The 72089-nt window shown below is 40.4% G+C and overlaps 5 non-coding genes and 1 pseudogene across 5 annotated transcripts; 3 read left to right on the top strand and 3 right to left on the bottom strand.

The window, feature by feature from the left end:
* Positions 1–12583: 12583 nt before the first annotated feature.
* TRNAS-GCU (transfer RNA serine (anticodon GCU)) lies at positions 12584–12665 on the bottom strand. The gene has a single exon. It is a non-coding gene; the product is annotated as a tRNA-Ser (tRNA).
* Positions 12666–14582: 1917 nt separating this feature from the next.
* TRNAT-UGU (transfer RNA threonine (anticodon UGU)) lies at positions 14583–14656 on the bottom strand. The gene has a single exon. It is a non-coding gene; the product is annotated as a tRNA-Thr (tRNA).
* A 21069-nt stretch (positions 14657–35725) lies between these two features.
* On the top strand, positions 35726–35799 carry TRNAK-UUU (transfer RNA lysine (anticodon UUU)). Its single transcript has one exon. It is a non-coding gene; the product is annotated as a tRNA-Lys (tRNA).
* Positions 35800–51563: 15764 nt separating this feature from the next.
* TRNAL-UAG (transfer RNA leucine (anticodon UAG)) lies at positions 51564–51645 on the bottom strand. The gene has a single exon. It is a non-coding gene; the product is annotated as a tRNA-Leu (tRNA).
* A 9208-nt stretch (positions 51646–60853) lies between these two features.
* LOC126077464 (etoposide-induced protein 2.4-like) lies at positions 60854–68639 on the top strand (annotated as a pseudogene).
* TRNAS-AGA (transfer RNA serine (anticodon AGA)) lies at positions 67274–67355 on the top strand. The gene has a single exon. It is a non-coding gene; the product is annotated as a tRNA-Ser (tRNA).
* Positions 68640–72089: the final 3450 nt, after the last annotated feature.

The raw sequence follows: 72089 nt of genomic DNA, 5'->3' as shown, positions 1-72089 counted from the left end.
TCAATTGGACTGGACTAAGAGCAAAGAGGTTTCCGGGATAAAATGAAAGCTTCAAAGGTCAGCGGAGCAGGGGCTGGGGTCTGGGGAACATGGTTTGAGGAGACTTCTAAGTCAACGGGCAAAATAATTCTATTATGAAAACATTCTGCATCCCACTTTGAATTGTGGCGCCTGGGGTCCTAAATGCCAACAAGTGGCCATCTAAGATACATCAATTGGTCTCAACCCACCTGGAGCAAAGGCAAAGGAAGAACACCAAGGCCACACGACAACTAGGAACCCAAGAGACAGAAGGGGTGCATGAACCGGAGACCTGCATTGTCCTGAGACCAGAAGGACTAGTTGGTGCCCAGCCACAATCGATGTCTGCCCTGCTAGGGAGCACAGCGGACAACTCCTGAGGGAGCAGGAGGCCAATGGGATACAGACCCCAAATTCTCATAAAAAGACCATACCTAATGATATGAATGCGACTAGAGGAATCCCAGAGACAACGCTCCCCAGAGCTTCTGATGGCACAGGACAGGAACCATCCCCGAAGACAACTCATCAGGCATGAAAAGGACTGGTCAGCGGGGGGGAGGAGAGAGACGCTGATGAAGAGTGAGCCAATTAAATTAGGTGGACACTGGAGAGTGTGTTGGCAACTCTTGACTGGAGGGGGGATGGGAAGATAGAGAGAGAGGGAAGATGGCAAAATTGGCACGAAACGAGAGACTGAAAGGGCTGACTCAATAGGGGGAGAGCAAGTGGGAGAAGGGAGTAAGATGTATGTAAACCTACATGTGACAGACTGATTGGAATGGTAAATGTTCACTTGAAGCTTAATAAAAATTAAAAAAAAAAAAATATTGGAATGTGTCATTTACCCAAGGCCTACATTGATATAAACGTCCCTGTGTGACCAATAGGATTTGGGCTCAACTAGTAAGCTAAAAGAAACTCTGGTAGTGTAGTGGTTAAAAGCTAAGGCTACTAACCAAAAGACTGGCTGTTTGAATCCACCAGGAGCTCTTTGGAAACCCTATGGGGCAGTTTTACTCTACCCTATGGGGTCACTATGAGTCGGAACCAGCTAGGGGGCAGCAGATTTGGTGTTTTTGATGTAGTAATCTAAAGGTTGGTGGTTCAAACCCACACATGGAACTGCAGAAGGAAAGCCTAGCAATCTGTTTCTGTGAACATTACAGCTAAGAAAACCCTGTGGAGCAGTTTTGCTTTGTAACACATGTAGTCACCCTGAGCCAGAATCAAGCCAATAGAAGGCAATAGGTTTGTTATTTTTGTTATTGTCTTTGTTGTATTAGAATACAAAGTAGTTGCAATAGTGTGGGAAGCCAGACCATTGTGGCATGCTGGTGGGAATATATATTAGGCAAGATCCATCAGAATTACCATCGAACATCACATAGACTGATTCAGTAATTCCATCTGTAGAAAGTACTAGCACCCATTTGAAATGTCAGTTAGGGGTATTACTTATTGCAGCATTATTTATATGGGCAAGATAGACGTTATGATGTATCCATAGAATGGAATTCTTTGCTGCTAAGCAAAGAAGGAAAAAGCCCTTTCTGTATTGATTTGGAAATTGATAGAACATTCATGAAGTGAAAAATCCAAGATGCAGCGGAATGTAGTTGGAATTTCCTTATTTGTATTAAAAGTGGAGGAAATAATATCCCTGAGAGGATACCCAGGAAACAATGCTTGCCTGTGCAAGGATGAATTGGGTGACTGGGAAGGTTGTGGGAGAGTCAGGGATGGAACTTTTACACTTTTTCGGGGGCAACAAGTTTGGTTTTTGGTCCCTCAAGCAGTGACACTGGAAACCTGTTTCACCTCTTTCGCCGTCTCTTTATAATATCCACATAACAAAATATAAAGACAGCCAAAGAATAAAATCTATTAGAAAGTGCGCGTCCTGCCTACTCTCACCTCACCAAGGCAGTTTTGGAGGGGTCCCTGGGTCTCCCCTCTTGTGCCCCCTCCGCCCCCCACTCATCCCCTTTGGCTTTTCAGTCACCGCCTGTCATAGGGGCCCCAGGCCCTACTGCCACACCCTGACTCCCACGGCCCTTCTACAGTCCCAGGCAGGACCTTCTGGGGCGCAGAGCTGCATTCAGGCTCACAGCTAGGCGGCCAGGCCCTCTGAGCCTTCTGGGGTCGGAAGCTGGAGGTGGGGAGGGGGGTGCCGGAATGTACCGAGCAGGAAGGTAGGGGATGCGAGAGCCGGAGGTCACCGCAGGATGCAAGGGCTGGGTTAGAGACCAGAACACTTTACTCTATTTGAAAGTCTATGCTTGAAGCCAGGCCTTGGGTGAGTAGAGGGCATAGCAGTGGTTCGCTGGAGCCATAAGGCTCTTCACCATAGGAGGTCTGTGCCTGGATCAGGGACCCCGTGTGGCCAGCTGGACCCACTTTGGTCCCCTTTCTCCCACAATGCTCTACTCCTCTGATTGTATGATTAGAGTCCTCACAGCACTCGACATTGGTATTGTGGGATTTTAGGGAGCAACGATTTTAAGGGAGGCTCTGTAGCTGAATTCGACTCTCCCAGCCTTCTCTTCTCCTTTCCCTTCCCTCCCCTCCAAATGACTACTTGCTGTGAGCGCAAGTGATGCATACTTGGCGGCTTGAGTCTCTTGATGGAGTTCTTCTGTTAGAGACCCTCACTTAGGGCATTCCAAAGAAGAATCTAAGTTACAAAAGATGCAGGACATGAATAGCAAAGTTCGTTTTTAGAAATCTTCATCTCATTTGGAAGGATTGGCCTGGGTCAACTTTTACTGACCACTTGTGGGCAGTGTAGAACTGCTGCATAGTGTTTTCAAGGCTTTCACCTTTCAGGAGCAGATTACCAGGCCTGTCTTCTGAGGCACCTCTGGGTGGGTTCAAACTGCCAACCTTATGGCTAGTAACTGAGCACTTAACCCCTTGCCCTTTCTCTATTCCCCTTGCTCTATTCTGATTCTTGTTGAGCAAAGAGCAGAAAGAGAGGCGTCAAAAAGCCTACAGTAAGTGTCAGGATAGGTTTCCCCAAGAGGAAGGGGAATGTCAGTGGGCTTCGAAGGGAATTAACTAGGGTAAAATGAGGCTAATGCCTGAACAGGGACTTGAACCCTGGACCCTCAGATTAAAATGCTCATACCCTGAGGACTGAACCACCCAGACGATGCTTTCACCTTTTCTTGGGTACGTAATGTAGGTTTTATGCAGGCCAGTTTGTTTTATTTTTCATATCCTGGCTCCCAGAAAACTTCCTTGTAATTCTCCTGCTTGCCAAGAAGATTCTGTTTGAAACAGATGTCATAATCACAAGGAGAATTTCCCTTCCTTTTATCTTGTCTTCTGTCTCTCTAGACTTTCAGAAACAGACTTGGTTGCCTAGACAAAGCAATGTCAACTTTCAGATCACATTGCTACACCCAGAGGGCTTTGTACCCACTTGCATCTATTTTTCTTGAAGCAACACTCATGCTATTCTTCTTTGTATCCCTCTGCATTGTCTTATACATCTTTCTTGCATCCTTGGGAGGGAGAGAAGAAAAAAGATAAAGGACAGAAAAACTGAAGACCAAAGGGAACATTCCACAATGGTGGGCAAGCAAAGCTGCATGGGTTTAATCATCTGCATCTCTGTGCTTACTTTTCTTCATGATGCAACTTCTCTACCAACTGTGAGCCACTCCTATTTCTTTTCATTTTATTTCTCCTCCTCCTTCTTTTAGGTCTCCATTTTTCTCTTCCTCCTTCAGGTCTTCACATCATAAATACGGTTTGCTATTCATATCCAGTGGACAATGATAATTATCTTGATGAATTAGTGTACATTTAGACATACCATCCAGAATATGACCTAAGATAGCTTTTGTGTTTTGACCTAAACCTGGAGAAAATACTGTACAAGGGATCTGGAAACAAATGAGGAAGTTTTGGAGTGAAGGAAAGTTTAACCTCTCTGGGGAGGAAAGACAGGGTAGGGAATGGGAAAGACTATTGTTACTTCTTAAAAATAACTTGGCACTTCCAAGAAACAAAGACTATGAGAAAATTGAGAGAATTTGTGATTACTTAACCTTGGGAATTTGTGGATTTCTCCTCTCTCCTACCCTACCAATATACAAGGCAGAGTTGGGGATGGGTCACACAAAATCACCTTGAATTGTTTTGTGGATCAATCCACAGGGAAACTAGGGAAAGACTTTTAAGCAAAATACCTTGGGGTTAGTTAGCATATCAATGAGACAAGCATCTCTCCAAGCTATTTTGGCGCCTTTTTCTCCATTTGATGTAGATTGGAAGTCACCAAACTGCACCTCCCATTTCAGGACCACTCTCCCAGGGAGATTTGGGACCCACTACTTCATCCCACCTCTTTTTTTTTTTTTTTTTTTACTTCATCCCACCTCAGTATCAGGTGATTCTTCTGCTTGTGGGTAGAGGATAAAGTTTTTAAAAGCTATGTTATGAATGGATTGTAATAAAATATTTTCTTAGCATTAAAAGCAGGCATTTCTGACAAAGGGAGCTCTTGTTTGAGCTTCCAGACTTTTCTCCCTAGGGCAATGCTGTATTATCTTTGAGATCAAAAGGTCCTAAGTACCAACTTCTGGCAGTCACTCTCTGTATGCTGTCATCTGCACCCCTTCATTGCAGAGTTTAGTTTCTGGTTCATAATTCTCTACCCAAATGTATCATAAATATGAGTGACTTAGACTAATGTGCTCTCAAAGAAATATGTCACTTCTGATCATCTCACAATCTCAGTTTATTAATTCTAAGTAATTGTTCTCAGAGTTTTCAGATATTATTTGATTCCTTTTATGAATGTTGCTAAAATTTCCTCTAACTTCAAAGTTAAAAATTTGAAAACAGAAACCTAATGTTCCCTTATCAACATTTTCACTTACGCGCTTGTACCATATCCTCGCAGTACTGGCTGCATGGTGGAATGGATAAGGTGTCTGATTCCAGATCTAGAGGACTGAGTGTTCCAATCCCTTCGTGGTCATTTATTTCTTATTGGGCAACAAGTAGAAAATTCTTGAAGTAATTTCTAGTGACTAATTCCTCAGGTGTTGCTGGAAGGGAGAACTGATACAGGTGAAGTTTTTTTCTTTCACAAATCAATAACAATAAAGAGGCTTTGGAAATCTAAAAAGGGCTGAGCCTCAAAAAGAAAAGGGAGCAAATCTGTGTACCAGTAATGATCATTATCCTGTCCTCTTAGTTGATTACTTTTTTCTAATAACTTTTCAAGATTTCAATGGGGGTTTATTTCTTTTCTTCAAGGTATTAGTGAATCTTAACTAGATAGTACACAAAAATTTTTTTAGGCAAAGGGAAGGGCAACACATAACACAGGAATAGTCAGTACAATTGGACTAAACCAAAAGCGATTTCCTCAATACAACCAAAAGCTTCAAAGGTCAGAGTAGCAGGGACGGGAGTCTAGGCACCATGGTTTCTAGGGGACATATCAATTGCCATAACAAAATGTCTGAAGAAAACGGTCTGCATTCCACTTTGGTGAGAGGTGTCTGGGGTCTTAAAGGCTAGCAAGCGGCCATCTAAGGTGCGTACATTGGTCTCAACCCAGCTGGAGCAAAGGAGAATGAAGAACACTAAAGACACAAGGTAAATATGAGCCCAAGAGACAGAAAGGGCCACATAAACCAGACACTTCATCAGCCTGCTACCAGAAGAACTAGGTGGTGCCCAGCTACCACTGATGACTGCCCTGACAGGGAACACAACAGAAAATCCCTGATGGAGCAGGAGAACAGTGGGATCCAGGTCTTAAATTCTTGTGAAAAGAGCAGGCTTAATGGTTTGACTGAGACCAGGGAAACCCTGATGGTCATGCTCCCCGGACCCTTTGATAGCCCAGGATTGGAGCCATTCCCGAAACCAACTCTACAGACAGGGATTGGCCTGGACTATAAGATAGACAATGATGCTGGTGAGGAGTGAACCTCGTGGCTCAAGGAGATACATGAGACTATGTGGTTGACTCCTGTCTGGTGGCAAGATGAGAAGGAAGAGGGATACAGGAGCTGGTTGGATGGACACAGCAAATACAGGGTGGAAAGGAGGAATGTGCTGTCTTATTAAGGGGAGAGCAGCTAGGAGTGCAAGGCGGGGTCTGTATGGCTTTTTGTATGGGAGACTGTCTTGATTTGTAAGCTTTCACCTAAAGCACAATAAAGAAATTAAAAAAGAAAAGATATTACTGACTCCTACTCTAATTTCAAGGAACTTCGAATCACAAGTTGTCACTATATTCCTTTCTCTTTAATTTGTATAGATGCCTTATATTCTCCATCAATTCCAGGTCGTTTATGGTTCTTCTTCTTCTTTTTTTTTTCCCCAGTCTCTTTCTATTTCAACTTGGAGGAATGGTAGGAGCAATCTGCTTTAACTTCTGAAAACTAACCCATGATGTGATGGTTATGGTTCTTCTGCCAAAGATTCTACGTGGATGCTACATCATGTATGAAAATACACTCTGTAAAATGCAGAATATATAACTGTTTACCATCAATATATTTTTCCATACCCTCACTATTGAGAACCCTTCCAAAACAGATTGATTTCTATTCTTCTCAGGATCTATGTGGATTATACATAAATTTAAAGGTTTTGGATTTCCTGAATAGAACACAGGGAGCATATGTATGTTTCTTCAGCTAAGATCAACTTTAATATCTTATAAAATACTATAATTTAAGAATGCTTACCAAAGTCCCTCCTTTGAGATATTCAAAGAGTGCTGTACACAGTAGATGGGACCTTCTCACAAATAATGCATAGAATTCACTTTTGAGACTTTCAAGTACGACTTGATTTAGCAAGAATGCATCCCTGCATTCCTCCATATCGAGAACTTACAAGGGTGTATTTGGAGTCCAGGTTGCTCTAGACACAATATCAACCAATAACTTCACGGTCACCCCCAAGCTATTCTAATTGTGCTTCACAAGACTCAGAGCCAAATTAAACCCTGTTCTATCATTCTGCCCATACTCAAGTGACTGCATATCTTTGTGCCTGACATCTACTCTTTCAAGGAGACCTTTGCTTCTCTTTACTTTTTTTACATTCAGTTGCTCTGATGAACTGCCTTCTGTGTCAGTTGTAAGGCAAATTCTGTTAGATAAGTGGAGTCCTCCTAAATTATAAGGGGACTTCATGAGATTCCTGTGAAATGGAGAAGATTCTTATTGGGACAGAAATTGGCAAAGAAGAGATACAAGTCATCTCACCTGGAGGCTGCTGCTTCTTAGGTCTTCTAAGAAATTCCAAGAAGGTAATGGCAATCAGTATGAACTCCAGAGTCCAAGATCACTGTAGAGTCAAAACCTTTTCCTTGGTTTTCAATGAATACCTCTAAGGAGCTCCAAATCTTTAAATTACAATAGACTCTTTTCAAGGCTCACTCTACCTCTGTGCAGAGACCTACTAGTCTACAGCCACATGCTTTATACAAATCTGCAGGTGAGAGATCTTTGTAACATTCCAGTCTCAGGAATCACCGTACACATACGATATTAACACGAATTTGCATCTTAAATTTATAAGTATCCCAAATAAATGAAGTCCCAAATCAAACTCCTTCTCTCCCCTTTCCAATCCTATCCAATGCCTTCAAAGAAAAACAACAACCTAACTGCAAGCAGGAATGTCCACTTCACCTTTCCCAAAGTGAAAGGGCCTAGTATCTCCACAATCCAGAGACTTGGAGATCTTCCCCAAAAATTCCAAATTTAAGTTCCATCATCAACCTTGACCTCTCAACACTGTGCCATCTTCTTCATTTTTTAAGTCACTATTTCGCTCGTCTATTTGACAGTAGGAGAGAGAATAAGGTTGCTGCACAATTTGAATGAATAACTCTCGAACGACACGGCAAATCTGACTTCCCACATTTGAAATCTTACTCTTCAGACTCCGATTGAGAAAAGAGAGTATGTGAGTAGTAAAATGTACTATTAATATTCCCAGAGCTGCTCCAGGAGAAAGCTAGGCTCAGTAGCCTTTTGTGTATGAGTGAGAAGTATGGGAAAACTGAAAGTATCTACACCAGAACAGGATCCTGAATCCTAAACAGATCCTCAGACTAGAGGCTTGGTGCACTGAGCTCTCCAGGAGTTTGATGGGTTCACATTAAGAGTCTATCAAACCAAAAATGCCTGGCCGCTGCTTGACCTTTCTTTCTCATTCTTTTCCTTGAATATTAAGCCCAAACACACTTAAACTAAGTTGCTGCAAATACAAGACACTTAGCCCAAAGCCATCGGGGGATTTTGCTTCTAACTCAGCGCTGATGTGCTCTCACAGGGGATCCAGACAACACCGCATCCCTGTGGCTTTTTCCAAAGGCTCCTATATCAACTACTGCTCTTCCGCATACACTCAACCACACAAGCGCTTTCCAAAATGCTCAGCGATGGAAAGAGTAGCAAGGTGCTCTCAGTCACGAAATTTTGGGCAAAACTAGTCATATCTGTTTGTGAGACAAGTACGCTGTGAAGCACTTACTTTAGCTTCTCTCTCCCCGAGGGTCTGCAGAAAGTATAGCAAAGATGGGCGTTTGGTCGCTTTCTACTTCCGTGATGGTCTCTAAACTATCCATTCTTAGAGACCCTTCTCCAAACCCTGTTCCTCTTCTCTCTGCCATCTACTCCTCTGCTGCTGTTTCTCCCCTCTGCTCAGCGTCCTCCTTTCCCCCCTTAAAAACTCATAAACTCCGCCACTCTCTCCTATTCACTCCCTCCCTCGAGCCTACTTCTTCTTGCATTCCAATTTCCAGAGAGGTGTCTTTCTGATATAGTAGTAACTTAACCTACAGACTCCGGGCACCCTTCCCTTCCGTCGAAGAAGATTTGCATTTTCTCCACATCTGGATTAACGGTCACACCACATTAGGAATTTGTGGTTTTCCCCAGGCGTAGGGAAAGTTTATTAAGAGCGAACTTCTTTTGAAGGTTGTGTGCATCCCATAAAGCGCTTCTCTTGTGCTTTCCTCATTAAGGAAATAATTAGGTCTAAAAGATACCCTTTAACGACAGGAGCGTTCATCTTTCTTCTCTCTCAAAATCAGAGCTACAGCATCGCTAAGCAAAACCCCGTTTCCAAACCCAGGTGTTGGAGAAGCCGTTTGCAAGAGCAGTGGCTGTACTTGTCGCTCTTCGGTTTAATTAACCCGTGGATATGGAGCTGATCCAACCCCATAAAGTTCCCAATGAGCAGCTGGTGGATTTGAATTGCTGACCTTTATGGTTAGCAGCCACAGCTCCTAACCACCGCGCCAGCAGGGTTCCCAGTTTTGTCAAATGCTGTGAATTAATTAACCCCTGGTCTTTTTTTTTTTTTTTTTTTTTGGTCTTATCTCCCCCCCTTGATCTTCATTCTTTCCCAGCACTCAAGGAACTCATCTTTGCATTCCCCTACACTATCTTTTGTGTCTTTTTGCAAGCTTCATAAGCACAGAAGAAGGACTTTTCAAGAAGACAAGCCGAAGACTTACCAGATTATTGAATCCCGCATCTCTCCCTTGTGGTGGACTGGAACTGACAGGCAGTTGACTAAAAGAGTCCTTGAAGATGCCAATGACTGCTGGAAGATCTCAGAGTAATTTGGTCCAGTATGCCTTTTTTTTCTTCTCCTGGCATAGCTGCAAGGTAGGATCCAATAAAGGAACATAAGAATTGAACATAATGAATTTTGACTTGTGAAAACTTACATGTTAAAATGCTTGCAGACCATGCTGGAAGTCAGTATTATGGCGTGGCCCCAAAACTCTCCTTAGCAGCGGGTGTAGTTCAGTGGTAGAATGTGTGCTTAGCATGTATGAGGCCCTCGGTTCTATGCCCAGCACTTCCATGTATGCTTTGTTTCCACCCAGACTCACAGCTGAATATTGGCCATTTTTTTATTTCCCCGTTTTTCTCTGTGAATACCTTTTCTTGCGTTTTTTCTATTCACAGAAAGGAGAAATCACTTGACAGTCACTTAGACCATGGTCCTTGACACTCCTTGGGCCTCCCAACCTGACTGCTTAAGCACAATAAAGCCTGAAGGAACTGGAGTAAAAGAAGGTGCTCACTCAGGATTTGCTGATGGTGACATAGCACCATGTCGTAGGCGGCCTCTTCTCCTTTACTACAATTTCTTACAAGTAGGGAAGAAAAAAATAGATGGAAAGAGGGAGGGGGAACTGACTGTTGAACAAATCCAATTCAAGTCTTCTTTCTTTCCCTCACCTGTGCCTGTGTTGATGGACAGATTGCTGGTTCAGGAGAAAATTTTCCTTCTGATGTTCTTTTTCCCATTCCTCCTACACATTGACACTCACCCACATAATCTTGTTGAGTAACAGTCAGTCCAATCACCAGTCATGGAGATCAGTGATCCCAACAACAGACATCTGTGATTTTAGTCTTTGTTAATAATGAAGAAGTGTTTGGACGCTATCCAGAGGAAAGGCATTTCTCAGGAAACCCTGAGAGTCTTCTAGCATCCATAGTTGAGAAAATTATTTCCAGAGATGGAAAGAGCTGCTAAGCTTTCTTAAAGCCGGAAAAGCCTTGGACAAAAAGAGCTGCATCTTCTTGTGGGAAAAACACCCTTAATCCATTTTCCCTAGGAGGAAGGGAACTTTCTAATTTCCCACATTGTAGAGAGTGCAGAGGAGAGATAGGCAACCTGGACAGGCTCAAACTACCTCCTGGGCCATCCAAATTCTATGCATCCTAAAGACCTAGTTCCAAACCTTCCTTTACCTTATTTTCTAGTTCTTCCACATCCACACCCACCTCCCTCCTCCTATCTTCCCCCTCTTTTTCTTCATCACATAATATGTCACCTTCACTTCCCCTCTTAGCTGCCTTTTATCTTGTCTCTAGTGCTTCCTCCTAACAAAAATTTCCCAGCAGCTCAGTTCACTCCAGTTTCCTCAGCACCACTTCTTAAGCTAGCATTTCTCAAATATGGCTGAAAAATGGAAACAACTGTGGAGACTTTTCAATGATATAGATCCCATATTCTCCCTATCCGGTGATTCTCTGTCCATTCAGGATCTACAGAGTTGGAATCAGGAATACATATATTCACAAAGTTCTCAGGAAGTTCCCCAGGTTTGGGAACCAAAACTTCCTGCCTCTAAGTACCCAAGTCAGCTACTTCCCACTGCCAACTAAGCGTCTGTCACCACTGCTCAATTTCCAAGTACGGTTTTGAACTCCAGGGTTTGCTAGAAGAGTGACTGTCTGTGACACCATATACTTACTGTTTTTCAGTTAGGATCTGCTTTTTCTTTCCTTCCGCATCCAAATTTGCCAAGCCAGCTTATAAGGTTCTGCTGTTTTGTGTCCTTGCCCAAGGATTGTCCACTCTGGCTCTGATACCCAGGAGTAGTGGAGGTGCTGGACCCTGGTGTGATGGTTGGAAAATTCCTAATACCACAAAGACTGTGTAGAGAAGTAGCAACTAATTTGGAGTTGCAAGTTGAAGCCACTTGAATTAACACTGACTATGGTAAAAAAATTTTTTTTTTTTTTTTTTTTATGGTGCGGTGGTTAAAGGGACTGACTGCTAAACAAAATGTTGGTGGTTTGAAACCACCAGTGGCTCCATAGGAGAACAATGTAGCATTTGGCTTCTGTAGATTTACAGCCTTGGAAACCCTATAGTTTCTCTCTGAGTCAGAATCAACTCAAATGCAATGGGTTTTTTCGTTTTTTATGCATGCCCCTTGCTGAGACTTCAATGTTCCTGGGTTTAACCGTTCGCTATTCCTGAAATGAGTCTTGGTGGTACAAGGGGTAAAAAGTTTAGATGCCAAGCAAAAGATCAGCAGTCCTAATCCATCTGCCACTCTCTAGAAATACAATGGAGCAGTTGGATTTTTGTTTTTCCCTGGGAATTGAGTCCCTACGTGGACTTAAATAGTTAACACTTGTTTGCTGCTAACTGAAACATTGGGGGTTCCTGTCACTCCGAGGTATCTGATGATCTACTTCCAAACAATTAGCCATTGAGAACCCTAGAGAGGAGATTTCTACTCTGACATATATGGGGTTGCCATGAGCCAGAATCGACTTGATGACAGCTGGTTTTCCCCCGGGGCGGGGGAGGGGGGGAGTCCAAATATGGGTTCCTGTTACTTTATGGAGACTTTTCTTCTCTCTTATGGTTTTTGCCTGCCTCCTAAAAGTTTCTCTGGGGCAATATTGGGGCTCTGAGACAAATACAGTGAGGTTACAAAAGGGCAAAAGGAAAATAATGTCTGTCTGGAGAATCTGTGCTTGGCTGAATGGAAGATGAAAGTCCAAAGGTGTGTTTCTCTTCTTGGGCGATGCTGTGCACCTGTCAGGAGTCAAAAACAATAAAACCAAACCTGTTGCCCTCTAGGCAATCCGGATTCACAGCAACCCTATAGGACAGAATAGAACTGCCCCTTAGCATTTCCAAGGCACTGCTGGTAGATTTGAATTACTTAGTTTTTCATTAGCAGAAAATGACTGTGCCACCAGAGTTCCAAATCTCACTTCCAAGACACAGTGAGGAAAGGAAGGAACGACGAGGATGGGATTTGAACCCACGCGTGCAATGCACAATGCATTAGCAGTCCATCGCCTTAACCACTCGGCCACCTCGTCAGGAATAAAGGGAAAGAGAATCAAAGAAAAGGAAAGCTTATGCACTCAGTTTTGCCCTGAAATAATTTAGGTATCAGCATATTTGGAGGTAGCCCAGAGGAAACTTCACTGGGGGCCTTTGGGGTTTAGTTGGTTAAAAAAAAACTATCCACAGGGCCCTTTCAAACCCCCACCCTTTATCTTTCTTTCTGTCTCTTTAATAATAGTACAAAATAGGAGCTTAAGGTGCACGCTTTTGTTATGGGTGATTGAAGAGTGTCTGTTAGCATCTAGTTCTTCTTTTCTCCCTGTTCTCACCATACTCCTGCTGTCACATTCACCTTAATGGATATAGAAGGTCATAGCACAGAAATGAAAGAGCATTCAAGGAAGTCCATTGAGTTATGTTTTTGCTCTTTATGGGTGCAGGAGTTGAATGGAAAATATTAGGAGAAGTGAATTTGTATTCCTTCAAGATTGGGTTTAAATAGTGTGGAAGCAGAGAAAAAGTGTAGATGTGCAGAGGTTCGCAGCCAGGGTCTCATACATGAAAGGCATGTGCTCTACCACTGAACTACACAAGCCCCATTCCTGAAGGGCTGCTGGCTAACTTTTACCTGGAACTAAGTGTTTTTTCCTGAGATTCAGAATCCTTGAGCACTGAGGTAGTGTTGATCAGTGTTAAGGGGTATCAGCAGCTGCTTTAGGCAGGAATCGCTGAGGAACCAATGGAGGATACTGATTCTTCATAGGGCTTGAATGTAAAGGCAGAGATTGGAAACATGTGTTGGATAAATAGCCACAAGAGGTTTCCATGCAGGCTTTTTTTACAAGCTTGAGTTGTTAAAAGTCTCTGCCTTGTATTATGGGTGGCAAAGAATCAAGTCCCCATTTTCAGCTCTTTTGATTTCCTCTATAGTTGTCTTAACCTGAAGCACAGAGCTAAAGAAATTAATCTTTTGGCTGCCTGAAAGTCTTCACTGTATTTGCTGTTTCTTCAATCAGAATCTATGTGACAGATTTGATGGAGAAAAGCAACAGCAGACTAAAACCACATAGTGATACATTCTGTATTTAATTATAAAGGTCTTTTGTCTTCTACTTGAGATATCAGGTAAGTCGGGGCCCTACCAACAGGCCAGAAGAGGAACCCATAAAGCATGTATGAAGCAGCAGCTTCAAGATTTAGAGGAAGGTGAACTATAAGAGTGAAATAGAAGATAAATAGATAGGATATAAAGGGCAAGAACAAAAGCGAGTGAAACATTTACTCATTAAAAAAAAAAAATTAAGTCATTTCCAAACAGAAGGAGGTACAGAAAAGGGAGTTCTGAAAAATTGGGGATGGAAGGGCATGGGAGGAAGCCTGGAAGAGAGAGATCAACTATATGAAATTCAAGATACCTTGGAACACAGCTGTGAACTGTTAGTGAATTCAGGGTAACACTCTTGTCTCCACACTTCGATCTGTGAGCGATCAGTAAGTACACCCATGTTGAGGGTGGATAAAGACTGAAAAATGTACTTTCAGATTTGGGGATTAGGTAGTGGTTCACAGCCACAGCTGCTAACAAAAATTTAGGTAGAATCCACCAGGCGCTACTTGGAAACCATATGGGGCAGTTCTACTCTGTCCTATAGGGTCGCTATGAGTCGGAATCGACTCTATGGCAGCGGATTCGATATTTTTGGAAGCACGGTTTTTTTTTTTTTTAGGGGATAGAAAGGAAAGCCTGGTGCGTAGTAGTTACGAGCTACGGCTGCTAACCAAAAGGTGGTCAGTTCGAATCCACCAGGCCCTCCTCAGAAACCCTACTTGGTAGTTCTACTCTATCTTATGAGGTCGCTGTGAGTCGGAATTGACTCGATGGCAACGGGTTTGGTTTTTTGGTTTGAGGTTAGAGAGGAGATTGGTTTGCAGTGCAGCGGAAAAGGTTAAGGCCCTACTGGGATTTGAACCCAGGATCTCCTGTTTACAAGACAGGCGCTTTAACCAACTAAGCCATAGGGCCCACACAGATGTGTAGGTTAGTACTGGTTCTGTCCTGTCGGATTAGTTGAAATATTCTTGCTACAAAGTCCACACGATCAAATGCAGTTTACAGTGAGAAAACGGGCAAACTCCAAGAAGAGGCTTTGCTTACTCATATGTACTGTAAAACTAATAAAGCAGGAAAAGTTTCGGGCAGCTGCAGTTACTGGGCCAATAATTCTTCCTTTAGTGCAAGGATAAAACTCAGTAATAAGTCGAGGCTGCCCAGTCGTTCTAAATGGGATAAAGTTTTCTAAAAACAACCTTTGCTGTTACTACGCCTCATCTTATGTAACTTAGATTCTTCTTTCGAATTCCCCAAGGGAGGATCTCTAACAAAGGAACTCCACTGAGAGACTCAGACCACCTGTTTTCACATTACTCGGACTCATAGCAAGCAGTGATTCAGAGGGGAGGGAACCGGAGAGAACAATGCCAAGTCGAGCACTGTAATGATTCTAATCATACCACTAGAGGTGTAGAGCCTCTTGGGGGAAAGGGGAGACGAAGTGAGGTCGGCTGGCCACACGGAGTCCCCGAATCCGGGCAGAGTCTTCCTAAGGTGAAGAGCTTTATGGCTCCAGAGAAATCCCGCTGTACCCCCTATTCACTCAAGACTGGTTCCTAGCTTGGTAGGTCATCGACTCACAAAGTAACCTCTTCTCGTCTCTAACGCGGCCCTTGCACCCTGCGGCCACCCTAGGTTTCCCCCCTCCCCCACCTCTCGTCGCATTCCTCCCCTCCGGGGTTGCTCAGAGGGCTGGGCCCGCTGGCTGTGAAGCTGAACGCAGCTCTGCCCGGCCGAGAAGGTCCCGCGTGGGACTGTAGAGGGACCGTGGGAATCGGGATGAGGCAGCAGGTATGACACGCTGGGACTGAAATGACTGATGGGATGAGAGAGAGGCTGGGCAGGGGAGGGGAGACCCAGGGACCCCGCCCAGATCGCGTTCGTAAGATGAAAGCAGCCAGGAAGCGTCATCTCAGGGCACCGGGAAGACGCTGAGACATGATTCAAATGCGAAAGAATCCCTGCTCTGAGGTTTAGGAATCAAGGCCATCAGCACAGTCAGTGAAAGTGGAAGATCTGTTGCACAACAAGGAAACTCTCAGGCACGCACACGTATGCACACAACACACACTCACACACCACCCAGATCGATTTCCAGGTGGGTGGGGCGGGGGCTCCTCTGTTCGCTGGTTGCGGACAAAAAGAATAACTTCCCGCTGCCCAACCCTGACCCCCAGACTGAGCTGACGAGAGACTTCACCTGGTCACTGTTCTGGAGCCGCGTCCTCCCTTGCGTGTGCGTGTGCCTGTGTGTGTTTCTAATAATTTGCTCAAGATTTTTTTTTTTTTTCTCTTCTAGAGTTTAATGGATTTTATTCTTTGGCAGTCTTTGTTTGACTTTATGATATTTGGGTATCGTGAAGAGATAGCAAAGGAGTTAAACTTAGGTCGCCAGTGTCCCTACTTGATGAATCAAAAACCAAACTCATTGCCGCCGAAAAAGTGTAAAAGTCTCATCCCTGAGACTTCCCGCAACATTCCTAGTCCCCCAGTTCCTCCTTGCACAGGCAGAGTTTCTTGGGTATCCTCTTGTGGATGATACCTGCTCCACTTTTTTATGCAAATAAGGATATTACAAACACATTCCACTGCATCTTAGTTTTTCACTTCATATATGTTGTAGTGATTTCCAAATCAATACAGAAAGAGCTCCTTGCTCCTTTCCTAAACAGAAAAAAAAAAAACCCTCACCAGTGTTGAGTTGATTACGACCCATATTGACCCTACAGAGCAGAGTAGAACTGCCCTGTACGGTTTCCAAACATTGGCTGGTGGATTTCAACTGCTGACAATTTTTAGTTAGCAACCAAACTCTTAACCACTGTGCCACAAGGGATCCCTTCTTTGCTTGGCAGCATAGAATTCCACAGCATGGATATATCATAATATATAACTGCCCATACAAACAATGCTGCACTAAGTAATACTGCCTATCTGATGTTTTAAATGGTGTGAGTACTTTGCATGCATGCAAATGCTGAAGCAGTGTATGTGACCTGCAGTGGTAATTCTGATTGATCTTACCTAATAAACATTCCCACCAGCATGCCACAATGGTCTGTTTGTCACACTGTTGCAACCACTCTTTATTATAATGAAATAATGACAATGAGAGTAATAACAAACCCATTGTCTTCTAGTTGATTCTGACTCATGGTGAGTCCATGTGTTACAGAGTAGAACTGCTCCACAGGGTTTTCTTGGTTTTAATCTTCGCAGAGGCAGATTGCAAGGCCTTTCTTCCACAGTAATTTTTCCCACATGTTTTAAGTCCTACTCTCAGGCAGTAATCAACCAGGCAAGACTAGATTATGTTAAAGAGGATTAGGGTGGAATACAAAACCCTTACTGAGGTCACAGCCCTCATCGGATGTAAGGGGGGTTTCCCTGGAGTGTGGCCTGCATAATGTTTTATCTTACAAGAAATAAAAGAACAGAGAAGCAAGCAGAGAGATAGGAACCTCAAACCACCAAGAAAGAAGGCCCGGCAGCACAGCACATCCTTTAGACCCCAGGTGCTTGAGTAGAGAAGCTCCCAGACTGGGGGAAGATTGATAACAAAGACCTTCTTCCAGAGCCTGCAGAGAAGGAAGGCCTTCCTGGGAACTGGCACCCTGAATTCGGACTTATAGCCTCCTAGAATGTGAGAGAATAAATTTCTGTTTGTTAAAGCCAACCACTTGTGGTATTTCTGCTATAGCAGAACTAGATAACTAAGATAGGTGGCAACTCAAGTCAGTAGAAATGGGTGAATTATTTGATTAAATGATGTTAGGCTCTCTGGGTGGCTATCTAGGAAAATAAAAGCTTACTTCAATATATCACCTGTAATAGCTAATCAAATTCAAATAGATATAAAATTTGAAAGTAAAAAAAGTGAAAAATAAAACCAAATATAATTACTGGAAATGCCAAGGCAGAAAGTTTTCATACCTTTGAAGGTAGAAAACCAATTTTTTACACAAAACTTAGAAACAATGAAAATTTGACATAATTCACTACATTAAAAAATTTCTTCCTGAACACACTTCCATTCTCTTAAAAAAAAAAAAAAGATGAGACAAAACAACAATCAAAAATGCAAACAAACAAAAAAATACATAAGCAAAGTGGAAACAAAAAAAGAACAAACTATGCAGAAAATATTTGTTATTTTCCTAACATGTAATATGCAACAGAGTAGGTTTGAAAAATATGAAATGTGGGAAAAAGTAATAGATTTCTATTGGCTTATCTGTCCCTGGGTGGTGCAGCTTATTGGCTGGGCTGGTAACTGGAAGATTGGAAGTTGGAGTCCACCCGTAGGCATCTCAGAAGAAAAGCCTGGTAACTACTTCTGAAAAATCAGCCACCGAAAACCCTAGGGAGCACAGTTCTACTCTGACACACAGGGAGTCTCCATGAGTCACCGTTGACTCCATGGCAACTGGTTATTGGCTAGTTTATGCAAATAGTATTCCTTGCAGGTAACCCCAAAATATAGTTGCCTGGGTAGGCAGAATCCTGTGCAGGTGGAATGGGGAGGGGAGGTGGTAGAAGGGAAAGATTTTCACTGTATATAAACTGTTAAGTTTTTGTAATTTAGAAATATGTGAGTTATGTTTATTTTAATATAAACATTTTTTAATCTATCCCTTGGACATGAAAGGCTGTCCTGAGATATAAAGGTTAGACAGAAATGACTGTAGTATAATTTTTATAACAACACTGAAATTGATCTTAGCCTATTATTACAGAGGTAAATACCTTCCTTATATTATCTATATCCTCTGTTCTGGTATATAGACTCAGGGAGCTATTCCAACTGAGAAAACAGAGCTGGCAACAGTATTGAACCCACATCCCCCCAGAGACTAGAGCCTCAATCCAGAGGCGTTAGACCACTGGGCTACATTACCCCACATGCCCTTAGGTTTTAAATTCTAATGTTTTCAAGGAAACAAGAATATTTCCCAACACGGTTATTCTTTTCCTAGAACAGTTCCACAATCTAGCTGTCCAAAGCACTGATTAATAACGACTAAAATTTATTACAAACTTACTATATGCCATGCACTCTCCTTACAGTTACTGTCATTCCTTCCTCCTAACTGCCTTAAAAGACAGGTACTTTTACTATGATCTCCATTTTCCTGATGGAGAATATGAGGTACAGAGATGATAAGTAACTTACTGGATGTCACCCAACCTTGATGTTTAAGCCACTAGAGGAAAACTATACTCCGTTGTATATTTATTTACTGAAGGGTAAAATCCTGAAATGATTTTGTCCAAGAAGTCAGAGCAATAGCAAACTTGTGTATGAGGTAGCACCAATTCCTTTTGGGGCATAAAAAGCCAAGACCAGTTGCCTCCAAGGGAATTCCGAGTCATAGCGACCCTACAGCACAGAGAAGAACTGCCCCATAGGGCTTCCAAAGAGCGACTGGTGGGTTTCAGACACAGATCCTTGGGTTAGCAGCCGGGCTCTCAACCATTGCGCCACCAGGGCTCCCGTGGTGGTGTATAAACAACACCAACAAAAAAACCAAACCCGTTGCCATGGAGTCAATTGCAACTTCTAAAGATCCTATAGGACAGGGTAGAACTGCCCCACAGAGTTTCCAAGGAGCACCTAGGGACTTCAAACCACAGAGCTTTTTTTAACTATCAGCGGTAGCACTTAACCACTACACTACAAGGGTTTCCGTAGTGGTGTATGATATATAAAATCCTAATTTTTTCTGAAATTTCATTGACACTTGAAATCATTCCAATTGAGATGTTTTCTGCTAGGCATTTGGAGATATGTCTTCTTAGCTCAATAGGCAGCGTGTCAGTCTCATAACCTAAAGGTTGTGAGTTTGAGCCTCAGAGAGAGCACAGAATATATATAGAGAGAGAGAGACTCTTCTACATACGCTCTCTTGAAAAAGAAACATGTTAGTAGGGAAAATTATATCACTGATAATGTTTTTGATGTGATTATAAGGGGGGCTGCATTATCTGTGACTTTTAACACTCTGCCAAGGCATACTTCAAGAGCTTTATCAATTTCCTTTGGTATCAAGACAGTTTTTCAATACATTCAATACAGTTTTTCAATACATTTTCAATACAATGTTTTTCAATACATTCAGTACAATCTAATACCAAATTCTGAATTAGTTGCCTATTACTAATGTAGCAAATTACCACAAATGTAATGGCTTAGAAGACATAATTTGTTCTCTTACAGTTCTGGAGGTCAGCAGTCTGAAATGAGTTCTATGCTACTAATCTCATTTCCTTTTCTAACTCTGGCACTCCTGTCTCCCTCTTATAATGGCCTTGTGATTACATAGGGTCCACCCAAGAAAAAATTCCATTGCAATGTACTTCATGTCATCAAATCTGCAAAGTCCCTTTTGCCATGTAACATAACACACTCAGAGATTTTGCATATTAGGACACGGGTATATTGCGGGGGGCGGGGCATTATTACACCTACGACAGGCTGTCCTCTTGTCTCCAAAGGCTCATATATGTCCCACATGCAAAAATATCCACTTCTTCCCAACATCCCCCAAATCTCAACCCATTACAGCATCAACTCAAACACCAAAATTCTCATCTAAATCTCATCAGCTTAAAGTTTCATATCATCTAAGCCCTCTAAATTAGGTATGGGTGAGGCTCTGGGTATATTCCATCCTGAGATACAATTCTTCTCTATCTGTGAAATTCAAAAATAAGTTCTCTGCTGCCCAAAATACAATGGTGGGACAGGTAAAGGTTAACTGTTATAGACTCCAATTGAAGGGATGAAATTGAAATGAATAAAAGGAGTTACTGGTCCCAGGAAATGTCTAAATCTAGCTAGCCAAACAACATTAGGTTTCAAGGTCTCAAATTAATGCTCTGTGGTTTCTGGCTAGCGGCTCTGCAGTAGGAGTCACCTCTCCAATTCATCCTTCCATTTCAAGAAGGGTAGCATGTGCTTTTACCAACTTCTGCAGTCTGAAGTTGATCTAACATGCAATCAAGATGCATTGATAATTAATGGAGATTGGAATGCAAAAGTTGGAAACGAAGGAGGATCAGTAGTTGGAACATATAGCCTTGGTGATAGAAACAACTTCAGAGATCACATAATATAGAATTTTGCAAGATCAACAATTTATTCATTGCAAATATCTTTTTCAATGATATAAACCATTACTGTACACATGGATTTCTTCAAATAGAATACACAGGAATTTAATCAACTGCATAAGTGTAAAAAGATGATGGAAGTGCTCAATATCAAAAATCAGAACTAGGTCAGGGGCCGACTGCAGAAGAGTCCATTAATTACTCATCTTTAAGTTTAAGTTGAAGCTGAAGAAAATTAAAACAAGTCCATGTGAGCCAAAGTACGACCTTGAGTATATCCCATCTGAATTTAGAGACCATCTCAAGAATGAGTTTGATGCATTGAACACTAATGACCAAAGAAGACCAGACAAGTTGTGGAATGACATCAAGGATATCATACATGAAGAAAGCAAGAGGTCATTAAAAAGACAGGAAAGAAAGACCAAAACGGATTAAAGGAGAGACTCTGAAACTTGCTCTTGAACATAGAGTAGCTAAAGGGAATGGAAGAAATGATGAAGTAAAAGCACTGAGCAGGAGATTTGAAAGAGTGGCTCCAGAAGACAAACTAAAGTAGTATAATAAAGTATTTCTAACTCCAGAGTTGGAGTGAGGAAACGAAAAGGGAAGAACATTTTTGGCATTTATCAAGCTGAAAGAACTGAAGCAAAAAATTAAAGCCTTGAGTTGCAATACTGAAGGATTATATGGGCAAAGGAAACCCTGATGGCATAGTGGTTAAGAGCTAGGGCTGCTAACCAAAAGGTCAGCAGTTTGAATCCACCAGGTGCTCCTTGGAAACTCTATGGGGCGGTTCTACTCTGTCCTATAGGGTCACTATGAGTTGGAATTGACTCAGTGGCAGTGGATTTTTTTTTATTAATATAGGCAAAATATTGAATGATGCAGGAAGCATCAAAAGAAGATGGAAGGAACACACAGAGTCACTGTACCAAAAAGAATTGGTTGATGTTCAACACTTTCAAGAGCTAGCATAAGATCAAGAACCTACGACGTTGAAGGAAGAAGTCCAAGCTGCACTGAAGGCAAAACCAAAAAAACCGAACCCATTGCCATCGAGTCAATTCTGACTCATAGTGACCCTATAGAACAGAGTAGAACTGCCCCATAGGGTTTCCAAGAAGCGGGTGGTGGATTCAAGCTGTGGGCCTTTTGCTTAACAGCTGATCTCTTACTAAAGGCATTGGTGAAAAACAAAGCTGCAGGAATTGTTGGAATACCAATTGAGATGTTTAAACAAATAGTTGCAACGCTGGAAGTTCACTTACCTATGCCAAGAAATTTGAAAGACAGCTACTTGGCCAACCAATTTGAAGAGATTCATATTTGTGCCCATTCCAAAGGAAGGTGATTCAACAGGATGCAGAAATTTTTGAACAATATCATTAATATCACACGCAAATAAAATTTTACGAAGATAATTCAAAAACGGTTCGCAGTAGTACATCGACAGGAAGATGCCAGAAATTCAAGCCAGATTCAAAACAAGACATGTGATGAAGGATATCATTGCTGATGCCAGATGGATCTTGGCTGAAATGGGAGAATACCGGAAGATGTTTACCTGTGTTTAATTGACTATGCAAAGGCATTAGATTGTGTGGTTCATAACAAATTATGGATAACATTGTGAAGAATGAGGATTCCAAAACACTTGATTGTGCTTATGTGGAACGTGTACATAGATCAAGAGGCATTTGTTCCAATAGAAGGGAATACTGTTGCTTTAAAATCAGGAAAAGTTTGTATGAGGGCTGTATACTGGGCAAATAATCTGAAAAGCTGGACTATGTGAAGAAGAACACAGCATCAGGTCTGGAGGAAGACTCATTAAGAACCTGCAGTATGCAAATGACACAACTTTGCTGAAAGTGAAGAGGACTTGAAGCACTTACTGATGAAGATCAAAGACTATAACCTTCAGTATGGATTATAGCTCCATACAAACAAAACAAAAATCCTCACAACTGGATCAATAAGCAACATCATGATAAATGGAGAAAATATTGAAATTGTTAAGGATTTCATTTGTCTTGAATCCCCAGTCAACACCCATGGAAGCAGCAGTCAAGAAATCAAAGACAATTGCTTTGGGTAAATCTGCTGCAACAGACCTCTTTAAAGCTTTGAAAAGCAAAGATTTCACCTTGAAGAGTAAGCTATGCCTGACCCAACCCATGGTGTCCCCAGTCCTAGTGATGCTTAATCTCAAGGCTGCTGGACCATCCTGCTTCTACGCTCAACACAGCTCTTACAATATCCATGGAAACTGGGAAATCCCTGCTACTGCAATTTCCTCATTTATTCTAGAGAGGCCAATTCTGAAAGATGAGGTGTCATCCAAATAGAGCATTTCTTTTTTATTTTCTGTTTTTTATTTTCAGTCATGCCCGAGGCCTGTTTTCAGATCACAACTCTCTGGCACATACACTAGTTGTTTTTTGGCTTCTCTAACCCATTTATCCTTGTTCCCCACATTTAAATTAGAGTTACAAATAAGTAATATTAATTTTGCTTCCCTCTTTAGCTAGTAGAGTCCCTGGGTGGTGCAAACTGCTAACACATTGGTCTGATAACTAAAGGATTGGAGGTTAGAGTCCACCCAGAAGCCCAGGGACAAAAGGATGGGCCATCTACATCTGAAAGAAAAATCAGCCATTGTAAGCCCTACAGAGCATAATTGTACTCTGACACACACGGGGTCACAGTTCGTCAGAATTAGCTCAAAAGTAACTTTTTTTTTAAATTGTACCAGATGATGGTAAAATATAACTACAGAAAGCAGACTTGACTAAGATTAAAATTTTTTTGAAATAACAAATTATAAAAACAAACAATAATGTTTCCTCAGATTTATATATTCTCTTGGGTTCTAGGTGTCAAACCAATCTTGCTATATCCTTAGCTACAGCACAGTTCCACTGTTTGACTATTAAGTGGCCAGCACCACATTCCACTCACCCAACCCCTGAAAATGTTTTTACTTTATTTAATAAAAGGAGTCCAATATCCTAGCAGAGTCAAATTGATACAAAAATTTCTAATGCTCACAGACAGGTGAGAAACACAGTTTTTAGAATACACCAATCTGCAGGCCACAATTTGAACAGCACTAACGAAGAGACAGGACGTACTAGAAGTGAGAAGATATCCAAGGAAATCTTTCTTCCATCTTCTTTCTTTTTGTTTAAATTGAGGCTTAGTTCACAGAGTAAAATGCATATAACTTAATTATTCAGCATGATGGGTTATTACATATGTATATCTCATGTTACAAACATTCAGACCAAGAATTTTTCATCCTTCAGAACTTCCTTGACTTATCCCAATCAACTCTAATCTTCAGAATTCTGCCACCAATTTCCTGTGTTTTCAAATACTATTAATGGAATCATATGATATGTGTTCATTTGAGTATGGATTCTATCACTCAATATGTTTTTCATTAGATACATCCATATTGTTTCTAGTTCTTTTTTTATGGCTGTCATATTCCATTGTATTAATACTGTACATCATGCTTTTTTCATTAATTTGTTGTTTTGTAGATATGATACAACTAATGCTGCTACAAACATTTTTATACAAATTTTTCAAGGGCAATGAATGTGTATTTTTCTTGGGTCTAAATATAGCTGTGGTATTTCAGGTTATATATATGTATATTGTTTTAGGCAATATTTCTAAATAGTGTACAAGGGTGGATGTGTCAGTTGACAGTCTCATCAGCAACATATGAAAGTCTCAGTTGTTCCATATTATCAGCAGCACTTGATATTTTCAATTCTTTTAAGCAATTTTGGTGAAGGGGATTATTATTTCATTGCGTTTCTAACTTGTGCTTTCCTTACAGTTAATGATGTCCAACTGTTGCACCCCATCAGACCAGCAACAGGATTGGCTCTGAGAGGCATAGGTGGTTTTCAGAAAAAAGGGCAGTAAAAGCCATGTTGATCAGACAAGGCATTATTAGGGAACTTATACACAGAGGTTGACACGAAGATTCTTGTGATGGACAGCAAAGCACCGAATGTCACCCAGGTAGTGGTCCATGCAGGGCAGCGTGAGGTGTGGGGTTATATCCCTTGTCCTTATGTGCAAGGACTGGTACAGGAGGACTATGAAAAATATGTCTAATCTATGATGAATGGAATTGTTCTTGCACTAGTTAATGAGTTCAAGTTGATGTTACCATGAAGTCAGGTGTTTGGTGTGTTTTATCATTGTCCAGGTTAGTGCTCAGTTAGGTATTCTGTTTTTTCCCCAAAGTCCTTTGCTGCAGGACACATCTTATATTGTTTGTGGCTCTCATACTAGTACCTTCTACAATTGCATATTGGGCAATTCAGTAGACTCTTTTGTGAAGTACATGTTCAATCTTTGCTCTTTCTGATTTTTTTTCGGTCTTTTTCTTATTGTTTTGTAGGATTTTCCCATATATTCCACATAAAGGTCATTTATCAAATGTAATTATTGAAATATCTTCTCTTAGACTGTCAAACTGCCCCCCCCCCCATTTTTTTTAAGAGAAGAGAGCTTGAAAACTTTGTAAGACGAGACAAAAAGAAAGGGTGGAGAAAGAGAGGAGAAGTTGAAAATGCAAAAGTTCCATCATAGATTTTTCCTGATCATTGTGAAAAAATTTCCTCATGTGGTTTACTGAGGATGGAATTTTGGAGAGGGCTTATGGGATGAAATGTCCTAGTAGAAGAAACATCGATATTTGGTCTGCAATCCCCTTACATATTTCTTGGTGTAGCACTATAAGAGACTTCTAGCCTCCTAAACTGTGGGAGAATAAATTTCTCTTTGTTACAGCCATATATTTGTGGTATTTCTGTTATAGCAGCACTAGTTTTTTTAGTTAGCTAAGACAACTACACTCTGCCAAAGGTGGAAAATTTGCAAGACCAAGTAAAACAAGGCAATCCCATCAAGTTGTGGCTTTCATACTTTCACTGTACACCCCTTCAACAGAGAATTAAGTTACATTAATATCTACATCATAATTTTCACTACAATTTTCACTGATTTTTTTCAATTCCAAGCTCTCAAAGAAATGGTTTATGAAATTGTGGGGGCTAAAAAGTCCCAAATCCATGGGTCTGGCAGCAGGCTGATGATCTCTGCTGGCTCTTGGTTTTGCAAGGGCAAAGTGGATCCAAAATCTGCAGGCCAGGTGGTAGAATGGGGAACCTTGCTGGCTCATGGGTTAGGAGGGGGTGGCGAATTCAAGAATTCTAGGTCAGGTGGCAGGCTAGAATTTTGCAGGCTTATGACCCACAAACCAGAGATTGGTGTTGATAAGAGTGCAGGGTGAAGACAGAGGGAGCTTTGCCAGAACATCCTTTTATATACCGAAGACAGACCACATCCCCAAAGAAATTCTTCTTTCAACTGATTTGTTGCTTACATCAGATCCCAAAATGGAAGGTAATTACATTATGGGAGAGCACATGACAAATCACTGAGAATTATAGCCTAGCTAAGTTAACACATAACATTAATCATTATAATACCAATTAAAAGACAGAAACTATGAAAGTGGATTTAAAAAAAAAAAGACCCAACTACATGTTGTTTAAAAGAAACCCACTTTTAATATAAAGACAATGATAGACTGAAATTAAAGAGATTGTAAAAGATATACCACGCTAACACTAATCAAAAGAAAGCTAGAGCTGCTCTGCTAATTTCAGACAGGTCAGATTTCAGTACAAGGAAAATTATAAAAAATATAAAAGGGCATTACATAATGATTAAGGGGTCAATTCTCCAAGAAGACATAACAATCGTGAATGTGTATGCGCCTAACAGCAGAGCATTAAAGTATATCAGGGAAACTCTTATCTGGTAAGGACTTGTGTCCAGGTTGTTCTCTGCAGCACATGGGGTCGTCATAAGTTGCAATCAACTCGATGGCAACTGCTGGTGGTGGTGGATCCAAGATACACAAAGAACTCTTAAAACTCAGTAATAAAAACAGAAAAAATCTAATTAAAAAGTGGGTAATATGTCTGAACAGATACCTCAGCAAAGAAGATACACAGATGACATGTGCCATTAAAAACAACAACAACAACATCCAGTTGCCCCATGAGTAGAATTGTGCTTCATAGGGTTTTAAATGGCTGTAGGTCATGAGGTTTTTCTTCTAAGTTACCTCAGGATGCATCCAAACCACAAATCTCTCAGTAGCCAAGCACTTAGTGCTTTGCACGACCCAGGGAATCTTATATGCCACTAGGGAATTACAATTTAAAACAACCATGTGATACTGTCTTGGGTTGGAGTCTCTATAGAAGCAAAACCAGTGAAGCATCTAGCTATTATCATCTATCCATCTGATTGTCTGTCTGTCTATCAATCTATCTATAGAGAGAGATAGAGAAAGAGAGGGGAAAGAGAGACTGGGAAGTCCCAAGTCCGTGGGTGGGTCAGGCTGGAGGCGTCTCCTGACTCACTAGCTGCAGGGACTGGCAAACCCAAGATTAGCAGGTCAGCTGCTAGCTCAAGTCCCAAGAACCAGAGGTCAGATAAACAGGAGCCAGCTGCAGAATACAGAGCCAGCAAAGCCCACAAGCATTGTTACAACCTGAAGGAAACTCCCCTACAACTGATTGGGTATTCACAGCAGATCCCATTATGGAAATGATCACATTATACCATGTCTCATTCTATAGGTGATTACATCATTATACAACTGCCAAACTACTTCATAACTGCCACACCACTGAGAATCATGGCCCAGTCAGTTTAACACTCAGACTTAACTACCACAGATGCCATTACACATGTATTAGAATGGCTAAAATCCTAAATACTGATAACACCACATGCTGGCAAGGATATAGTGCAACAGGAACTTTCATTCATTTCTGGTAGAAATGCAAATTCAGTTTCTTACAAAGCTAAACATGGGCTTACAAATACATGTTTGTGTTGTTAGGTACAGTTAAGTCATTTCTGACTCAGTGACCCACGCACAATAGAAGGAAACACTTGCGGGTCCTATGCCATCTTCACAATCTTTATGTTTGAGGCCATTGTTGCAGCTACTGAGCCAATACATCTTGTCAAGGGCCTTCCTCTTTACCAGCATGATGTCCTTCTGTTATCAAGACTGATCTCTCCTGAAAACATGTCCAAAGTTCATAAGATGAAGTCTCTCCATCCTTCTTTCTAAGGAGCATTCTGGCTGTACTTCTTCCAAGACAGATTTGTTCATTCTCCTAGCAGTCCATGGTACATTTGTATAAAGCAAGTGCTTGTAGAGGAGTGGGTCTCTGGACAGAGGTAGAGTGAGCCCTGAAGAGAGCTCACTGTAATTTGAAGATTTGGAGCTCAATAAAGTTACATATGGAAAACTAAGGGATAAGATTTGCCCCTAGAGTGATCTTGGACTCTGGAGTTCATTCTGATTACCATTGTCTTCCTGAGGTTTCTTAGAAGACCTAAGATGCAGCAATCTCCAGGTGAGGTGACTTGTATCTCTGCTGATTTCTGGCCCAATAAGAATCTTCTCCATTTTCACAGGAATCACATGAAGTCCCGTTATAACTTGGGAGACTCGATTTTTCTAACAGAATTTGCGTCGCTGCTGATCCACAAGGCAGCTCACCAGAGTAATCGAATGTGAGAGAAGTAAAGAGAAGCATTAGACAGATGTCAGACACAAAGATATGCAGTTACTTGAGTACAGGCAGAGCAATAGAAACCAAAAAACCAAACCCAGTGCTGTCGAGTTGATTCCAACTCATAGCGACCCTATAGGACAGAGAAGAACTGCCCCATAGAGTTCCCAAGGAGCGCCTGGCGGATTCGAACTGTCAACCTTTTGGATAGAAGCCGTAGCACTTAACCACTACACCACCAGGGTTTTCAGAACAATAGAGTAGTGGTTAATTTGGCCCTGCGTCTTGTGAAGCACAATTAGGATAGTTTTGGGGTATCTCTGAAGTTATTGGTTGATATTGTGACTAGAAAAACCTGGATTCCAAATACACCATTGTAAATTACAGATAAGGGGGGATGCAGGGATGCATTCTTACTAAATCAAGTTGTACTTGAAAGTCTCAAAAGTGCATTTTATGTATTATTTGTGAGAAGGTCCAATCTACTGTGTATGGCACTATTTGAACATCTCATAGGAGGCACTTTGGTAGAAATTCTTAAATTATAGAATTTTGTGAGATATTAAAGTTGAACTTAGTAGAAGAAACATACATATGCTCCCTGTGTTCTATTCAGGAAATCCAAAACCTCTAAATTGTATGTATAATACATGTAGGTCCTGGGAAGAACAGAAGCCAATCTGTTTTGGAAGATTCTCAAAAGTGAGTGTATGGAAAAATATTTTGAAGATAAAGAGTTACATATTATGTTCTGCATTTTACGGACTGCATTTTCTTACACGATCTAGCATCTGTGTACAATCTTTGGCAGAAGAACCGGAATCATCACATCATGGGTTAGTTTCCAGAAGTTAAATCAGATCGCTCCTATAATTGCTATAAATCGAAATAGGAAGAGGCAAGATTAAAAAAAAAAGAAGAAGAAGAAGAAAAATTACCATGAAGGGCCTGGAATTGATGGAGAAGATAACGCATCTATACAAAGTAAAGAGAAAGGAACATAGTGACAACTTCTGATATGACGTTTCTTGCAATTAGAGAAAGACTCACCAATATCTTGAAGAAAAGAGATGAACACCCACTGAAAACTTTTTTTTGTGTGTGTGCTTTAGGTGAAACTTTAAGCTCAAGTTAAATTTCTCATACAAAAATTTATACACATATTTTTGGCCCTTTCTTCTTTTTGAATGTGTGCATTTATTGCTATAAATTGACCTCTGAGCACTGCTTTAACTGTGTTCCCAAGACTCTGATAGGAAGTGTTTTCATTCTCATTTGATTCTATGAATTTATACCTTCCTTAATTTCTTCTATGATCTAATAGTTTTTGAACAAGGTGTTGTTCAGTTTCCATGTGTTTGATTTTTTCCCTGTTTCTTTCTGTTATTGATTTCTAGTTTTTTGGCTTTATGCTCAGATAAGATGCTTTGTAATATTTTGATGTTTTGGATTCTATTCAGGCCTGCTATATAACTTGATATGTGGTCTATTCTGGAGAATGTTCCATGTGTGTCAGAAAAGACAGTATACTTGCCTGCTGTTGGTTGGAATGTTCTGTATACATCTATGAGGTCAAATTGGTTGATTGTGGCTTTTAGATCTTCTGTGTCCTTAGTGAGCTTCTTTCTGGATGTTCTGTCCTTCACCGAAAGTGGTTTGTTGAAGTCTCCTACTATTATTGTGGAGCTGTCTATCTTTCTTTGCAGTGGTGTCAGAGTTCGTTTTATGTATTTTGAAGCCCTGTCGTTGGGTGCATAAATATTTAATACGGTAGTATCTTCTTGGTATATTGTCCCTTTAATCATTATGTAGTATCCTTCCTTATTCTTTGCGGTGGATTTAACTTTAAAGTCTATTTTGTCAGAAATAAGTATTGCCAATTCTGTGCTTTCTTGATTGTTGTTTGCTTGAATTATTTTTTTTCCATCCTTTATGTTTTAGTTTGTGTCTTTTAGTCTAAGGTGTGTTTTTCATAGGCAGTATACAGACGGATCATGTTTTTTTGTAATCCATTCTGCCACTCTCTGTCTCTTTATTGGTGCATTTAGTCCATTTACATTCAGCATAATTATGGATAGATCTTTTTTTATGAGTTTAGTGATGTCATTTTGATGTCTTTTTTTGTGTTGTCGATCATTTCTCTTTTCCGCTTAGTTTTTTTGTGCTGAGTAGTTTTCCTTTATATATTGTCTTTTCCATTGTTGTCGATTTTGTCTTTGCTGAGTCTTTATGTTTTTCTTATATTTTATTTTGATGTGTAGGATTGTTAGCCTCCTTTGTGGTTACCTTATTATTTACCCCTGTGTTTCTATGTTTAAACTGAACTTTTATCTCCCTTTGACTTCCTCTCCGTATGAAAGATCTATGGCCATATTTTTTAGTCTCTTTCTATTGATTTAATGTCATCATCTTTTACATAATGATGTCTCTGTATCCCTGTTTTGAGCTTTTTTTTTTTTTAATCTTGACTTATCTTTCTCATTTTCCTATCTGGGTCGATAATCTGGTTTTTCTGTCCTGTGTTCTAGTCTTGGGTGGTTATCTGATGTTATTGATTTTCTAACCAGAAGACTCCATTTAGTATTCCTTGTAGTTTTGGTTTGGTTTTTGCAAATTCCCTAAACTTCTGTTTATCTGGAAATGTCCTAATTTCGCCTTCATATCTGAGAGACAGTTTTGCTGGATATGAGTCTTGGCTGGCAACTTTTTTCGTTCAAGGCTTTATATATGTCATCCCATTGCTTTCTTGCCTGCACAGTTTCAGCTAAGTAGTCCAAGCTTAATCTTATTGAATCTCCTTTGTAGATGACTTTTTGTTTATCCCTAGCTGCTCTTAAAATTCTCTTTATCTTTGGTTTTGGCAAGTTTGATGATAATATGTCTTTATGACTTTCTTTTTGGATCTACTTTGTATGGGGTTTGATGAGCATCTTGGATGGATATCTTTTCATCTTTCACAATATCAGGGAAGTTTTCTGCCAACAGATCTTTAACAATTCCCTCTGCGTTTTCTGTTTTCCCTCCCTGTTCTGGTACTGCCATCACTCATGGGTTATTTCTCTTGATAGAGTCCCACACGATTCTTAGGGTTTCTTCATTTTTTAAAAATTCTTTTATCTTATTTTTTCTTCGAATATATTGGTGCCAAGGTTTTAACTTCACTCTTACTGATTCTGACTTCCAGCTCCTCGATTCTGCTCCTCTGACTTTCTCTTGAGTTGTCTAACTCTGAAATTTTATTGTTAATCTTCTGAATTTCTGATTGCTGTCTCTGTATGGATTCTTGCAGCCTATTAAATTTATCATTATGGTCTTGAATAACCTTCTGAAATTCCTCAACTGCTTTATCTGCGTGTTCCTTGGCTTGTTCTGCATTTTCTCTGATCTCCTTTGTGATCTCTTGAAGAGTTCTGTATATTAATCTTTTGTATTCTACCTCTGGTGATTCCAGGAATACCTCTTCATCTGGAAGATTCCTTGATTTGGGAGTTTGTTGAAACGATCGTGGTCTGCTTCTTTATGTGATTTGATATCGACTGTTGTCTCTGAGCCATCTGTAAGTTATCAAATTAATTTATGTTATGTTTGCTTACTGTGTCCTAGCTTCTTGCTTTGTTTTGTTTTGATATACCCAAATAGGCTGCTCAAGTGAGCTAACTTGATTATGGGAGACTTTGAAGTTCTAATATCCTGTCACCAGATGGCTAGAGCTGTTACCAGGTGTATAAGCCTAGGAATCCATTCACTTTTCATGTCTGGATTCAGCTCAGGTGTCCAGGGAGTGGGTCACAAAGTGCGTGGTGAAGGCTCTCACCTATGGTCTTAGAGGAGCTGTGGTGATTGGTGTATGCACAGGTTTCTGGTTGCAGCAGGAGGTCACACTCTGACCAAGGAAGGGGGCTTACAACCTTCCACCAAGTGTCTGAGGGGAAGGCGTGTCCCTGTGCTCTAGAGCACAGAGGTGGGTGGACTCTGCAGCCTTCCCATTGTACCAAATGCTTTTGGGTGTAAGGACTGGGAGGCACCGCTTATCTTTGGATCCCTGTTGTGGGTGGCTGGGTAGTGTGGGTGGAGCCACCAGTTCTCGGGCCCCTGATGTGGGTATGTGAGGACCCTGCTTGATAGGCAGAGTGGTGTCAAATGTCAAGAACCCACATCTCCACTGCACAGCTGAAACAGGTGAAGTCAGACCTCAGGCACATACACCCTTACAATGTAACAACAGGGGCCTGCTGCTAAAATGGGGCCACATGATTTCATGCACTGCTGACAGGCATTCAAAGTATGTGGATCACTTGTGCCTGGACAGGAGTCACCTCTGTCCTAAGTTCCCAGTTAAGGGGAGCTGGCAGATTATTTTTCTCCTGTTTGTTAATTTGTTCCTCCTCCGAGGCCAGGGGAATGGCTCAGGTTGCACAGCAGAACCTGTCTCTGGCCCAGTTAAATCAACTGTCACTGAAGCCGGCTCAGGGCAAAGGGAAGTTGGATCAGATAAATGGTAGAGAGTTCTTTCAAAAGGGGAGCTATTACATCTACATGGTAAATTAGATGCAATTACTTATGCCGAGAGGGCTGTTTTTCACTGATTCTGGAGGCAAGAGTAGATTCTGTGCCACTGGCTCTCTGTGGCTACGGAAACTGGTCCCAAACACTACTGCCAGCCCCACCATGGTCTCACCAGGAGATTGGGACTAAGGGGCGCTTATTCCCACCAAGTCAGGTTGGGCAACTCTTTGCTGCTTCAGAACCACCTCCCCCTTTCCCTGCTGCTCAGTCTGATTTCTTAACTTTGCCTTTGATGTTCAGGGCTCCTAGTTTGTCATATATATAATTGATACACTTGTTTCTTCAGGTCTTTGTTGTAAGAGGGACCACCTGAAGTGTCTGATTACTCTGTCATCTTGGCCCCGCCTCTTGTACACATATTTTATGTGACCCTACTTGCAATCCCTATAATGTGACAGCACACTCCCACTTTCCACCCTGGGTTTCCCTTGTCCATTCAACCAGCTCCTACCACTTTCTGCCTTCTCTTTCCATCTCCAGACAGGAGCTGCCCATTTAAGTCTTGTATATTTATTTGAACTAAGAAGCACACTCTTCACAGATATTATCTTATGTTTTATAGTCCAGTCTAATCTTCATCTGAAGAGTTGGCTACGGGAATGGTTTTAGTTCACACCCATTGAAATCTTGAAAAGCATTACAAAAAAGTAATAAACTGAAAGGACAGGATGATGATCATCTGTGAGCATACATATTTGCTCCCTTTTCTTTTTGAGGCTTAGCCCATTCTAGATTTCCAAAGCCTCTTTAATGTTAGTTGTCAATTCATGAAACAAGATACTTTGCCTGTATCAATTCTCCTTTCCAGCAACACCTCAGAAATTAGTCACTGGACGTCAATTCAAGAATCTTCTACTTGTTGCAACATAAGAAATAAACAACCATGAAGGGACTTGAACCCTTAATCCTCTAGATCTGAAGCCAGACACCTTACCCATTAGAGCCTGCAGCCAATACTATGAGGACACTGTACAAGCATATAAGTGAAAGTGCTGAGAAGGAAACATTAGGTTTCTGTTTTCAAATTTTTAACTTTGCAATTGGAGGTAATTTTTACAACATTCAGAAAATGAATCAAATATTTTCTGAAACATTTGAAAACAATTACTTAGAATTAATAAACTGAGGTTGTGAGATGACCAGAACTGACATATTTCTTCAAGGCTGCTCCCATTTAAGTTACTTATAATGATGATGCATTTGGGTACAGAATTATGAGCCAAGAATTGAACTCTGCAATAAAGGGCTGATGACAACAACAAAAGAAGGATTGCCAGAAGTTGGTATCTTCAGACCAAAGAAAATACTGTGTGGCTCCAGGGAGAAAAGTCTAGAAGCTCAGAAAAGAGCTCCTTTTGTCAGAAATGTCTGCTTTTAATGCCAGGAAAATGTTTCATTATAATCTGTTCATAACGTAGCCTTCAAAAACTTGATCCTCTGCCAACAAGTCAAAGAATCACCTGATACAGAGGTGGGATGAGATAGTGGGTCCCAAACCTCCCTGGGAGAGTGGTCCCTATGTCTGAGGTGCAGTTTCTTGACTTCCAAGCTACATCAAATGGATAGAAGACAGCCAAAATAGCTTGGAGGGATGCTTTGCTCATTGAAATGCTAACTAACCCCAGGGTATTTTGCTAAAAGTCCTTGCCTAGTTTCCCTGTGGGTTGATCCACAAAACAATTTTAGGTGATTTTATGTGACCCAACTCTGCATTGTATATTGGTAGGGTAGGAAAGATGAGAAATCTACAAATTCCTTAAGTTAAGTAATTACAAATTCTCTCAGTTTTCACACAATCTTTGTTTCTTGGGAGTGCCAAGTTATTTGAAAGAAATAAGCAATTGTCTTTTCCCATTCCCCGCCCTGTCTTTCCTCCCCAGAGAAGTTAAGCTTTCCTTCACTTCAAAATTTTCCATTTGTTTCCACATGCCTTGTACAGCATTTTCTCCAGGTTTAGGTCAAAACTCAAAAACTGTCTTAGGTCATATTCTGGATGGTATGTCCTAATGTACGCTAATTCATCCAGAGAATTATTGTTTCTCTTTGGATATGAATAGCAAACAGCATTCAGGACATGAAGACCTGAAGAAGGAAGAGCAAAAGGAGACGGGAAAGAAGGAGGAGGAGAAATAAAATGAATAGAGGGAAGAGTGGCTTACAGATGGCAGAGAAGTTGTATCATGAAGAAAAGCAAGCATAGAGATGCAGAAGTTTAAACCCATGCGCCTTTGCTTGCCCAGCATTATGGAATATTCTCGGCAGTCTTAAATTTTTCTCTCCTTCAACTCTTTTCTCCTCTGCCTCCCAAGGCTGCAAGAAAGACGTACAAGACAATGCAGAGGGATACAAAGAAGAGTAACATGAATGTTGCTTCAAGAAAAACAGATGCAGGTGGACTTGAAGCCCTCTGGGTGTACTAATGTGATCTGAAAGCCAGTAGTGCTTTGTCTAGGCGACCATGTCTGTTTCTGAAAGTCTAAAGACACAGAAGACAAGATAAAAGCAATAGAAATTCTCCTAGCAATAATAACATCTGTTTCAAACAAAATCTCCCTGGCAAGCAGAAGAATTACAAGGAAGCTATTTGGGAAGCAGAACATGGAACATATAACCAATTGGCTTACATAAAATCTACATTAGATACCCAAGAAAAGCCAGGTAAAGAGGACTGGGTAGCTCAGTTGGTACAGCATCAGACTTTTAATCTGAGGGTCCAGGGTTCAAGTCCCTGTTCATGCGTTATCCTCATTTTACCCTAGTTATTGTCTGTTAGAAGCCTATTGACAATCCAGTTCTTCTTAGAGAAACCTGTCCCGACATTTACTATAGGCTTCTAGTCTCTTCTCTTGCTGCTCTTTGCTCCGCAAGAATGGGAATAGAGCAAGGGGATCAGGGAAAGAGCAAAGGGTTAAGCGATCAATTACTAGCCATGAGGTTGGCAGTTTGAATCCACCCACAAGTGCTTCGGAAACCCTAGTGGCGTAGTGGTTAAGAGTTCCGGCTGCTAACCAGAATTTTGGCAGTTGGAATCCACCAGGCGCTCCTTGGAAACTCTATGGGGGCAGTTCTACTCAGTCGTATAGGGTCGCTATGAGTCTGTAATCGACTCGATGGCAGTGGCTTTTGTTTTGGTTTTGGTTTTGGAGGTGCTTCAGAAGACAGGCTTGGTAATTTGCTCCTGAAAGGTGAAAGCCTAGAAAACACTATGTAGCAGTTCTACACTGCACACATGGGGTCAGTTAAAGTGGAGGCAGCCCGATCCTTCCAAATGAGGTGAAGAATTGTAAAACCAAACTTCGGTGTTACAGCGCCTCATCTTTTGTAACTTAGATTCTTCTTTGGATTGCCCTAACTAAGGGTCTCTAACAGAGGAACTGCATTAAGAGACTCAGACAGCCAAGTAAGCATTCATTCGCACTCACAGCAAGTAGTCATTTGGAGCGGAGGGAAGGGAAAGGAGAAGTCTGGGAGGGTCCAATTCAGCTACAGAGTCTCCCTTTAAATCGTCGCTTCCTTAAAATCCCACAATGCCAACTTCCAGAGCTATAATGACTCTAAGCATATAACCAAAGGTGAAGAGCCTCTTGAGAGAAAGGGGCCAAAGTGGGTCCGGCTGGCCACACGGGGTCTCTGATCCAGGCATAGTCCTCCTAAGGTGAAGAACCTTAGGGCTCCAGCAAACCACCGTTGTGCCCTCTACTCACCCAAAGCATGGTTTCAAGAGCAGTAAGTCATTGATTCCCTAAGAAAGTAGTCTTCTCGCCTCTAACCTGACCCTTGCATCCTGCGGTGACCCCCTCTCGTTCGCCTACCCCCAGCCCCGCCTCCTTGCATTCCGCCCACCCCCATTCCCTCCCCCCCGCCCCACACCCCAGCCCAGGAAGCTCAGAAGGCCCGGCGGGCTGGCTGTGGACCTGAACGCAACTCTGCGTCCCAGAAGTTTCAATGTGGGACTGTAGGAGGTACGTGGGAGTCAAAGTGAGGCAGCAGGGCCCGGGACCCCTAGGACACGCATTGACTGAAATGCCTGAGGGGATGAGGTGGCAGGGAGCAGGGCCCTAGAGGGAAGACCCAGGGACCCCGCCCAAACCGCCTAAGTGAAGTGAGAGCAGGCAGGACCTGTGCTCTCTAACAGATTTTATTCCTCGGCTGTCTTTATACTTTATGATATCTGGGTATGATAAAGACACAGCAAAAGACGTGAAGCTTAGGTTTCCAGTGTCTCTGCTTGATGAACCAAAAACCTAACCTGCTGCAGCCAAAGAAGTGTAAAAGTCTCACCCCTGACTCTTCTGAGTCACCCAGTTCCTTCTTGCACAGCAAGCATAGTTTCTTGGGTATCCTCTCAAAGATATTATTTCCTCCACTTTTTATACAAATAAGGAAATTGCAAACACACTCTACTGCATGTTGGTTTTTTCACTTCTTGCATGTTGTAGTGATTTCCAGATCAATACAGAAATAACTTCTTCCTTCTTTGCTTGGCAGCAAAATATACTGTTGTATGGGTATATCATAATATATATCTCACCCATACAAGTAATGCTGCAATAAGTAATATCCATATCTAACATTTCAAATTGGTGTATTTTCTATATATGGAATTGCTGAAACAGTGTATGTGATGTGCCATGGTAATTCTGATGGATCTTGCCTAATATATATTCCCATCAGCATGACACAGTGGTCTGGTTTCCCACAGTATTGCAACCACTTTGTATTATAATACAATAATGACAATAAATATAATAACAAACCCATTGCCTTCTAGTGGATTGATTTTGACACATGGTGACCACATGTGTTACTGAGTAGAACTGCTCCACGGGGTTTTCTTGGCTGCAATGTTCATGGAAACAGATTGCTAAGCCTCTCTTCTGCAGTGCCATTGTGTGGGTTTGAAACACCAACCTTTAGCTTACTAGTCAAGCGCAAACCTTATTGTCTACCCAGGGACATTCATATCAACATACCAAACAAAAAGCTAAATCCACTGTCATCAAGTCGATTCCGACTAGCCTTGGGTAAATGACACATTCAGATATCAACCTAGAGTAAGCAAGCCATTGTTAACCACTGAAATCATATTTAGTCCAGTGGAGCCACCCAGAATTTGGAAAATAAATAGCTATTTAAAACTGCACTTATCTAGTTAATGCAGCAAAATTAAAACTTCAGATTTGGGCAAAAACAATTATATAAATGAACATATGATAGAGGTCGCAACTCAAATCAATAGAAATTAGTGGATCACTGGATAAATGGTGTTGGGCTAACTGGGTAGCCATCTAGGAAAATAAAAGATTATATTGGTTTTATCATGTGTGATACTAAATTTCAAACAGATACAAAATTTAAAAGTAAAAAATGAAAAATAAAACTACATATAATTACCGAAGATGCCAAAAAAGAAAGTTTGTATAACTTTGGGGTAGAAAACCAATTTTTACACTAAGCATAGCAACAACAAAAGTTTGACATAATTCACTACATTAAAAAAATCCTTCCTGGGCACACTTACGTTCTCTTTATTAAAAAAAACAAGACTCATACACCTACAGTCACATGATCTTTGTCAAAAGACCAAGGTCCATCAAATGGCGGAAAGACAGTCTTTTTAACAAATTATGATGGCAAAACTGGAAGTCCATCTGTAAAAAAAAGGAAACAACATCCATACATTACACCATACACAAAAATGTAATCCAAAATGGATCAAATATCTAAACACAGAAGCAAAATCTATGAAGATCACAGGAGAAAAAATAGGGTCAATGCTAAGGACCCTAAAATATGGCATAAATAGGATACAAACCATAACTAACAATATACAAACACCAGGGGATAAGCTGGATAACTGGGATCTCCAAAAACTAAACGCTTATGTTCATCAAAAGACTTCACCAAAACAGTAAAAAGAGATCCTACATACTCGGAAAAAATTTTGGGGCTATGACATATCCAACAAAGGTCTAGTCTTTAAAATCTACAGGAAAATCTAATACCTCTACAACAAAAAGCCAAATAAACTAATTAAAAAATAGGCGAAGGATATGAACAGACACTTCACCAAAGAATACATTCATGCAGCTAAGAGACACACAAAGAAATGCTCATGATCACTAGCCATTAGAGAAATATGAATTAAAACTACAATGAGATATGATTTCACCTGACATTACTGGCAGAAAAGAAAAAAACGAAAATGGCAAATGATAGAGAGGCTTCGGGAAGATTGGGACCCTAATGCACTGCTGGTGGGAATGCAAAACGCTACAACCATTCTGGAAACAATAAGGTGCTTCCCTAAAAAACTAGAAATAGAAATACCACATGATCCAGCAATCTCGTTCCTGGTAATAGATCCTAGAGAAATGAGAGTTGTCACAGGGATAGACATACAAATGCACACCCACACTCATTGCAGCATTATTCACAGTAGCAAAAAGATGGAAACAACCTAAGTTCCCATTAATAGAAGAATGGATAAACCAACTACATACACACAATGGAATACTATGCAACAATAAAGAACAATGATGACTTTGTGAAACATCTCACAACATGGATGAATTTGGAGAGGACTATGCTGAGTGAAATTAATCAATCACAAAGGACAAATATTGTATGAGACCACTGTTATAAAACCTCATGAAAAAGTTTCCACACAGAAAGAAAGACTCTCTGATGGTTACAAGGAAGGAGAGTGGTGAGGATGGAAAAACACTACCTGGACAATAGATAAGTTGTAACTTTGGTCAAGGTTAAGACAGTACACAATACTGGGGAAGTCAGCACAACTTGACCAAGGCAAAGTCATATAAGACTCATAGACTCATTCACATTCCCTGAGGGACTGAATTACTGGGCTAAGGGCTGGGGTTCATGGTTGTGGGGGACATCTAGCTTGATTTGCATAACACAGTTTATAAAGAAAATGTTCTAGATCCTACTTTAAGTGAGCACTGTCTGGGGTCTTAAAAGCTTGTGGGTAATCATCTAAGATTTGTCTACTGGTCCCATCCCGTCTGCAGGAAGGGAGAATGAAGAAAACCATAGACACAAAGGAAAGATTAGTCCAAAGAACTCATGGACCCCTACTACCACAGCTTCCAGCAGACTGAGCCCAGCACAACTAGATGGTGCCTAGCTTCTACCACCGACTTGTCTGACAGAGACTGGAGCAAACCTGAGAGTATGGTCCACAAACATCTTTTAATTCAGCACTGAAGTCACTCCTGAGGCTCACCCTTCAGCCAAAGATTAAACAGGGCTATACACGCATCCCTTACCTGTCTGTCAGTTTGTCGTACTGTCGGGACTTTAGTGTTGCTGTGATGCTGGAAGCTATGTCACCGGTATTCAAATACCAGCAGGGTCACCCGTGGTGGACAGGTTCAGCAGAGCTTCAAGACTAAGACGCTCTAGGAAGAAGCACCTGGTGGTTTACTTCTGAAAAAAAACTAGCCAGCGATAACCTTGTGAATAGCAGCAGAGCATTGTCTGATACAGTGGCTGACGATGAACTTCTCAGATTGGGAGGTACGCAGATGTTGCTGGGGAAGAGCTATCTCCTCAAAGTAGAGTTGACCTTAATGATGTGAATGGACTCAAGCTTTTGGAATGTCATTTGCTGATGTGGCACACCTCAAAATAAGAAGAAAGAGCTGCACAGATCCATTATTAATCAGAAAGTGGAATGTACAAAGTATGGATCTAGGAAAATTGGAAATTGTCAAAAATGAAATGGAACGCATGCAGATCAATATCCGAGGCATCAGTGAGCTGAAATGGAGTGGCATTGCCCATTTTGAATCAGACAAGCGTGTGGTCTACTATGCTAGGAGTAACAAATTGAAGAGCCAAACCCACTGCCGTCAGTGGTGTTGAATTCATTATCAAAAGAACATTTCAAGGTCTATCCTGAGCAAAATGCTGTCAGTGATAGGATAATATCCATATGCCTACAAGGAAGACCACTTAATATGATTATTATTCAAAGTTACACACCAACCACTAAGGCCAAAGATAAAGAAATTGAAGATTTTTACCAACTTTTGCAGTCTGAAATTGATAAATCAGGATACAATGATAATTACTGGTGCTTGGAATTCAAAAGTTGGAGACAAAGAAGGATCAGAAAGTGGAAAATATGGCCTTGGTGATAGAAATGATGCCAGAGGTCACATGATAGAAGTTTGCAAGACCAATGACTTCTTCCTTGCAAATACATGTTTTTCAGCAACGTAAACGGTGATTATTCACATGGACCTCACCAGACAGAATATACAGGAACCACCTAGACGACATCTGTGGAAAGAGATGATGGAAAAGCTCAATAACATCAGTCAGAACAAGGCGAGGGGCCAACGGCGGAGCAGACCAACAATTGCTCATGTGCAAATTCAAGTTGAAGCTGAAGAATATTAGAACAAGTCCAGGAGAGTCAAAGGATGACCTTGAGTATATCCCACCTGAATTTAGAGACCATCTCAAGAATAGATTTCACACATTGAACACTAATGGCTGAAGACCAGACTTGTTTTGGAATGACATCAAGGACATCATACATGAAGAAAGGAAGAGGGCATTAAAAAGACGGAAAGAAAGAAATAACCAGAATGGATGTCAGAAGAGACTCTGAAACTTACTGTTGAACATACAGTAGCTAAAGCGAAAGGAAGAAATAATGAAGTAAAAGAACCGAACAGAAGTTTTCAAAGGGCAGCAGGAGAAGACAAAATAAAGTATTATGACATGTGCAAAGACCTAGAGTTGCAAAACCAGAAGGAAAGAACACACTTGGCATTTCTCAAGCTGAAAGAGCTGAAGAAAAAATTCAAGCCTCAAGTTGCAATATTGAAGGATTCTATGGGCAAAATACACAGGAAGCATCAAAATAAGCTAGAAGGAATACACAGTCACTGTACCAAAAAGAATTGGTCGATGTTCCATCATTAAAGACAGTAGCATATGATCAAGAATTAATGATAACAAAGGAAGCAGTCCAAAATGCACTAAAAGCATTGGTGACAAACAAGGTTTCAGGCATTGACGGAATACCAATTGAAATGTTTCAGCAAAGAGATGCAGTGCTGGAAGTGCTCACTTTTCTATGCCAAGAAATTTGAGAAGACAGCTGTCTGGCCAACAGTCTAGAAGAAATCCATATGTATGCACATCCCAAAGAAAGATGATCCAACAGAATTTACAAATTATCAAACAATATCATTAATATTGCATACAAGAAAAATTTTTTCTGAAGATCATCGAAAAGCTGTTGCAGCAGTACATTGACAGGAAACTGCCAGATACTCAAGCTGGATTCAGAAAAGGATGTGGAAGAGGGATTTCAATGCTGATGTCCAATGGATCCTGGCTGAAAGCAGAGAGGACAGGAAAGATGTTCACTTGTGTTTTATTGACTATGCAAAGGCATTCAACTGTGTGGATCCTAACAAATTATGAATAATATTGCGAAGAACTGTAATTCCAGAACACTTAATTGTGTCCATGAGGAACCTGTACATAGATCAAGAGGCAGTAGTTCCAACAGAAGGAGGGGACACTGCGTGGTTTAAAGTGAGAAAAGGTGTGCACCAGGGTTGTATCTCTCAGCATATTTATTCAATCTGTATGTTGAGCAAATAACCCAAGAAGCTGGACTATATGAAGAAAAATACAGCATCAGGAGGGGAGGAAAACTCATTAACAACCTGTGATATGCAGACGACACAACCTTGCTTGCTGAATGTGAAGAAGACTTGAGGCACATACTGATGAAGATCAAAGACCACAGTCTACAGTACAGATTACCCCTCAACATAAAGAAAACAAAAATCCTCACAAGTGGATCGATAAGCAACATCATGATAAACGGAGAAAAGATTGAAATTGTCAAAAATTTCAAAGTAGAGGCCACCTTAATGAAGTGAATGGAATCAAGCTATCAGGACCTATATTTGCTGATGTGGCACTATTCAAAATGAGAAGAAACTACTGCAAACATCCATTAATAATCAGAATATGGAATGTACAAAGTATGAATTTAGGAAGATTGGAAAATGTCAAAAATGAAATGGAATGCATAAACATTAGTATCCTAGACATTAGTGAGCTGAAATAGACTGATATTGGCCATTTTGAATCAGACAATCATATGGTCTACTATGCCAGGAATGACAACTTGAAGAGGAACGAGATTGTGTTCATCATCAAAAAGAACCTTTCAAGATCTATCCTGAAGCACAATGCTGTCAGTGATATGATAATATCCGTATGCCTATAAGGAAAAAAGAAAACCAGTTAATATGACTATTATTCAAATTTATGCACCAACCACTAAGGCAAGAGATGAAGAAATTGAGGATTTTTATCAACTTTTCCAGTCTGAAATTGATCAAACATGCAATTAGGATGCATTGATAATTACTAGCAATTGGAATGTGAAAGTTGGGAACGAAGAAGGATTGATTGTTGGAAAATATGACCTTGGTGATAGAAATGATGTCAGAGACTGCATGATAGAATTTTGCAAGACCAATGACTTCTTCATGGCAAATACCTTTTTTCAAAAACATAAACAGTGACTATACATGTGGACCTCACCAGATGGAATGTACAGGAATCAAATCGACTACATCTTTGGAAAGAGATGATGGAAAAGCTCAATATCATCAGTCAGAACAAGGCCAGGGGCCAACTGTGCAATGGATGTTCAGTTGCTCATTTGCAAGTTCAAGATGAAGTTGAAGAAAATCGGAACAAGTCCATAAGAACCAAAGTACAACCCATACATAAACATAAGCATACAGAAACATATGCCATTGTGGTCCTAGGTATTTACTTAATTTACTTAAATAAAATAAAAACTTATTCCACCAAAAACCTGCACACAAATATTTATAGACACTTGCCTGATTAATTGCCAAAAATGGGAAACAATCAAGACGTCCTTCAATTGGTGAATAAACAAGCTGTGGCACATCCATACAATGGAGTATAATTTAGCAACAAAAAGAAGTGAGCTTTCAAGCTATGAAAAGCCATAAAACCAAACCAAACCAAACCTACTGCCGTCAAGTCGATTCCGACTCATAGTGACCCTATAGGACAGAGTAGAACTGCCCAATAGAGTTTCAAAGGAGCACCTGGCGGATTTGAACTGCCAACCCCTTGGTTAGCAGCTGTAGCACTTAACCGTTATACCCCCAGGGTTGCAACCTTAAATGCATATTGCTAAGCAATAGACCTAGAAAAATAAGCTAGTCTGAAAAAGCTACATATTGTATGATTTCATATAAAGGACATTCTAGAAAAGGCAAAATTATAGACAGGAAAAAGATCAGTGGCTGCCAGCAATTCAGGGGAGGTTGGGAGGGATAAATAGGTGGAACACGGGGCATTTTTAGGACAGTGAAACTATTCTGAATGATTCTGCAATGGTGGACACTTGGCATTACATGTATTACTTTTACAGCATCAAACAGCCAAGATACCACCCAGCCTTTACACACATATACACACACACACAATCATATACACACACACACACAAACATATGCACATCCCCATCCGTTTTGTGTGTGACACTCTAGTTTCCTCCTTAAGTGAAACCTACCACACACTGTTTTTTGTTCTTACTGTATAACTTCCATGAGCCAACTGAAACAAGTCTGACAGACAAATTGTGTTCTGCCAATTTCAAAGAAGACTCAATGTTATTTTTATGAGTAGTTGCAAAGTCTCATATATGTGCAAACCAGGATGACAAAAAGCTAACAGGCTCTCGAACTCTGGTACCAGTAAATGAATTTTCTCTTAACCTTCATATGCAGTTCAAAGAACTAAGTTTTAATCATGATAAATCTCAGGATTCTGGAAGAGTCTTGGAGAAAGCTAATTTGTTTTCCACAAATATCACAATAAATTTCTAATCCCCAAATCTCCAAGTACACTTTTCCACCCTCCACATGCCTATGCTTACTGATCATTCACAAATCCAAGGCTGGAGACCAGAGTACTACCCTGAGTTCACTGTGTAACAATCTCACAAGTGTGTTAAAATAGATCTTGAATTCCATGTAGGTTTATCTTCTTCCTCTTCCAGGCTTCCTCCCATGCTCCCTTAACCCCAATTTTTCCTGCAGCTGCCTCTTGTTTGTCTGAACTCTGGTTCTTGGAACTTGAGCTAGCAGCTTACCTGCCAGCTCGTGCAGCTACATGAATCAGGAGAAGCCTTGTGGTCTTGCCTACTGATCTTGGAATTCATCCATCTTCACAGCCTGTGAGCAAGAGTCTTGTTCTTCAACCTGCTGATCTAGGGTTCTCCAGCCCCTGCGGCTACATGAATCAGGAGAAGCCCTATCCTCATTTATGGACTTGGGACCTTCCAGCCTCTACAATCACCTGAGCTGTTTCCTTGATATAAATTTCTGTCTGTTGTTGTTGTTGTTGTTAGGTGCCATCCAGTTTCTTCAGACTCATAGTTACCCTTTGCACAAGAGAAGTAAACACTGCCTGGTCCCGCACCATCCTCAACAATTGTTGCTATGCTTGAGCCCATTGTTGCAGCCACTGTGCCAATCTACCTCATTGAAGGTCTTCCTCTTTTTCCATGACCTTCTACTTTAACAAGCATGATGTCCTTCTCCAGGGACTGATCATCCCTCCTGATAATATGTCCAAAGTATGTGAGACGTAGTGTCAACATCCTTGCTTCAAGGAGTATTCTGGTTGTACTTTTCTCAAGACAGATTTGTTCGTTCTTTTGGCATATAATAATCGATAATCTTCACCAACACTACAATTCAAAGGCATTGATTCTTCTTTGGTCTTCCTTATTCATTGTCCAGCTTTCCGCATGCATATGAGGTGATCGAAAATGCCAAGGCTTGGGTCAGGCACATTTTAGTTCTTAAAGTGACATCTTTGATTTTCAACACTTGAAAGAGGTCTTTAGCAGCAGATTTGCCCAATGCAGTTCGTCTTGTGCTTTCTTGACTGAGGCTTCCGTGCGTGTTGATTGTGGATACCAGTAAAACAAAATCCTCGACAACCTCAATCTTTTCTGTTTATCACGATGTTGCTTATTGGACCAGTTGTGAGCATTTTGTTTTCTTTATGTTGAGGTGTAATTCATACTAAAGGCTGTGGTCTTTGATCTTCATCAATAAGTGCTTCAAGTCCTCTTCACTTTCAGCAAGCAAGCTTGTGTCATCAGCATATCGCAGGTTGGTAATGAGTCTTCCTCCAATCCTGATGCCCCATTCTTCTTCATATAGTCCAGCTTCTCAGATTATTTGCTCAGCATACAGATTGAAAAAGTATGGTGAAAGAAAACAACCTTGCTGCACACCTTCCCTGACTTTAAATCATGCAGTATCCCCTTGTTCTCTTCGAATGACTACATCTTGATCCATGTACAGATTCCTCATAAGCACAGTTAAGTGTTCTGGAATTCCCATTCTCTGCAATGTCATCCATAATTTGTTATGATCCATACAGTCAAATGCCTTTGCATAGTCAATAAAACACAGGTAAACATCTTTCTGGTGTTCTCTGCTTTCAGCCAGAATCCATCTGACATCAGCAATGATATCCCTGGTTCCACATCCTCTTCTAAATCTGGCTTGAATTCTGGCAGTTCCCTGTCAATATACCGTTGCAGCTGCTTTTGAATGGTATTCAGCAAAATTTTGTGGCATGTGATAATAATGATACTATTGGATACTTTATGAATTAGGTTGGATCAACTTTCTTGGGAATAGGCATAAATATGGATCTCTTCCAGTCAGTTGGCCAGCTAGCTGTCTCTCAAATTTCTTGTCATAGACGAGTGAGCACTTCCAGTGCGTGCATTTTTTGAAACATCTCCATTGTATTCTGTCAATTCCTAGAGCCTTGTTTTTCACCAGTGCCTTCACTGCAGCTTGAACTTCTTCCTTCAGTACCATCAGTTCCTGATCATAGGGTACCTGCTGAAATGGTTGGACACTGACCAATCCTTCTTGGTATAGTGACTGTGTATTCCTTCCATCTTCTTTTGATGTTTTCTGTGTCATTTAATACTTTCCCTGTGGAATGCTTCAGTACTGCAACTTGAGGCTGGAATTTTTCTTCAGTTCTTTCAGCTTGGGAAATGCTGAGCATGTTCTTTCCTTTTGGTTTTCTATCCCCAGGTCTTTGCACATGTTATCATAATACTTCACTTTGTCTTCTTGAGCCACTCTGTGAAATCTTCCATCTGGCTTTTTTACTTCATCATTTTTTCTTTTTGCTTTAGCTACTCAGTGTTCAAGGGCAAGTTTCAGAGTCTCTTCTGACATCCATTTAAGTCTTTTCTTTCTCTCCTATTTTTAATGCCCTCATTCTTTCTTCATGTATAATGTCCTTGATGTCATTCCACAACTCGTCTGGCCTTTGGCCATTAGTGTTCAATGTGTTTAATCTATTCTTGAGACGGTCTCTAAATTCAGGTGGGATATACTCAAGGTCATACTTTGGCTCTCTTGGTCTTGTTCTAATTTTCTCCAGTTTCAACTTGAACTTGCATATGAGTAATTGATGGTCTGATCCACAGTCGGCCCCTGGCCTTCTTCTGACTGATGATATTGAGCTTTTCCATCATCTCTTTCCACAGATGTAGTCAATTTGATTCCTGTGTATTCCATCTGGTGAGGTCCACATGTATAGTTGTCATTTACATTATTGAAAAACAGGTATTTGCCATGAAGAAGTCATTGGTCTTGCAAAATTCAATCACGAGCGATCTCCGGCATCCTTTCTCTCACCAAGGCCATATTTTCCAACCACCGATCCTTCTTCTTTGTTTCCAACTTTCCCTTTCCAGTCACTAGTAATTATCAGTGCATACTGATTGCATGTTCAATCAATTTCAGGGTGCAGAAGTTGGTAAAAATCTTCCGTTTCTTCATCTTTGACCTTAGTTATTGGTGTGTTTGTTTGTAAATTTGAATAATAGTCATATTAACTGGTCTTCCTTGTAGGCATATGGATATTATCCTATCATACTGTTGTACTTCAGGATAGATCTTGAAATATTCTTTTTGACAATGAATGCAATGCCATTCCTCTTCAAGTTGTCATTCCTGGCATAGTAGAGCATGATCGTCCAATTCAAAATGACCAATACCAGTCCATTTCAGCTCTAATGCCTAAGTTATCAATCTTTATGCGTTCCATTTCATCTTTGATGATTTCCAATTTTCCTAGATAAATATTTTGTACACTCCACTTTCCAATTATTAATGGATGTTTGTAGCTGTTTCTTCCCATTTTGAGTAGTGCCACATCAGCAAATGAAGGTCCTGAAAGTTTGACTCCAACCACGTCATTAAGGCTCACTCACTCTCTCTATATATATTTATATGCTTCACTGGTTTTGCTTCTGTAGAGAACCCAGCCTAAGACATGTACTTCCTTCCTTTTGGAAATGATTTAAAATTTTTTTAAATGAATAAGTGCTTCACTCACTTTTGTTTCTGCCTTTCAAATCTTGTCTATTTTTCTTCTACCTTCTTATAATTCATCTTTCTCTAAATCCTGAAGCTACAGTTTCATTCATGCCTTATGAATTCCTCTTCTGGACTGTTCGTAGGGCCCCTGAGTTACCTGGCATGTCCAGTAGAAGAGGAAACGCCCTTATAATGAAATGCAGAATGCATCACTATCGGGTTTTCTTCTGTCACTGCTTTCCTCCATCAAATCTGGCACGTACATTCTGATTGAGCAAAAAGCAAATATAATGAAGACTTTTAGGCAGCCAAAAGATTAATTTCTTTAGCTTTGTGCCTCAGGTTAAGACAACTATAGAGGAAATCAGAGGAGCTGGAAATGGGGACTTGATTCTTTGTCACCTGTAATAGAAGACAGAGACTTTTTTGGTCTTTTTCTTTCTTTCTTTTTTTTTTTATTGTACTTTAGATGAAGATTCATAGAACAAAGTAGTTTCTCATTAAACAATTAGCACACACATTGTTTTATGACATTAGTGAACATCCCCACGACATGTCAACACTCTCCCTTCTCAATGTTGGGCTCCCTATTACTAGCTTTCCTGTTCCCTCCTGCCTTCTAGTCCTTGCCCCAGAGCTGGTGTGCCCTTTTGTCTCCTCTTGTTTTACAAGCCTGTCCAATCTTTGGCTGAACTTCAGGAGTGACTTCATTACTGAGCTGAAAGGGTGTCCGGGAGCTATACTCTCAGGGTTTCTCCAGTCTTGAAGTCAGAGACTTTTAACAACTCAAGGTTATAAAGAAGCCACCATGGAAACCTCTTGTGGGTATTTATCTGACACGTGTTTCCAATCTTCTGCCTTCACTTTCAAGCCCTATAAAAATTAGCATCCTCCACTAGTTCCTGTGCACCTCTTGCTAAAGCAGCTGCTGATGCCTCTTAACACCAAGCAACACTACTGCAAAGCTCAAGGAGTGTGAATCTCAGGAAATAACACTTAGGTCTAGAAAAAAATTAGCCAGCAGCACTTCAGGAGTGGGGCTTACACAGTTCAGTGGTAGAGAACATGCTTTGCATGCATGAGGCCCTGGCTTCAATTCTCCACACTTTTTCTCTGCTCCAACACTATTTAAACCCCATCTTGAAGGAACACAAATTCATTTCTAATATTTTGCATTCAATTCCTGCACACATCCACAGCAAAAACATAACCGAACGAACTTCTTTGAATGCTCTTTCATTTCTATGCTATGAGCTTCTATATCCCTTAAGGTGACTGCAACAGCAGAAGGAAGACAATAAAGGGGAGGAAACAAGAACCAGGTGCTAAGAGAATCTCTTCAATTGCCTAAAACAAACGCCTGCACCTTAAGCTCCCTTTTTGTACTATAATTAAAGACAGGGAAAGAAGGATGTGTGGGGGGCGGGGAGGGGGGGAGTTTGAAAGGGCCCAGCGGACAGTTTTTTGTTTTTGTTTTTGACCAACTAAACCACAATTCCTAGTGAGGCTCCCCGCTGGGCTACCTCGGGATGTGCTGATGTCTAAATTATTTCAGGGCAAAACTGAGTGCATAAGCTTTCCTTCTCTTTGATTCTCATTACCTTGACTCCTTACGTGTGCGCAGCGTCGCCCAAGCAGTGAAACACAGCTTTGGACAATCATCTCCCATTGGGCCAAGCACGGATTCTCCCTGCAGACATCGTTTTCCTCTTGCTCTTCACAACCTCGCTGTATTTGGTATGGAGCCCAGATATTGTCTCAAGGAAACTTACAGGCGGCCGGCAAAAACCATAAGAGATAAAAAGTCTCCATAAAGCAAAGGGAATCCATATTTGGACATGCTTTCTTAGGGAAAACCAGGTATCCTCAAATCAGTTTTTTGCAAGTAGATCACCAGGCGCCTCCGGGTGACTGGAACCTCCAGTCTTTCAGTTAGCAGCAAGCAAGTGTTAACTATTTAAGTCTACCAAAAAAAAAAAATTTTTTTTTTTTTTTTTTTTTTTTTTTTTTTTAGTGACCCCTGGAAAAACCAAAATCCAACTGTCCGGTAGGGTTTCTAGAGAGCGGCTGATGGATTGAAGCTGCAGAGGTTTTACTTATCTTTTAATCACTGCGCCACCAGGACTCCTTCCAGGGATAACAACAACAATAACAACAACAACAACAAAACCCAAGCCCACTGGCGTGGAGTTGATTCCGTCTCATAGAGACCCTAGAACTGTTCCATACAGTTTCCAAGGGGCACCGGGTGGATTTGAACTACCAGCCCTTTGGTTAGCAAGGGTAGCACTTGACCACTACACCACCAGGGTTTCCTTCAAGGAATAGGGAGCAGTTAATTTTTTTTTTTAAACCCTAGGACAGCCAGGGGCATGCATAAAAACCAAAAAAATCCACTGCTGTGGGGTCGATTCCGACTCACAGCGACCCCATAGGGTTTCCAAGGCTGTAAATCTACGGAAGCCGACTGCCACATCTTTCTGCCGCGGAGCTATTGGTGGTTTCAAACCACCACCCTTTCCGTGAGCAGTCGATCACCTTAACCACTGTGCAATTAAAACAAAACCCCGTTGCTGTGGAGTTGATTCCAACTCACAGCGACCCTATAGGACAGAGCAGAACTGCCACATAGTTTCCAAGGAGCGCCTGGTAGATTCGAACTGCTGACATTTCGGTTAGCAGCTGTAGCACTCAACCACTACGTCACTAGGGTTTCCAAATATGTGAAAGTCATGTTTTTTCAGTATAAACATTTTAAAAACATAAAAAATTGCCCCTTGGGCACAAAGTGGTGCTCTTAGATATAAAGAATAGACAGGAATGACAATAGTCTGACTTTCCTTATCACTCCTTAAAACCAGAAACACTACCCGGCTGCTGGTATATTGCGGAACTGCTAAGCTTTAGGTTAATAGTCAACTGCTTTAACCACTGCGCCATCAGCGCTCTGACCTGTTAAGTTAGCAGCCCCGAAGCAATTGTCCCAACTTAAACTGCCGAATTCTTAGATTCAATTTAAAATAGAATTGGCAGCGGTGGGATTCGAACCCACGTCCCCGCAGAGACTGGAGCCTAAATCCAGCGCCTTAGACCGCTCGGCCACGCTACCACTTGCTTTGACAGTATTTGAATCTGTTATTTGTAAAGAAACAAGAATGTTTCCCCACACTATTCCTAAATCAGGTCTCCATGCTAGTTGTCCAAGACACTGATAAATAACAACTAAAATTTATTATGCGCCATGCACTTTCCTTACATTTACTGTCATTCAACCCTTCTAATTGCCTCAGGAGATAGGTACTTTTACTATGATCTCCATTTGCCTGATGGAGAATATGAGGCACAGCGGTAAGTAACTTCCTGGATGTCACTCAGCAGAAGTGATGCTTAAAGCGGAGCGGAAAACTTCACTGTGTTGTATAATTTATTTATTCCAGGGTAAAATTCTGAAATATCTTTGATCAAGGTTATTGTGACAAACTCAGAGCAACAGCAAACTTATATATGACGTAGCATTAATTCTTTTGGGGGCATGGAGGTGTATAAGATGTAAAAACCTAATGCTTCAGAAATTTCACTGAGATCCTTCGAACCAAGAGCCTTGCTGAGGTTGTTCACCTAAGTTCCTTCGTCGTGAGGTAGGCAAAGCGTCCGGCTCAATCTGAAGGTCCCGATGTTCGAGCCTTAGAAAGAGTACCTGGGTTTTCCATCTCTTCTACTTCGTGGGATATGGTTATAAACGGACCTGGACAAACTATAATTTTTTTCTTTAGAGCTTTATCTGTCTCCTTTGGTAACAAGACAGCTTTTCAATAGGCTAACTACAGCACAACCTAATACCAAACTCTGGATTAGTTACTTATTAGTACTGTATCAAATTACCACAAATGTAATGGCTTAAAAACACACACAAATTTATTATCTTACAGTTCTGGAGGTCAGAAGTGCGAAATGGGCTCTGTTCAGGCCGGATTAAGGCATGTGCGGGCATTAAACCTAGATAATCCGTGATGCCCCTTCCTTCTGCTTACTCAGGCATTCCCACGGGCCTGTGAGTTATGTGTATACCTGTATATATACGTGTGTGTGTCTTAGCTACCCATGTATTTTTAAATACGACTATAATATAAATGAACACAAAAGTGGCCTATGTCGTTTTAGCAGAATGAGATGAACAGCATTATGAAAATTTTAGTGGATGTGGGGTAATAAAATTTTTACTATATAACTAATTTTCTACAAAAAGAATATACTCTGTATTCTACAACAGAGAAAATGAGTCAGTGAGCTTAGTTTTTTCAACACTCAGTGTAAAATTCTATTGATCTTCTACAACAAAGTATTGACTTTTACCATTTTTGCTTTAAACAGCTCATCAATTTTGATGCTTGTTTCATAGAAAATGCTATAATTATAAATGAATAAATGAAAAGATGTCTTAAAAGAAAATTTAATGATCAGAAAAACAAATATTAAGACAAATTACTTTTATTTCTAGGTAGATCTGTCACCTCTAACATGTTATAATTAAAAACATTTCTTTCTAAATTTTGCTCGTACAAATTCTTCAATGATTTAATCACAGTTAAGCTGCAGAATAATATCTACTTCCGTACATAATAAAGATAATGGATGGAGTCTTTCTTGAATCATTGCTGTACGTTCAGGGTTTTTTCATCTCTTTACGTTCAAAAATCAGCGGTCTGTTGTGCAGTTTGTTATCATTAAAGTTAGGAATACGTGTAAAGCAATTTCAACACTGGGAAATACGCATTGTATTTTATCTTCTATTATGGAATCCTACATGCTTGCATGAGTAAAATTTGTCTTTCCTGAGTCTGTAAACTTAGTTCTCATGTAAGAATGAAATTGTGGCACTTCTGCATAAAAGTTTGTATTTAAGCCATGGGGGTGAGCCTGCACTAATTTCTGGGATGCCTTCGTGTGATCTTTATCAGATATATCCTCACTGTTTAAGAAGGAAAATCTATTTGAAAGAACTTCATATACATTCTTCCTCTTTTCATACAAGATTCAAGTGTGTCAATGATGGTATATTTTGTGGTTAGGAGAAATTGACCTCTGGCTCTCAATGATACTTCTGAGGCGCTTCTATCATTTTGTTTCTTTCTAATGCATCTGTGATGGAGAACTGCTTCATAATCAGTATTTGGCAAAACCTTAAATTATGTAAATACCCTGTTAATGACTCATAGAGATCTGTGCATGCCTTTAAATTTACTTCTGAATCTTGGAGACCTTGACTCTTCTGATGAAAATGCCGCAATATGTTATCCCACATAACCAACACAGGTGCATACTCTAGTGTTTGCATTTTGTTGGCGGTGTCTTCAGTTTCTCTTTTGGCATCTCCTTTTTTGTGTCTGGTCTTCAGCAATACTTCTAAGGCATCTAGAATCTCACTGTACTATTCCGGGATTGCATTCGTTGCTACAGCATGCACTTCCCAACATGTTTTAGAAAGACAATTTAATACTCAGTCACTGACTAAATATCTTTTAAGAAATGCCCGTTGGTTAGCAGAGGTAGCAAAAAATGTGGAGAGTAACTGAACAGTACAAAAAACCCAACTGCTTCCAGACAACAATCTGTTGCAGCTGCATTCTTCAAGATGAAGTGAATATGCAATACATGGTATGAAAATGGTATATTCATTACATTCTAATATTTTCTGTTGTATGCCTTTATCATTGGCAGCATTGTCATAGGACTGGCCTCTGCACTTAGAAAAATCAGTTTTGCACACTTCACAAAAATAGTAAAGTACTTGATTTGTAATTTCTTCACCCATATGACTTTTTAAGCTAGTAAATGTGGTAAATTGCTTAACAGGTTTTCCATCTATGGCGATATGTACCTTAAAATAATACTTAGCTGATCTGTATGAGCAAGATCAGGAGTGGAATCTACAAACTCAAATATCGAGCTATACTTCAGTCACTGAAAATAATTGATCAATCTTTATCACTTATTAAGTTTATTAATTCTTCACATGTTGTTTTAGACATATATGATGGGTTGCCCTTTCCAGCGTTACCATGTTTTGAGATGTGACCTGATAAAAATGGATCAAACTGACAAACAAGCTCAAGTAGACCTTAGAAATTTCTGCTTTGTGGGCCCCCAAACGCTTTATTTCTTTCTCAAAAAGACAGTCCACCTTCAGTGATGGTTTTAATGAAAGCACCAACGCATTGCAAAACGGCTTTCCAGTACTGACGTTCTTCATTAATTTGTGTTACCAGTTTATGAGTTAAGTGAAAACAGTGTCTTCAGTTTAAATATGACACCATACAATCTCTGTTTTCACATTTATCAAACATGTTTAAGTTGCTAAATCCATCCGTAGCAAATCAAGAATTAAATGATTTACTACAGAACAGTTTGCAAACAACTGAGAGAGATTCCTTCTTATAATTGTCACCACTGCCTTTGCACCCTAGAAGTATATTCTGGCTACAGAACCTTGTTTGTTTACCATCCAGATTATTTTGACAACGAATTTTCAAATGGTACACTGTGATGTTGATAATCACTTGGCCCTCTTTTGATCCAGTAATTTACATCATTAGAAGAAAAATTATTTCACAAAGCAGGACCTGTATTTCTGTTATTTTTGGGATTGGCAGATATGACAATTTCAGATTCTAAAATAGTTCCACTTTCTACACCATTATTAATTTTTTTTAACTACAGCAAGGAATGGATGCAGAATTTAGAACAAATTCTCTTATATTCATAATGCTATTAGTAATTTCAGCACTAGAGGTACCAGTACAATGATTTGCACCCATTAAAACCTAATGTTCAAAGGAAAAAGTCTCTTCTGATTCATTATGTTTTAAAAAGGAAGTTGATTTTGGAATTGTCTTTAGGAATTCACAAATCTTTTTCTTTTTATCTTCTGTGAGCTTTCATTTTTGCACTCCACTTAGTTTGAATTTAATTTTTTAACTTGCTTGTACCATAGCAAATAAATTTGAATAATCGCAAGTAAATAAAATCGATAAAACAAGTAAAATTTATAAAATAAAATTTACATTAATATTTGAATGTTAACACAAAAATTTGTATTTGAAAATCAATAAAAAATTCAATTTACAACGTGTAATTTTGTTCTTCAGGTCTGAGATAGTCAAAAGAAATAGTACTTACAAGGCAGTCAAAAATAATTTCATTCATTTGTGTACAATGTTTGTTGGTGGGCTCTTTGCGTATCTCCACCAGTGTTTTTGTCTTGAAATAATACGTAAAAACTTGCACACTGACTTTTTGTACTTTGATGTTGCATCTTCACAGTTCATTGTACTACTGTTGATACCTGAACAGGGATAAGAATGATGGCAAAGAGCATGATACAAATACAAGGGTATGCTCAATCTGAAGATGCAATTTGGCTCGCTTTGCGCAGGACCAGATACATCATGAGTCACATAACTATAGTGCTGCTGGCATGTTCTCACATGATGTACAAGAGAGAACGAAATGTGAGGCTATACCTGATCTGTCTGAAATGAAAAGGAAAATATAATTGTTATTGTATGTAAAATTTATAAAATAGTATCAATATCATTTAACACCCTGTCAGTTCCCTTCCAGCATGGTGTTGCTTTTCCTTGTGTCTTGTCTGCTTGGCATCTATGGGTCCCTGTTTTGTTTTGTTGATGCCCTAAGCACATGCTTATTGGGAAATCTGTCCCCGGTCCTATAGGTCTAAACTGAAGATGTTGGCAGAGTTGCTTTCTTTCTGGAGACACTGGTGGAGAATTCATTCCTTGACTTTTCTGGCTTCCAGAGGCCACCCACATTCTTGGCTCATGGCTGCATCATTCTGACCTCTGCTTCAGTTGTCTCATTTCCTTTTCTGACTCTGGCCCTCCTGTCTTCCTCTTAAAAGGACCTCATGATTATATCGTGTCTGCCCAGAAAATCCAGATTAATTTTCCCATGGCAACATCCTTAACTTAATCAAATCTGCAAAGTCCCTTTTGCCACGTAAGGTAACATACTCACAGCTTTTGGATATTACTACATGGATGTCTTTGCTGGGGCATTATTACACCTACCAGATACTACCCTCTGATCTCCAAATATTCACATCTGACCCATATGCAAAAACATTCCTTTCATCCCAGTACCTCCCCAAATTTCAATCCCATTATAGCATCAACTCAAAGTCCAAAATGTCATCAAAATCTCTTCAGCTGAAAAGTCCCCAATCTTTTCATTTACATTGTCTAAATTAGGTCTGGATGAAGCTCTGGGTATAATCCATCCTGAGATAAAATTCCTCTGTATCTGTGAATCTGTGAAGTTCAAGAAACAACTTATCTGCTCCCCAAAATACAATGGCAGAACAGGTATAAGATAATAGTTATTGACATTCCAATTAAAAAAAGGGATGAAATTGAAAGAAAAAAAAACAGTCATTGGTCCCAAGTAATGTCTAAATCCAGCCAGGCAAACAACATTAGGTTTCAAGGCCTGGAATGAATGCTCTGTGTTTTCATGGCTCTGCCATCGGAGTTATCCTTTCAGAGTTATCTTTCCATTTTTATGAAATGGAAAGCATGTGTTTGCAGCTGAGCAGTTTTATCAGACCGTTTCATGCCTGAGGAATATTAGGAGTGTGAGATAGGTATTGAGGGGTATGTGATTTACTGAGGGGGTTGTCTTTAGGATGGGAAAGGGAAAGTAGCCAAGCATTAATATGTTCTTGGGTAAAGTCTAGATTTGGCCTGACCCATGTAGCTATGAGTCGGAATCAACTGTAGGGCAATGGGTTTGTTTGTTTTTATGTGAAGGGGAACTGGGGTATAAACCCCATGACAGAATTGTCCTTGAGTCAAGGGGTTTGAACTTTTGCACCTTTCATCCCCTTCAGTCAGTCATTGAGTGTTGCTGGGAATGGAATGATGGCATAATCTCCAAACCAAGGCAATTCACTGGAGAAGGTCACAGGCATAAACCATTGCAGGGTTGGGTGCAGTGGGTATAAAAAGAAAGTGGGAAAATTAAAGAAGTTGGTAGGAGTACTAAGATCATGTACTACTGAAAAACAATTAGATGAGTGGAAGATACTCTAGGTTTGTAATTTAATACCTGAAGTGTGAATTTCCCATGTGTCATCTCTTAATTTAGGAAAAAGAACAGATTTTATTTACTTGCTAGTATAAATCACTGATTTTCTTTTAATGCTTGGGACTTTTATCTGTAGATTTTGGATAATACTCAGTGTTGTTGACAGGATTAAGTACTTGGAACAAAACAATTGTTCAATAATAAGAATAATGATAAAAATGTGATCCCTAGGTGGCACATTTGGTTTGTGCTGGGCGGCTAGCCTAAAGTTTGGAAGTTCCAACTGTCCCAGTGGTACCTCAGAAGATAGACGTGGCGATCTGCTTTCATGAAGATTAAAAAAAAAAAAATTTTTTTTCTTTTTTTTTGAAGATTACAGACAAGAAAATCCTATGGAGCAGTTCTAGTCTGTAATACATGGGGTGGCTATGAGTTGGAATCGACTCCCTGGCAACTAACAACAATAACAATGATAAAAACAATGATAGTGAATTTTAATGATTGCTTATTTATGTGCCAGAGTCTTTCTAAGGTATTTTATGTATATTTATTCATCAAGTCCTCCCATCAACATTATTAGATAGACTTATCACTATTCTCATTTCCCATATTGGAAATTGATGCCCAGTGAGCTAAAGCAATTTGTCAAAGATCCCTTAGCTATTAAGAAGAGCAGCTGAGGGATGAATACAGGTGGTGTGACCTAATTCAACATGGTCCCACTCAAAATGAACAGAGGTGAGGTCTAGACATAGTTAGGGGGCAATTTTCTAATTACAAGCAGCCCCAGGTTACGAAAGTCCAACTTACATACAACCTGCAGTTATGAACCATTCCCTGTAAAGCCTATTATATAAAAAATTTCAGGTACATACAGTGGTTCCTAACAACAAATGGTACTACTTTTTGATTTCCATCAAAATATTATTATTACTGTATTATTATGTTAAAGATGTTTTAGTGTATCTGGAAGCATTTAATGTTTTTCACATGTGGAAAGGTATGTTATATACTGTATTATATACAAAGGCAAACGTTTGACTAACTGATATTAGATATGAACCATACCTAACTGTTCTGATTTACATACAAATTTTTTTCTCCCTTCCTTAATAAGCCCAATGTTCTGTCATGTCAAATTGATAGAAAAGTTTCTAATGCTCACAGTAAGGCAGAAAATGGTTCCTAGACAGGCACCAGTCTGCTGAGCACAATTACCATGAGTAGGAATCAACTCAACCACACCTAACAACAACAACAGTGAGGACATAAGATATACTGGAGGTGAAGCCCTGGTGGTGCAGTGGTTAAGAGATAGGCTGCTTTTGGAATCTATCAGCTGCTCCCTGGAAGCCCTATGGGGCAGTTCTACTCTGTCCCAGAGGGTCTTATGAGTCAAAATTCACTTGATGGCAACAGGTTTTTTTTTTTTGGAGGTGAGAGGATATTCAAGGAAATTATTCTTCCTCCTCTTTTCTGTTTAAATTGAGGCTAGAATCACATAGAGTGAAATGCAGTTCAATGAATAATACATATATACGCACCATGGAGCCAACGTCCAGACCAAGATAAAGAAATTTTCACCTCCTAGGAGCTCCCTTGTACCTCATTCCAATCAATTCTAATTTTCTGACCTCTACTAGCATAAATTAGCTTTTCCTGCATGTTGAAAAATAAGAAATAAAATCATATAGCACATGTTCATTTTAGTATGGGTTCTTTCACTCAATACGTTTTTTATTAGATGCATTCATACTGTTTCTAGTAGCAGTATGTCTTTCTTATTGCTCTGTCATATTCCATTATGTGAATACTGGAATCAGACCTTTTCATTTGTTTTCCTGTTGCTATACATTTCATATGGATAATGCTGCTATGAACATTCTTGTACATGTTTTTCAAGGGCAATAGCATGCATTTTTCTAGAGTCTAACTGCAGCTGTGGACTTGCTGGGTTGTAGGTTGTATGTATATTTTGTTTGAGGCAACATTTGCAAATAGTGTACCAAAGTGGATGTACCAGTTGACAGTCTCATCAACAATCTATTAAAGTTTCAGTTCAGTATTGTCAGAGACACTTGGTGAAAAAAATTATTTCATTGTGTTTATGTATTTTTTTAGTGAAGTATATGTTTAGTCTTTGCTATTTCTCATTTATTTTCAGTCTTTTTTTTCGTATGGTTTCGTAGGAGTTCTTCAAATAGTCTAGATAAGGGTCCTTTGCAAAATATAAATATTGAAATCTACTTCTAGACTGTGCTTAATTCCCTATTCTTAAGGAGAAGGTGGCCTGAAAAACTTTGTAAGATGAGAAAAAAAAGAAAAAATGGATAGGGAGAGAAGTGGAAAAAACAAGAAAAAGGTCCATTACAGCTTTCCTGGTGGTTGCAGGAAAAAATGGGCAGGGCAATTTACTAGGGCAGGAACCTTGGAGTGGAATAATGGGGGTGGAATGTCCTAGGAAGAGAAGGTGTTTTTGGTCTGCAATTTCTTTACTTATTTCCTGGTGCAGTTTAGAGGTTTAAAAATAGTGAAATTTGAAACATTGGATTTTCTCTCTGATCATCTATTGAATTTACCAAAACCCCTTAGAAATATGGCTAATATTTCAAGGAGGATTTTCATGAAGTTTCTGTCGTGAGAGAGTTATTTTTTTTAATCCTTTCCTTGAGATGACTTGAAACCGTGGACACTCATCTGCTTTTTACAATTCCCAACAGCTCTGCACTTTTCTCCTTTTTCAAGTATGTTTTGCGTACTCATTCTTATTAAACACATTACCCGATGGATTGCCTTGAGATGTTTCCCCATTTCTACTCCCTGTTTCTCCTTACCACCCAGGGCGCCCATGCCAGCACAAGGAAGACAAAGAAAAGGAAGGAAATAGAGAATCAGAGTTGGCTTGCTCAGGTTTTTCTCATTTCGAAGCCAGAAACCCGCCACGCCATTAACCGGCTCACTAATTCTCTGTTCCCTTTTCCAGTGTCATGGAAGACTAATACAGAAAGGGGACTGAAAAAAGAGAAAAAGAACAGGCTCGATCATTTCGTTTGAAATTCCCTTAGTTTTCCGAGCAGTGCTTGGAGCGTGAAAGAGCCAGAGGTTACCAAGCATCGCCCCGTTTTACGTATACTTCCACTTTGTCATCTTGTTACCAACCTATCTACGGTCTCCGAAAATTGAATCCCATTTTCATACGTGGACAGCAATGGGGCCCTTATAATTTAGTCAGCGTGAGTGCATAATGCACAACAAATTAAGAGTAAATATTTGAAAGCACAGTAGCCATGATCATGTTTTATACCAACGATTAAAAGAGAACTTTCATAGTAGCCGAAATAGCTCAGTTGGGAGAGTGTTAGACTGAAGATGTAAAGGTCACTGGTTCGATCCTGGGTTTCAGCAACTTACGTCGGTTTGCATAACTGCATTCTTAAGAAACATTGCATTCCAAGGCTTTGGAGTCGAATAGAACTGTACAGCACAAGTATCCGAGGCAGAAGTATAGAAAAAAAGAAAACTATATCAGTCTACAAGCATTCCTGGTGCAGTCGTTAACGTCGGGCTACTAACAAAAGGTAGGTGGTCGCTCAGGAAGAGGAAGACACAGCGTTCAGCTTCGGTAAAGATTTATAGCCCTTGGAAATTATAGGGCATTTCTACCCTGTCCTACTGGGTCGCTATGAGTCGGAATCTACTGGACCGCAATGGGTTTGATTGGGTTTGGTTCTGAGGTCTTCCATAAAGCCCTAACCGACATTTTGCATGTTTTATTTAAAATTTCAAAAATAAGAAACTGAAATTCAATGAGGAAACCTAGGAACTGATGCAGCAAGGAATGCAATATGCTACATGCTGTTACGCTTAAGATTTTCATTTCTGTCCTGATATTACGTATTATGTGTATGATATGAGGATGGTAAGGGGAAAGGAATGTTTTTAATCACAGGAATGTTTAAAAAATCTGTAGAAAAAGAATCACTACACCATATGAGGAAGGTCCCCGGGTGGCGCACTCTGCGCCCGGTAATCTAACGGTAACCGAAAGGCTGGCAATTGGAACTTATCCAGTGGCACCGTGGACGAAAAGGTCTGGAAATCCACTACCTTAAAAATTGCTGTTGGTTGCTGTCCAGGCGATTCTGACTCATGTTGACTCCACGTAATCTTAAATGAAGCAGAAGGCCGAGACTTTTCTTCCGGTAGAACCACCCACCAATCTTTAGGTTAGCCCAGACTCAAGCCGGTTGCCTTCGAAGTCGATTCCGACCCATAAAAACCAAGCCAAACCCAGTGCGGTTGAGTCGATTCCGACTCATAGCGACCCTATAGGGCAGAGTAGAACTGCCCCATAGAGTTTCCAAGGAGCGCCTGGCGGGTTCGAACTGCGGATACTTTGGTTAGCAGCCGTAGCACTTAACCACTACGCCACCAGCGAGCCCATAAAAGAGTAGAATTGACCCATGGAGTTTCCAATAGAGCCTGGTGGATTCGAACTACTGACCTTAACCACTAAGCCACCAGGGTTAGCATTCAAGTGCATTTGTGCCCCTGGTCATCGGGAAAGATTAAACCAAAACCCCAAACCCACTGTGGTGGAGTAGATTACGACTCAGAGCTGTAATCTTTCCCGGAGCCGACCGACCGCCTTCTTTATCCCGCATAGGCTCTGGTAAGTTCAACCGCCAACCTTTTGGTTAGCAGTCCAGCCCCTAACCACAGGGCACACCTTAGAGATTACAGCCAAAGTAATCTTACGGAGCAGTTCTACTCTGTAACACATGGGGCCTCCATCCATGAGTTGGATCTATTTGATGGCAATGGAGGAATACCCATCCAGCACCAACAGGGAATTTTTTACCTTCCCCCATTCCAATTTCGTGTTTTCCTTCTGTCTCCCACAGTGAGAGCCCTGGTTTCCAAAAACCTCAATAAAAAAAATTTTTTTTTTTAATGTGTACACATTTTCTCAAGCCTAAAATTTACACGAAATAATATCAGAATTGCTATGCTCATAGCATTATTTAAATTAACAAAAAAAACTACTACATAGAGTTTAACATTTACTTGCCATTCTTGTTTACAATGAAGACAAAGCACTAAGGTAAACTTTTACTTGAATCTGTTCTTTTACTTGAATCTGTTCTTTTTTCTCCTACGTGGATATGTTATGCTTTTGAAATAACAAAACATTTGAAATACGTTAGATTTATTTGTTCCTATTTGTACTTAGTTTTAGAGTATTTTCACAAACACTTGAGTTAGTTTTATTTACTTATTTGCCTCCCTAAAACATTAGTATGTTTCCAAGAGTCAAAAGAATACAGAAAGTTATATTCAGACAAGTCCAGGAGAATGTTTATCCTGTAATTCACCCAGGTGATGGAATGGAAGCAGGCTCCGGGCAATCCGGTGGAAGACCATCAACCAGGAGCAATATCTTTCTTCTTAGCACTAAGGTATCCTTCTTAGGTTTGTTCGTGTCCGAGAGAGCACGGTGTAGGGAGTTTGGAAACAGTTGAATTAAACATAAAGTGAATTTATCTTGACTTAGTCCTAAAAGACTCTGAAAATAGTCCTGAAGACTCCTCTGCAGCAGGGCCTTGCTGGAGTTACAGTTCTGTGGTAGAATGTGTGCTTAACATGCAGCAAGCCCTGGGTTCAAGCCCCAGTATCTCCACTTTTCTTTTCTCGCAATACGCACCCAAAAATCTTACTCTCAGAAACTTACTTCTTTCTTAAGTTGACTTGTTTTGGCCTTGGTGTTTCTTTATTAACTAACTAGTTGAGACAGTGATGCTCACTTAAATTTATTTGTTGTCATTTGTATTATCCACACATTCTCTTCAAGCACTCTCAACAATCACTGATATAAGGGCCACTTTTTTTGTCTGCACCACTCAAAGACATAGTGGTCCCTTGAAAGGGTTTGCGGGAAAGCTGAATGCAAAGAGCCTCGAGAATCTGAAAGAAGAAAAACCTGCTCTGTGCTTGGGAAAAATCAATGTTCCTTCTCTGGGATGGAGAACACAGGATTCTCATAGAATGTCAGGGAAAGGAGAATTAATTCCTGCCAAAGAAGAGAGCCATTTCTTTGTCTCATGTCCTTCTCTGGCATGTTCTAAAACACTGAGAAGGAGATGTTTAACCCAGGTTTGGGCTGAGGAGGCAAAGACTCGCTGCCAAGTCTTGTCAACCTCTCATTCACAGACATGGATATTGAGACATGGAGATTGAGCAGGCAGAAGCCATCAAAGATCATAGCAATGTCTTTGTCCATCTGTTATGAACTCTTGAAGATGCTGCCAAAGAAGAAATAGAGTGCAAATCCTAAACACTCATGGGTCAAAAGAGGAGAGCACAGACACATTAACCCAGAGACCCTGGGTAAGGTCTACATTGTTTCAGGACAGTTGCCATATCCTTGTGGAATGATTCTACATTTCCCTATAAATATTTTCAATCACTGATCCTGAGAATAAAAATAACAATCTTGATGAATCAACGTGAATTCAACCATGCAATCTATAAAATAGGAACTAAAAGGCTTTTTGTGTTTTGAACTAAATTCGGAGAAAATCTTTTAGGGGACCTTGTAGAGGAAGGCTTGAAGCGAGGAAAGGGCTAGTTTCTCCATAGGAAGGGGGGATCGGTTATGGTAGGGCAGATGAGAAGCCAAGAGTCCTGAAGTTCTTTTATAATGCATATTCCCCTTTACTCTTCTTTCCAAAAGCTGTAACCATCTGCTTTCTACCAGTCTGTCACAGGTAATCCCTAAGCCAATTTTGAGGTCACCTACTTAATTTGCAAGGGAAAATTTTAACCTTCACTGACTCATACTCATAGTGGCCCTATAGGACAGAGTAGAACTGCCCCACAGAGTTTCCAAGGAATGCCTGGCGGATTCAAACTGCTGATCCTTTGGTTAGCAGCCATAGCACTTAACCACCAGCCACCAGGGTTTCTGAGTCGGAATTGACTCCATGGCGCGGGGTTTGGTTTTGGTTTGGTAACCTTCATTGCCTCTGTGCCTATACTAGGACTGAGAAAAAGGTGGCTGAGTGTGTATAATCATGAGCAGTGGTACAGAGTCTCTGGCTTTCTGTGGTCATAGTTCCCCTCTTTAAACTTCTTTTGAGCTAAGAGCAGGATGTGAAAGTAAATGGGCCAGAGAGAATTTCTTTAGAAAAAAGTGGAGTTTCAAGAGGCTTCATTGAAGAGTTAGGAATACAAGGAGCAAACAAATGGGAACTTTCTTTTTTATTATTATTTTTGCATTTCAAGCAAGACCTAGTAAACTTCCCCAGTCTCAGCGGTGCTTAATATCAAAGCTGCCCGCCCATCCTGCTTCTGCTCTCAACACTGCTCTCACCACATCCATGCATGGAAATGGTAAATTCCTGCAGCTGCCAGGGCAAAACCAATACTGAACAAGTCTGAATCACAAAAAAAAAAAAAAAAAAATCAAACTCACATGAGCCCTCCACAGTGCTCTGCCTGTCTACCCGGAGAAGGAAAGAGCGGCGAATCACTGTCAAAGGACAGGTAGTCTTGGGTAAAACGAACTGACTCCTTTTCTGGGATAACCCTGTTTCTCTTTTCCTTGTCCTCTTCCTCTCTCCCCTTTTTCTCCTTCTCTTCCTTTATTTCACCCCACTCCCACTCTACTCTGCATTAGCTGATGCTCTTCTCTCTTTCCTCATGTGCACTCCAGAATGTTTTCACAGTAGTTCAGCACACTCCTAAAAAAAAGACCCTTATTTATCCTATCGCTTGATGATTTTTTCCCGTATATGCCCAGTGTAACTTCTCCGCAGCATAGGCTGAGGCTTTTTCAGGCCAACTGCAGAGCTGGGACAAAGCAAAGGCAAATGAATGTTTTGCTTGTGAGGCAGAACCCCCACAGTGCTGTATTCTTTACCTGGAGTCCCCTCCTACGGTGTTGTATTGGAAAATTGTTTCCTTTGCTGCGCTTCACCCCTTCCCCCTCAGCTTTGAATTTGAGCCCTGCTTTTTTTTTTTGCTTGGGGGTTATATATAAACCCCATTGCACTTACATAGTATGATTAAGAATGTTGCAGACAAAACTTGTGTGAACTCCCTACTTGTAAGCCCTTGGTGGATTCATTTGTTCCTATTCGTATTTAATTTTAGAGTATTTTCACAAACACTTGAGTTTTGTGAAACTTGGTGAGCAGTCTTGGGAGCAGTAACCAAATGGTTAACTCACTGGGCTGATAACCCAAGAGCTGGATGTTGAAATCCACCCAGAAGCACTGGGAAGAAAAAAAATAGCCATTACAAACCCTATGGAGCACAATTTTACTCTGCCACACAAGGGGTCGCCATTCATCAGAATCACCTCTAATTGACTGGCTTGTTTTTTGTGTGTATTTGTTTTATTTTAGCCAATAATGGCAAATTATAAATATAGAAAGCAGACTTAATTAAGATCACGGTCATTTTGAAACAATAAATTATAAAAGTAAATAATAATACTTCCTCAGATTTTTATTTTCTCTAGGGTTCTAGGTGTCCAACCAATCTCACAATATCAAAAGCAGCAACAGAGTTCTACTGCTTGATCATTAAGTGGCCAGCTCTGCATTCCACTCACCCAATTCCTGAAATTGTTTCTACTTTATTTAAGTGGAAGAGTCCAATATTCTGGCACAGTCAAATTGATACAAAAGTTTCTAATGCCCACAGACGGGTAAAAACACAGCTCTTGGAAGGCATCAATCTGCAGACCAAAATTTGAACAGCACTAACGAAGAGACAGGATCTACTGGGGGTGAGACGATATCCAAAGAAATCCTTTCTTCTTTTTGTTTAAGTTGAGGCTTGGTTCATGAAGAGGAAAATGCGTACAACTTAATTATTCAGCTTAATGATTTATTACATATGTATATATCTCATATAGCCAACATTCAGACCAAGATAAGAATTTTTTCAGCTCTCAGAAGCTGAAATTGTATTTGTATCTATCCCAATTAATTCCAATCTTCTGACCTCTACCACTGCTTTCCTGTGTTTTGAAATACTATAGGTGGAATCATACAATATGTGTTCATTTCAGTGTAGACTCTTTCACTCAACATAATTTTTATTAGATACATCCATATTGTGTCTAGTAGCAGTAGTTATTTTTTATTGCTGTCATATGCCATTGTGTTACTACTGTACATCACAATTTTTTGTTAATTTTGCTGTTGATGTACATATAAAACAACTAACGCTGCTGTGAACATTTTTGTCCATATGGTTCAAGGGAAATAAGCCTTCATTTTTCTTTGGTCTAAATGCAGCTGTGGAGTTTTAGGGTTATAGGTCTTATATATATTTTGTTTCAGGCAATATTTCTAAATAGTCTACAAGTGTGAATATGTCAGTTGACAGTCTCATCTGCAATGTATGAAAGTTTCAGTTGTTCCATATCATCAGTGTCACTTGATGTTTTCAATTCTTTTATCTTCAGCAATTTTGGAGGAGGGGAGTATCATTTCATTGTGTTTTCATCTGCTTTTTCCTTATACTTAATGATGTTCAACACCCCACCAGATCAGCTACAGGACTGGCCGCAAGGGGCACAGTTCCAATTCCATGTGGGAAAAATAGTCCGTAGGAAGGCAGCTGTAGTCGTGACCGAGTGTTTAAGGCGATGGACTAGAAGTCCATTGGGGATTCCCTGCGCAGGTTCGAATCCTGCTGACTACGAACTGTTTGGGGTCCTGGTGGTCTGCTGGTAAAGAGTGGCTCCTTGGAAAGTGCATGGGTCGCCTGATCACTAGGAGTCCTAGTTGGCTTCACAGCGACGGTTTTTAGTTTATGGCTTCACAGCGACGGTTTTTAGTTTATTTTAGTTTTGCTTTTTAGGTCTCCTGCGGCCCTCTCCCTTGAAGGTGCCGAACCGGCCGGCCCTTGACAGAGCTGCCTTCATAAGAGATTTTGAGACACTTCTCTCTCCCCATGTAGTTGATGGTTTGGGCGGTGAAGAGATGGCTGGCGGTGTCAAAACATTTCTCCAGGACCTTGCCAGGGGAATCAAGGACTCCATCTGGGGTATCTATACCATTTCGAAGCTGGGCGCTCCAATACTGTAAAAGAGGGAGGAAAAGCATAGAACAAGGCTAGTAGCGACCTGACACAGAAAGGACCCCAGAGTACAGAGCCTAAACAAGACAAGTGAGCCACGTGTTGCTGGTAGAATTTTCCAGTGCTGCGCTTGGAATGGAGGAATATTCTGCTTGAGTCTCCTCTTGTTTCATCAAGTGTTTATTCCTGTGATTCAGTCAGTAACAGCACAAATTATTGGTGATCTATCACTATGGAGATGTTTGATCGTGGCTGGAATTCTTCCTCACGTCAATTTTCAGTGCTCTTTGGGTGCTCCCCTGTTGGTGCTTAGCAAAGTTGTCAATGTCATTTGGTTCCAAAATATAGCTGACCAGGCATTTGAGGTATCAGGGAGGAAGCCTCACCCATTCCCTAGTTTCAGGAAAGCAATTGCTGATATGCTCTTCAACCTCTGCCGCAGGCTCTTTTCCTTCTCCAAGGGAAGTTTGGGAGTCTCTTCATCCATCCTGTTATTCAGCTGGTTTGTCTCCTGCATATGTCCCTTCTATATTCACTACACTGCTTTGAATAATACTGATTCAATAAGGGAGTTGAAATGCACTAGCTGTTGTCAAACATGCAAAGGAACTGGCCCTCCTACTTTGGATTTGGTTTGCCCTTTGCTTTGCTCACAGCAACGCAGTTCTCATACCTTATCAGTGGTTGCCTCTTCTCCATCCTCTTTCCTTTATTCATTATCAGCACCAATGAAGCAAAGGCCCCTGGCAAAGTGTATCATTTTTAAGTTAAGCCTCTTCTCTCTGGTGGTCTTATTAACAGACCCTTCCGTAAGATGGTCTACCTGCAGTCTGCTCAAACTCTGCAAAGAAGTTCCCATCACCACATTTATCTCCTGCCAAACTTAATGCTGCTGCAGGCCACTGACTTCACCTGCCACCCACAGGGAACAGGTAGGATTGGAAGGAGGATGTGGCAGCTCTTTTCCGTGTTCATCTCCCCTGACCCAGGGAAGATAGGACTCTTTCTGCCAAGGGTGCTTTACATATTCTGTTCTCTCTGAGGAATTGGAATTCTGTCTCTGGTGCACTTAAGCAGAATCTTCCTGACACTAGTGTGTGGATTTTAAGGCCATGAGTCTGAAAAGACCACAGGTTTTCCTGTAGCTATTTTCTAGCATTGGCAGACCTTGTGCCATTTTTTTTTTTTTTCTGCCTGTGCCATTTACTCTCCCACCTCTCTTCCCTGCCTTCCACCCTTGGTTGAATGGGTTTTGTAAAGCTAGCTGTTGTAATTTGTGGATTTGTTATTTCTGTTGTTTTTCTGTGAAGCACACACATTGGATGTGGTGGGTGAAGGGGTATCTCAGTTGCCCCTGATCACTCCCTTTACAGCTGTCACTATCGTCTTTTTCGTAACTTGTGTTAGGTTTTGGTCTCTCTTGTTCCACTGCAACAAATGAGTCTGAAGAAATGCGACAGGAGGAAAAACCTGGCAGCCAAATCTGTTGGGTTTTGAGGAGTGTTTTTCTTTCTTCCCCTTAAAGAGAAAAGGTTTCTTCACTGGGACATAAAGTATCCCAACGAAAGGAAATTATCAATTCTGGAAAAGTGCCACTGCAACAGAGAATGATCAGAGAACCTGAACTTTTTAACTCTGGAGGTCTGAGGCTTACTGTTGGCCATCGTTGGGTCTGTCTGGTATTTCAAAGGAATATTAACCACGTGCAGTGGAGTCGATTCCGACTCATAGCGACCCTATAGGACAGAGTAGAACTGCCCCACAGAGTTTCCAAGGAACACTTGGCGGATTCGAACTGCCAAACCTTTGGTTAGCAGCCGTAGCACTTAACCACTATGCGACCAGGGTTTCCAAAGGAATATTGGGTGCTGCTAATAAGAACTGAAGGGGTATATTTATTAAACCCATTGAACTTGTGGGGGGCAAAAATCAGTAAAAGCCATGTTGATGAGACAAAGCATTATTAGGGAACTTCCATACAGAGGTTGACAGTAAGATTCTCACAAAGGACAGAGAAGCATTGAATGCCACCCACGTAGAGGCCCAGCCGAGGCAGTGTGAGTTGTGGGCTTACATACCTAGTCTTTATGTGGAAGGATGCATGCAGGGAGACCAGGGAAAACATACTCAATCTTTGATGGATGGGGTTCTTTTTGTACTAGTTAATGGGATCCTTTTGGCATTTACCATAAAGTTAGGTGTTGTGTTTTTTCCTGGCCCAGGTCACTCACTGCTCAGTCAAGGCCTCTGGTTTTTCATCAGAGTTCTTTGCAGACAAATCTATCTTGTATTGTTCCTGGCCCTCACACCAGTAACTTCTAAAATTGCTTATTGGGCAGTTGAGTATACTCTTTTGTGAAGCACATGTTTAATCTTTGCTTTTTCTCATCAATTTTTCAGCCCTTTTCTTATTGTTTTGTAGAATATCTCCAAATATTCCATATAAGGACCCTCTGTCAAATAGAAGTATTGAAATATCTTCTCCCATGCAAGAAAAATTTTGCTGAAAATCATTCAGAAAGGTTGCAGCTGTACATAGATAGGGAACTGCCAAAAATTCATGCAGATTCAGAAGATGATATGGAATGAGGGATTTCATTGCTGATGTCAGATGGATCATGACTGAAAGCCGAGAATACCAGAAAGATGTTTACCTGTGTTTCATTGACTATGGAAAGGCATTTGACTGTGTGGATCATAACAAATTATGCATAACATTGTGAGGAATGGGAATTCCAGAACACTTAATTGTGCTCGTGAGGAACCTGTACCTAGAAAAAGAGGCAGTCATTTGAAGAGAACGAGGAAATACTGCATGGTTTAAAGTCAAGAAAAATGTGCATCAGGGTTGTATCTTTTCACTATATTTATTCAATGTGTATGCTGAGAAAATAATACAAGAAGCTGGAATATATGAAAAATGCAGCATTGGGATTAGAAGAAGACTCATTAACGACCTGCAATACACAGATGATACAACCTTCCTTGCTGAAAATGAAGAGGAGTTGAAGCAATTACTGATGAAGATTAAAGACCACAGCCTTCAGTATGGATTACACCTCAACATAAAGAAAACAAAAATCCTCACAACTGGAACAATAAGCAACGTCATGAAAATGGAGAAAATATTGAAGTTGTCAAGGATTTCATTTTACTTTGATCCACAATCAACACCCATGGAAACAGAAGTCAAGAAATCATAAGATGCATTGCATTGGGGAAATCTGCTGCAAAAGACCCCTTAAAGTGTTTAAAAGCACAGATGTCACCTTGAGGATTAAGGTGCACCTGACCCAAGCCATGGTGTTTTCAATTACCTCATTTGCATGTGAAAACTGGACAATAAATAAGGAAAATCAAATAAGAATTGATACCTTTGAATTATGGAGTTGGCGAAGAATACTGAATATATCACGGACTCCTAGAAGAACAAAAATAATTTGTCTTTGAAAAAGTATAGCCAGAATGCTCCTTAGAAGAAGGATCATGAGACTTCGCCTCACATACTTCGGACCTCTTAACAGGATGAATTAGTCCCTGGAGAAGGACATCATGCTTGGGAAAGTAGAGAGCCAGCAAAAAAGAGAAAGACTGTCAATAAGATTAATTGACACAGTGGCTGCAACAATGCACTCAAGCATAACAATGATTGTTAGGCTGGCACAGACCTGGGCAGGGTTTCGTTTTGTTGTACATAGGGTCATTATGAGTCAGAATCGACTTGAAGGCAAATAACAAAAATGACAACTGACTGTGAAAAACCCATCTTCTTAAAGGAAAACAAACAAACCAAGCCCATTGCTGTTGTGCGTCAATTCCAACTCATAGCGACCCTATAGAACAGAGTATAACTGCCCCATAGAATTTCAGGAAGCTGCTGGTGGATTTGGATTTGAACTACAGACCTTTTGGTTGGCACTGGTGCTCTTAAACACTGCACCACCAGGGCTCCTTCTTAAAGAGAAGCCCCCACCCCAGACTTGAAAAACTTTGTAAGAAAAGAAAAAAAGGCATCAATTCTTCTTGGTGTTCCTTATTCATTGCCCAGCTTTCACATGCTTATGAGAAGATTGAAAACACCTTGACTTGGGTCAGGTGGACCTTAGTCCTCAAGGTGACATCGTTGCTTTTTCACACTTTAAAGAGGTCTTTTGCAGCAGATTTGCCCAATGCAATGCATTATTTGATTTCTTGACTTCTGTTTCCATGGGTGTTGATTGTGGATCCAAGTAAAATGAAATCTTTGACAACTTCAACCTTTTCCCCATTGATCATGATGTTGCTTTTGTTCCAATGTGAGGATTTTTGCTTTCTTTTTTTTTTTTTAATTGAGGTGGGAAACCCTGGTGGTGTAGT

This window comes from Elephas maximus, chromosome 1, assembly GCF_024166365.1.
Source record: "Elephas maximus indicus isolate mEleMax1 chromosome 1, mEleMax1 primary haplotype, whole genome shotgun sequence".
NCBI lineage: Eukaryota > Metazoa > Chordata > Mammalia > Proboscidea > Elephantidae > Elephas > Elephas maximus.
The sequence above is the reverse complement of the archived record's forward strand: the minus strand, read 5'-3'. Positions and strand labels throughout refer to the sequence as shown.